The sequence below is a fragment of the Vidua macroura genome, chromosome 8 (assembly GCF_024509145.1).
Source record: "Vidua macroura isolate BioBank_ID:100142 chromosome 8, ASM2450914v1, whole genome shotgun sequence".
NCBI classification, from domain to species: Eukaryota; Metazoa; Chordata; class Aves; order Passeriformes; family Viduidae; genus Vidua; species Vidua macroura.
The window spans coordinates 10,405,985-10,477,176 of NC_071578.1; the positions used below are offsets into that span (position 1 = coordinate 10,405,985).

At 44.8% G+C, this 71,192-nt stretch overlaps 1 protein-coding gene across 3 annotated transcripts; it reads left to right on the forward strand.

Moving 5' to 3' along the window:
- The first annotated feature begins 11,026 nt into the window (after positions 1-11,026).
- XPNPEP1 (X-prolyl aminopeptidase 1) lies at positions 11,027-42,404 on the forward strand. Of its 3 annotated transcripts, none has more exons than XM_053983488.1 (21): positions 11,111-11,180; positions 12,769-12,864; positions 15,534-15,664; positions 21,209-21,272; positions 22,983-23,087; positions 23,366-23,458; positions 24,368-24,511; positions 24,870-24,965; positions 27,172-27,253; positions 28,213-28,423; positions 31,124-31,213; positions 32,503-32,553; positions 33,662-33,720; positions 34,413-34,490; positions 35,012-35,083; positions 36,690-36,750; positions 37,601-37,670; positions 38,911-39,084; positions 39,929-40,005; positions 40,691-40,789; positions 41,841-42,404. In XM_053983488.1, the coding sequence occupies exons 3-21, from the start codon at positions 15,548-15,550 to the stop codon at positions 41,967-41,969; spliced, it is 1,872 nt and encodes a 623-aa protein (XP_053839463.1). In that variant the 5' UTR covers positions 11,111-11,180; positions 12,769-12,864; positions 15,534-15,547; the 3' UTR covers positions 41,970-42,404. The 3 variants fall into 3 exon arrangements, with proteins under 3 accessions (XP_053839460.1, XP_053839463.1, XP_053839461.1); XM_053983486.1 differs by lacking the exon at positions 11,111-11,180 and adding an exon at positions 11,465-11,539; XM_053983485.1 differs by lacking the exon at positions 12,769-12,864 and having other exon boundaries at positions 11,027-11,180.
- The last annotated feature ends 28,788 nt before the right edge of the window (positions 42,405-71,192 follow it).

Genomic DNA, 71,192 nt, shown 5'->3' on the forward strand with positions numbered 1-71,192 from the left:
GCAGCGAAGGGGGACAGGAGGCAGAAGGAAGCAGAGGGGGATGCCTTTGGGCTGTGCATCCATATTTTAGAGGCTGTGCCAAGGTGTGTTTAGCTGCAGTGCTTTTCAGCCCTGGTTCTTCCCGGGGGGTCTGAGCTTCCCCTGTGCATCCCATCTGTCCTGGAGGAGGCATCACACAACAGGCTCGGGCTGGTAAACATGGTCTAGAAAGCTTCCAAGAAGGATCCTCTTGTCACAGGCTTTAGGGGCAGATGGGACTTGCAGATAGGAGAGCCAGGTCTTAGAAGTGCTCTGGGGTCCCTGCAGTACAACTAAATGTTGATGTTACTGTGTGACCTGCCCATATGGTTTTGCCTTTTTACCAGCCTGACTTCTGTGTATGCTTCCCTTCAGAAAAAACAAAGGATATTCTAGAAGGCTTCAAAACCTTCTCCTGAATATATTAAGAAATAACACCACGTGTGGAATCACCAGCAGAGAAATTAAACTAAGACTAAAAATAGAGTTTTATTTTGCTTTTTTATTAAAAAAAACCCAAACCAAACCAAACCAAAAAAAAAAAAAAACCCAAAAAACTAATGCCCAGATCTTGGACTCTCATGTTTCTTTATCTAATGGACTGTCTCCAAATAAAAACATCCTCTGGGGCAATGCCATGTTCTCTTCACAATTGCCTGAATAATTTTTTCCCTTCTTTCTGATTGTATAATATCTCACAGCTAGCTATGGCAATTGTGGAAAAATGCCAGTAACAGTAGTAAGGGTGCAAGTAACACATTGCCAGCTTTTTTGAATATAATTTAGCTGCTGAAAACCAAATGATGGCTACAAGCATATGACCAGTCACCTGCCTGCTTCCTGGCCCACGGCTTAAGAACTTCAAAATAGTACAAAAATATTTCACAGTTAATTAAAAAACCTGACTTTTATGAAGGTCAATAGAGATAGCTCTGCCAAGGAATGCACACACAAAAAAATTCCAGCACAACTGGCAAATCACTTCCCATGTCTTAGTTTCCCATTTTTATATAATGCAAAGTACTTGCAGACCTGACTTTTCCATGATCCACAGCAGGTGCCAGAAGAACAAATTCCTACACAGGGCATTTGGTCAGGTAAAGTACTACTGTACTGAAAGTTGCACATGATGGAGTAGTCATGAAATAGGAAAACATGAGGTCATTTTTAGATATTGATAATTCATGGAAATGTAAAATATATGGGTCATAAGTGGGAGTGGAACAGAATACTGCTATGGTTATTGTCCAAGGAATGTTATGCTTTTATTCACAAATCAATTGACAAGTCAACAAGTTCATCTGAGATCATTGTGTATCTGAGGTTCTTCTGCAGTACTTGAATTTTAGAACCCTAGTATCCCATAGCAATGTAAAAATATTGTATGTGTAGTTGAAATTAACGTAATTACCTGTCGTCTTCAGCACTGATCATTTATTTTGACTCTGTGGTCCTTGGGGTAATATTCTTCCTTCAATTTCGAGTATACTGTCAGCATTAACAGTGAATCATAGACAGAAGAGAATAATCAGCTTGCAGCTTCATCTCTTTTCCAGCTAACCGTTCACCATGAAACATTTTTAAAAGGCTGGAAATGAACATAAAATTGAAAGTTGAGCTACTTCATGGTTTTTACTACAGCAGCAACAATATCTGTGCCACTAAACAAATTTACTGAGAAAATTATTTTTGCTGTCAACACTGTTGGGAAAAAGCCAAAGTTTCCACTCAAATTACAGAGTACTGCCCAGGCTAAACAATTTTAAAAGTGAAGATTTTGTGATTTTGGTTTTACTCCCTCCAAAAATGAGGTGCGTTTCTTGCATCACAAGCTAAGACATCCTGTTCAGCCACATTGTTTTTTAATCAAACACTTTCCTTTACCTATTGCTTGACATTAACCCATTGCTCCTCCTCTGGATCCTCTCCTCCATATCTGTGCTTCCATTTCCTTTCTGCTGCTGTGCTTTTTAAGTTAAAATCACTTTTAAAAGTTCCCTTTTAATCAGCCCAGGCCTGCTGGCATGAGCTCTCAGCAGTATTCATTTCTCTAGGCTCTTGCCTTGTGTTGCATTGCCTTGGCAACAAGATTTAGCAGCAAGGCAACAGTCTTGAACTTGTCAGAGTCTGCCGAGCATGTATTACTCTCCAGCACCTCAGGTTGCTATAACAACTACTAACAATAAAACTCATCTCCTGGCTTTTAAATACAGGAACTTCTACAGTCTGTTTCCTGGCAGGACTGCAGCAATATTATGTGATTCCTGGCTGCACTTGTTTTGCCTTCTCCTTCCTTTTTGCACATGATAGCAGCCTGCAGGAGCACGGGAAGGAGCTCGGGCTGGGCAGCACAGCCCGTGTTGCTGAGCACGGGCACTGCCAGGGCTGAGAGTGGGGCTGGGGGAACAAAATGCCAAGTGATCCCAGGGACAGTGCAAGGCACAGAGCTCCAGCAGCAAACTCCAAATGCTCCAGACTGGTGATGCTCAGCACCTGCCTGCATCAGGCCTTTGGCTGTGGCATTTTGGTTTTTTCCCCTGTTCCAGCAATATACACCTGTGTGGCTGGTAATGGCATCCTGGGGAGGAGACTGCAGCCATCAGAGGTCTCTATCAGCACAAAGTGCTTTCTCCCATCCTTGCAAATATTCAGCTGGTGGTACAGATGACAATATAGGAGCAGTGTAGTGTGGAAAGTTGGGCAAGGGACCAATGACTGTCATAAGATCATATAATATCTCAAGCTGGAAGGGACCCATGAGGATCATTGAGTCCAATTCCCTGCTCCTCACAGTATTACCTACAAATAAACCCTGAGAGCATCCACTATATACTCCTTCAACCCTGGCAGAGTTGGTGCAGTGACCATTTCCCCAGGGAGTCTGTTCCAGAGATCAACACCCTCTCAGTGAAGAACCTTTTCCTAATGTTCAGTCTGAACTTCCCCTGACACAGCTTCCTTCCTGTCCTATTGCTGGTCACCCGAGAGAGTTCAGCACCTGCGCATCTCCTGCCTGCTGTAAAGAAGCTGTAGCCTGCAATGAAGACACCCTTCAATCTCCTCTTCTCCAAGCTGAACAAACCAAGATATCTCAGCTGTTCCTCTCAGTCTTGCTCTTGAGGCCTTTCACCATCTTAGCTGAACTCTTCTGAACACACTCTAATAGTTTGATGTCCTTCTTATATTGAGGAGCTTCAAACGGCACAGAGTACCCTGCAGCAGTGCAGAGCAAAGTGGGACAATCTCCTCCCTTGACAAGCTGGTGATGCTGTCCCTGGTGCACCTCAGGACATGGTTGGCCCTTTTGACTGACAGGCGCTGTTGACTCATATTTAATTTGCCATTGACCCAAAGCCCCAGATCTCTTCCTGTGGGGCTGCTCCCCAGCCTCTCCTTCCCAAGCATGTACATATAACCAGGTCTGCTCAATCCCAGGTGATCTTTGAGCTGAGGTACCTGTGTCCTGATCTCATGATACAAATGTTGCAAATCAAGTCTGAGTCACTGGTGCTAGGTATTTAAAAAACCTTTTAGCAGAGACAAGAATTTTAGTGCTGGGGAGCCCTTTATGAGGAACATTTTCAGTCAATGAAAATGCAGGGTGAGGATGCAAATTGAGCCAGTGCAGAATCAGGAACCATGGAAATTTCTCAGCAGCTCACCCAGTGCCCTGTCACATCTCCTTCCTGTGGCTTCATTCATGAGGACAGAGCAAAGCACTCATCCTTTTCCTGTATGTCACATCCACGAGTATCTCGTGCAGACTCAACATCATTCTCACTTTTCCATAACATGGCTCATATTTCTTCAAAGGGACAGAATTCATAACCTGTGACGCGAACAATGGGAAGGCTTGTACAAGAATAACTCAGGATACAGCTCATTTCAAGCATGGTGAGGGATGCAAACAGGAACAGAAAAGAAGCAGATCTTTCTTCCTTTATGAGTGAAGCTCAGGTTCTGCAGCCAGGAAGCACTGCCTGTGATACAGCAATTGGTGGGATGTAGGAGGAGGCAAAGCTCTGTCTGAGCAAAGGTCTGTTTGTTTAAACAGATTTTAGAATGTAAAAATGGTGCTTTTCACTTTCACAGTTGCTGCCAGCTGAAGGACAGTGGTTGCAGGTGACAGGAGCTGCTGGAGATCTTCACATTGCTTAGCACTGCCTGCCTTCCTGTGGGGCCAAAGGCTGAGATCCCTCAGGTTCCCCAAGCACAGAGCACAGCCTGAACCTGCAGGTCTTTTTGAAATGACCCCAAACAGGACTCAGGTGGGTAATGCTGATGATAAAAGAATCACTGCAGGGCACAAAAGTTTCAGTCAAGGAGCATCCCTGTATATGCATGATCTTTACACAGAGAGAAAAGTTACCTCATTTGCTTTCTTGGGCTCCTGCTTTCTCCTGTAAAGAGTTTTGAGTAAACATTTCCTGTATGAAGTTGCTAAGAGTCAAGCAGCCAGCCTGACAGAGACACCCTGGCCCCCAGACTTCTCTGGAGTGCCTCATACTTCATGTTTCATTTGGGGAAAAAAAAATCAGCTCAGGTTTTCTCACTCCTAATCTAGAGTTTTGGTTTAACAGACAAAACCAACTGATCAAATATAATGAGTCTTTATTTTAAGGAAAGCAGCTAATTTGAAAAGCCCAGTTGTGCAGTTAGATCTCAGGACAGCAGTGTCTAAAAAATTGAAATGTCATAGGTGGGGTCTTAGATGTCCCAAATCTCTCACTAATATCAGCTATGGATCACTGTCCCTTGGGCATGAGAGTAAAGGAACATGGCCAGACACCAAAGTAAAGCACCTAAGCCTCACGGTTTGGTGTAATGTGCAGGGCATGTGCCAGCATCCAGGTTTGTGCCCAGGTGCTGATCACAGCCTGGGAATGCCCCATGGCAACTGCAGGTTTGTTCCCATAGGCCAGGCACACAACCCAGGCTGCATTTTTAAGGTTTAAAGTTTCTACACTGAACACATGTAGAATGTTTAATCCCAACTTTTCTCTGCTTTGTACTGTTATCTGAGACAGACAGTAACCAAATACTTTGTGTCTGGAATCCTGCACTCACTGGAATAAACATCTGTTTCTTGTACTGTGATTCATTTAATATATTATACAGCTTGGGACACCAAATTATTTCAACACATTCAGGCTCAAGGGATTTTTCAGCAGGTGAGTGGGCCTTGCTCACAAAGGCAGTGACTTTGGGTGGGAACTGGGGCTTGTAAAACGTGGCCCTTTTATATATTTATACAAATAAATGTCTATTACCCTGCAAATATTAATTAGAAACAAAATCCACTGGCAATCTCAGATGCTAAACTGGTTAACACTGGGAGGAGTGCCACTATCCCAAGCCATGGCAGGAGCTCACAGGAGGGCTCTCATTTGCCTCCCAAGCAGACAGGACCTCGCAGACACCTGGCTCCATTAGTTTTATTGCTGGAGAAGATAAGGAAACCTTGTGTAATAAAAATATTTCCCAGGTGTCAGGCCAAAACACAGGCAGGTCACTGCAACCTGTTAATGTTTGTGCTAGTGAAGACTTTGAGGAAGAATGGCATCACAGGAACTGGATAAAGTCTCTGTTGTGCAATAAGCATGATTTTAAAATTTACACATGGAATATATCCATAAATATATGCAATTCATCAGGATATACTTCCTTGGCAGAATGGAGTTTTATGCAGGCTGAACAAATGATCTCCTAAAGCACTTAACACCAGTCCTGCACCAGTGACCACTGTGGTCTCTTTTGCATACATTAGATCTAACTTTTCCCATCTCTGTTCCTGCTAGAATGGACAAGGGAAAACTAAGGAGTCCTGGAAATAGCCAGAAAGCTCAAATCTGGGCTATTTGCAAAGAGGCAAGTGCAGGTGACAGGGGATGTGTGTGCACTGTGTGGTGTTGAAATGGAGCCAGGCAGAGAATGCAGCAAACATTTTGTTTTCATCTGAGTCGTTAAAGGTTTACAGGCAAAGCCTGAACATCTGGTATTTGACTTAAAGAAGCAGACGTGGAAGTACTCAGATATCTACCTGGCCTACTGCTGCCTCCCTTTCCTTTCCAAATGTGGCTGCTGGGAACCACCCAACCACGATCAACTTCCAGTGCTGGCCAGATAAATTGTCCTCCCAAGAAAAACGAAGATAAGATCTCCAGATAGGCTTGTTTCTTCTCTCCCTGCTATCTTTTCCCCCAAACACAACATTTGTTGTTGCAGTTTCTAGTTTCACTGTTTCCAAACATACAAAATTTATTTTAAACATGATCCAAGAGGACTCATGCCACATGTTTGAAACCTTCATTTAACTCAGAGCTGAGAGCTGAAAATACAAACAATTTTTTGCTGTTCTCAGGCCCTTTCTTGTCTTGGCACATTACAGCACTGCTGTTATATACTACCTAAACACCAGCATTAATTGTTGTTAGGTAATTTTCTAGGGTAGAAATAGGAAGAAAACTGAACTTGCTGTCCCCCACACGGACACAGGTGTATCCCTAGGCTGGGAGAATGTGAACCTGCCCAGCTAGCACTGAGATGTGAGCATGGCCAAACTCACTTTGGTTGTTGTGAGTTAAACAACTTTCACGTGACAGTTTGCAAGACGGCCCCTGGAAACACAAACAGAAGAGGGTGGGTTATTGTCCAGGCAATCCCAGTGCTCACGATGGGAGGGACTGTTCAGTCATGTGTGCATATGTGAAAATGTGTTTTGGACCCGTGTTGGCAGGGAGGAAGTGATCCCACACTTCACCTCCAACCCCCTGCGCGTCTCCTGCTGTTTCCCAGCTTGGAAACAGCGCTGAGGCTGTGGCACTGTGAGGCCATGGCAAAGAGCCCAGTGGTGCTGGTGGCACCAGCTTCTGTGTCAGGGAAGCAGGGCTGAGAGCCCCCTTTCATCTGTCCAGTGGCCAGGAGATGTTCCAAGCCACTGGCAGGACACCACTGGCATCCCCTGCCCTTGGTGAGAGCTGTGCAGATGCTCAGCCCCCTGCTACAAATCCCCAGTTTCTACTGCTCTCTCCCACAACAATCTGCATTACTTTGAGGAAAAAAAAAAAAAAAGTCCTGGTCACAGACTGGTTGCTGGGTCACTTCTGACACCACAATCTCACCAAGGGGCCAAACAGCATCTGCCATCAAAAGGCTGTGAGGTGCTCGAGATGGGAAGGGGTCATTTTTGGTGATTAGATTGCAAAGCAGGAGTCTAAATTTCACAGATGCCCAAAAGAGGAAGGTGAAGGACATGAAAGTTACAACCACAATAAGGGTATAATGGGTATAGGAGGGTTGATAAGATAAAGCAAGTTCTTTTATGGCTTATTTCCTGGCCTTGATCACTTGATACAGATCAAGATGACAACAGTTAATGGCTGTTATTTGGTGACTTTGGTCTCTGGGAATTTTGATTGCTACTCCTCAGGTCTTTCTCCTTCACTCCTCTCTTTTGTTATCTGATGCAAAAGCAGTATTATAAAGACATAAAAGATAGCCCAATTAGGAAAATTTGATCCAAAGCAAGGTAGACTGAAGTGCTTCCCTAAAAGATCTTTGCATCAGAATTTTTACCATTTTATTTGATGTCAAGCAACCACTTAGAAAGGACAGTTTCACCTCTTTAAACATTTCATAACATATATCATAGACAGGTCTGCCTGATAAATGAATTATTAAAGATTTTACATTATCTACATTGGCAAGTTCATTAGGACCACTTCAAAGCTTCCCAGAGACTCAAAAATGCCCAGGAAACAAGCATCAAACATTTTGGCTTAACCGGAAAGCTCACTCTGCCTTCTTCTATTTAACTTATTAGTCATATATTATTCAAATGAAATAAATAGTTCTGCCTCCTCTGCTCACCCAGGCAAAGCCTTCAGCAGCAATCCACTGGCTCATTCAGCCTGGCTATGCACCAAGCCCCCATGCAATCCAGACCCCCTCAGGGCTCATCCACGGGCTAAACACTGCTCCTGTTGGCTCAGGTGGTACTGAGATGCTTGCAGTGCTTAGACCCAGGTCCCTGCAGACAGACAGGACAGCAGCTCACATGGCACAGTCACACCTCCACCTGTGACATGGCTGTTCACTGCAGAGGACTTGTCACCAGCATAAGCAGGAGATATCTGCAAAATGCTTTGTGACCTGAAAATATATTTTCTTACAAGATCATTACTCTTCTGGAATGAGGTTCCTATGCAGAATACCCATCAGTTTGCCATTATTAATTCTATCAGGAAGGAAAGCAAATTAGTCTAAATTTCAGTACTCAATGAGTCAGAACCAGTTAGAAGTCACCTCTGGGTACAGAAACCTTAACAATGTGGCTCTGCAATGCCAGGCACTCAGTAACAACCTAGAAGCTCTTCCAGACATCAATATTTTCCCTTCTGTTTTCTGCTTCCTTTAGCACATTTTTAGGAGACAGGAATGAAACCTTTTTTTACCTTTATTAAATAAAGAACTTGATGAGGAAGACAGAATGGGGACACATTTTGGCCACAAGACAATGCAGTAAGGTGTTTTTGAGTGGTGGCTTAATTAATTTTAAATTACATAGAGACATCAATATCACATTGATAGTCTGTCCACAGTGATGCTTGTTATTTCTGCCCTGAGCTGGGTCCAAAGTAGAGAAAGTTAATAAAATTCAATCCTCCTGGTTTGTTCTCCTCTCATGCTGGGGTTGTAGGAGGAGGGAGGACAGACCTGCTTTCACACTGTAGTTGTTTTCCTTGGACTGGCTGTGGACAGGCAGAATGGCATTTTTAGACCTGGAGCAACTGAGGCAAGTTCTGTGAAAATGCTGAGCTTTCCCCTTCCCTGTCCTCCCTCTGGTACACTGGGATCTGCCAGCAGCTTGATTATTTCATACTGTGCACGCTCCCCAAGTCACACTCCCACATATGAGAAGTATTTTCTTTCCTCCCTGTATTTGATTGCCATTGCTCCCACGGTCCATGAGCTAGCCCAAAGTGATATAATAATGATTTGCTGGCAAAAAATAATCAAACAATTTCACTGGCACAGGCTGATTACCTTGTGTTTAGCCACTGTTCTAAATTCCAACAAACTGAAAATGCTGCAGAACAGGAGAGGAAAAGGCGTCCCCACTTGAAGAGCTGGAAAGGCACATGACAAACATTTGAAATGTTTTGGACTGATCCTTCTCCCTTCCCTGGGCTGGTGCACAGCTCTGACAGGTGCAGCTTTGCACAACCCTCTATTAAGAGCCACAACCAAATTCAAAATCTAACCCCAAATTATTATTATTACTGTTATTGTGAGTCAGAGGAGGCTGAAAGGACTATTTCACAACCCTGATTGGATTCAGCTGCAGAGTTCACCATCAGTAAATGATCTCCGTGATCATCGCGCCAATGTTGCAGTGCTTTTAAAATGCCCTGACATGTGCTTTAGTGTGAACATCACTGGATTCTGGCTGGTTTCCAAGAAATTAATCTTCTCAGCAAATATTCTGCAGGGTGAGCGTAATGTGGTCTGTAACATGAATGCAAAACAGGGCTGTAGTTTAGCCCGAGGGGGACACTGATGTGTGATAAACTAAATGGGCCTTTTTGGCCCAGACTGCTGGGATTGTAGAGTCCCTTGTGGGCAAGACTGAAAGATAAGGTGAGAATAATCGAGAAACAGCAATTAGCTTCACCCAAGGAGGTTAATGAGGAAAGAAATTTTCCTGTTATAACAGTCCTGGTCACCAGCCTCTCCCTCCCCTCTCTCCTGTCCGTCCTCAGGGACAGTCTGCAATCCCAGCCCCATCCAATGATCCTTCCCAATGCTGGGATGCTGGTTGCAGAATAGACCGTTTATTCTGTTCTGTTGGATTACAAGTTTTGCTGTGCTTTGTTGTACCCTACATTGTATTCCAGGGATCTGCAGTGTGGAGAACACCACAATTGCTGGCCAGGACTGACTGCAGGGGAGCTGGAAATGCTGAGTGTGGAGAACAGTCTGAGAGAAAAAGAAGCCAGACCCTTTCCAGATGTGCACAGCAAAAGGTCAAGGGGCAAGCTGCAATGCAGGAAATCTGCTTGGGTATCTGAAATACACCTTTTTGCTTGGAGTTCAGCACCAGCTGCCCAGGGTGGCTGTGCTTCTCCTGTCTTGGAGATACTCAACACCCAGGAGGACAGTCCCTACACAACCTGCTCTAGCTTTGAAGCTGGCCTTGTTTTAGCAGAGGGTTGAACTGGAGACCTCCAAAAGCCCACTGCTGCCAGCAAACCCCTCTTGCCTGGACACAGTCACAAAGCAGGGCTCTTTCTTTTGCTGTAGCTTTTGGTGGTGATCTTCTCACACCTGCATTTCTGTAACAGCCTTCTGTTTCTGTCAGTAGGGTTCACTTAGAGCCCATGAAAAACTGGCAGGGCAGAGCAGGGTTATGGAAGGTATTTTCCTTAGGAAGCATGCATGGCAAATGACCAGATTTTCATAGAATCATAGAATAGTTTGGGTTGGAAGGGACTTTAATGATCATCTAGTGTCAACCATAGGCACTGGGCCAGGTTGCTCAAAGTCCCATCCAGCCTGGCCTTGAGTATTTCCAGGGTTGGAGCATCCGCAACTTCTCTGGGCAACCTGTTTCAGCACAGAATTCCTTCATAGTACGTAATTTCAACCTGTCCACCAGTGTGGTGCTGGGGAGCAGGCGTGAGCCCCCAGCCTCTCCTGTCCTGCCCCGGCTCCTTGTCCGCCGGCGGGGCACGCAGAGCGCGGAGCCGGGCGCGCTCGCTGAGCGGCCTCAATCGCTCCTCCACGCTGGGTTTGGGAAGCTCGAGAGCGAAGCGGATGGCGGAGGCGAGCGCAGACCGAAGTGTGGGACAGGCACTTCGCTCCGGTCCCTCCCCGCCGGCTGCAGCGCACTCCGGTGCCCCGGGCTCCACGCCGCTTTCCCCTCACCGGGACGCGGAACCCCGCGCCCTGTCCGGACACCGCCGCCGGGGACGGGAGGGACGGGCGGTCCCTGCAGGGCTCAACCGGGCGGCCTCGCCGGGCAGCGCGGCCGATGCGCCACCGGGTCCGGGTCCCGGTGCCAGTCCCGCCCCGCGCCCCGTGACATCGCAGTGACGCCATGGGGGCGGCCCTGGCGGCCGACGTGGGCGCTGACGTGGCGGCGGCGGGCGGGCCGGCGGCAGGTGAGGCGCGGCGAGCGGGCCAGCCCCGGGTGGGTGCCCCGAGCTGATGGCAGAGAGCGGGATCTATGCCCGGGGCCCGGCCTGGGCCTGGCTTTCCCCTCCTGCCGGTCCCCGGCGGGTCTCCGGGCCCAGCCCGGGCGCCCAGGCCCTGCAGGGGATCCAGCACTGACAGCCGGGCCCGGCCGGCGTGGCCAGGCCCAGACGGCTCCGTCAGTCCTGTGGAGGGCTGGGGAAGGCTTTTAGCCCAGGTGGGCAGGAACATCTCTCTTACGAGGAGATATGGTGGGAGCTGGGCCTGTTCAGTCTGGAGAAGAAAAGACTGAGAGGGGATCTCATCAATGCATATAAATGGTTTTAAGGTGGGTGCAGGACGATGGTGCCAGGCCCTTAGAGGTGGTGCCCAGCGGCAGGACGAGGAACAATGGCCATAAACTAAAACACAAGGAGTTCCAGCTCAACATGAGGAAGAACTTCTTTCCATTGAGGATAGCAGAGCACTGAACAGGCTGCCCAGGGATGCTTTGGTGCCTTGATGTCTCCTTCCCTGGAGACATTCAAAACCCACCTGGATGTGTTCCTATGTCACCTGCTTCAGGTGACCCTGCCTTGGCAGGCGGGTTGGACTGGACCAGAGGTCCTTTTCAACCCTAACAATTCTGCCATTCTGTTTGGTTAGAGGTGCTGCAGGTACCGTGGAGAGGGGGCAAGCAATGGGTTTGTGTCAGTGTATGGCTGCTTAGGCTGCTCTGTGTGTAGAGAAGCCTGGCTTTGAGGCGGTGCTGCTGGCTCCTGACTGTGCAAGCCAATGTGCTTATTTTGAACAAGACTATTCATAAAGGAGAAAGTGGAGAGGAAATTATCACAAGGACAAGCATATCTGAAGAAAACATGACGTAAACACTCAGGGTGCTCTACACAGCAGCCACAGGCAGACCCAGCTGCAGCCAGGCGTGCTGGCCTCGCCTCCTTTCCCCACTGTGGCACTGGCACACACCCTGACACTGTGGGCCTGGTGGCCCCGGCCGTTGCTGGCGCCTGGGCTCGTGGCAGCCCATCGCTGTGCATGTGGGAGGCAGGAGAACGTGTCTGCTTCCTCTGGCAGCATTTTCGTGGTTGCTCTTTGCCCCATGTGTCTGATGGAGATGCTGTCCAGACAGGATCTGGTCTGGGCTCTTGGAGAACTGCCTCCTGCAGTCTGAGTGAGGTGTAGATAATACATGTCTAGACAGTGGCAGATTTTGGGATCCAGATCTGACTCTTGTCATGCTACAATGGTACTTTGCATGTTATTCCTGCTCTGCCTTAATTTCCCCATCTGTAATACGGGGAGTGGCCTCTGACAGAGTGACTGAGAAAACAAATTGGCATAAACCAGCACACACTTGCAAGATTTAATCATAAATCTTGGCAAGCAAATGCCTGACCCTTGACGTTCCCTGTTCCCTCATGGTTCACCCTCAGTGCATCTCCAATCTTACCACCAAGAACATAGTGTTAATGCATTTTCAGCTCATTGCTAGGGGATGATAATATTTTATGGGCGGGCAAGGTTTGTTAGCCACTTCAGTTTTGCCCTTTGCTTTCTCAGGCACAGTGGAGCTTATGAAGGCCGAGCAAAGAGCTGGATGGTATTTTGTGTGAGCAGAGACAAGTGGCATCCAGACGTGGGGAACTGCGGAGACAGGTAACAAAGGAGCCTGATACCTTTGAAAAAGTTAGGGCAGGAAATGGGGATGGTTCTTGCACTGCTACAGCCACTACCTTAATTTCAACTGTGTTTCATTTTAATCACTGGAATGATTAAATAATGATAGAAATAATGATAGAGAAGGTGTTTTAACTTTGTAGAGGCTTGTAATTATGTCCAAGGGAGGAAAAGTCACCTATTAAGACTTACAGGGTTGACCAGAGTAAATGGCTACCAACTATCTCTGGGAAAGCAGCTTCTATTTATTTGGAAACTGAAGACAATTTTTATTGTAAAGTTTGTGAAGAATATTTTGAAAGCCACTTCTTATAATGTGAGGGTTATCCAAAGTAGAAGTACTCTTTAATTTGGGTTTTGTTGCTAATCTACCTTAGTTGTGTTTTTAATATCACAAGCAAATCTTTCAACAGTGAGAATACTTTTTAATTTTTTTTTTTTTTTTTTGGCCTTGAGAGAATCTCATCTTGCTAAGAAAACCATGGCTTGTCAGCAAGGAGCTTTATTAAAAGGCAAAGCCTTGTTATGCCTATGCCTATTTATATGAGACTTCTAGACTCCTGGCCTTGGCACAGGCCAAGAAAGGAAGCTGTGTCCTTATGAGTTTGTAGAAAGAGATTCTTTTCTGCTGGCTAGTCACTATGTTGTTGTTCTCTCTCCTGTGTGTTTCACTCTATCTGACCATAAATCAGCAGCAATGTTATAGAGTGTTACAGCAGCTGCTGTGGAGGACAAACAGAAACAATCACAGTCTTATAAAGTTCAGTGTAGCTTGCAAACACTGCATAAACCAATGAAATTTGTTCTGGAAATAAATCTGAGGTGTAATCCCCAGCAAAGGGACGAGATGCCAGTTTGAGGATACACTATCCTCAAACAGTATGTATGGTGTATTTTGAACTTGATTTGCTTATTGTATTCTGGGTTTTAAAAGACAGCGTACCTGTGTACCTGACTCTGTGGGCAGAGTCAGTCTCACACAGGTCTGGTGTGCTCTAAACTTCCTGTGATGAGACATGTGAATAGTGGTCTTGGGTTTTCTTTACACCTGAATGCACCAGATCTTGGTTCAGTTTGTTATTTGGTTGCAGTGCTACTGTGTGACTTTGGTCAAATCAAACATTGTGAAAGGCAGGCAGCTTTTCTGCCTTCCTGTTCAGATGGCAAATATCACAGGGCAGGGACTGTGCCTTATTGTGCTTTGCCATAAGACTGTAATGTCATCTGGGACTCCTGGTAGCTACTGAGGTGCAAAAAGAATAAGTGCCCGGATAAGCAAAAAATGTTTGAGACTTACATGCTGTTTGCTTCTCCTCTCTATGACCTGTTTGTAGACATGGCTGTGAAATGAGCTGTGAAATTAACTGGTCAGAATAAAATACTTCATAGCATGGCCTTCAAGCAGCACATAATCCACCTTGCCCTGGAAAGTGACAGCATTAAAGTTATAAGAGTTCTTAAAAATGTGAGAGGCTTGGGGAGAAAACCGGGAAGGGGATTATCCCACTTTGGGCACACTTTGGAGATATGAGTGAAGAAAAAGGTGGAGAACCTCTGAGGTTCAGGCTACTTGATTTTTACAGTTTTTTGGCCAGTCATCACTGCAGCCATCTCTTGTGCCAGCACAGCAGCAGGGCCTGATGCTTCACTGTGCCGGATGCTCACAGTGGGCACTGGCTGGTGAGGGTTTTGGGGGAGCACATTGAGAGGCTGGTGTTCACTGCAGTGCCAAAGACACATCCATTGCAAAAACACAGCCAGGGAGGGTGACTGGCCTGTGCCCTTGTTTTTCCCTCTGATCTGCTGTGTGCCATCCAGGCTGTGCCCCACCCCTGCCTGATACCAGCTGAGATCTGCAAAGCATTTGCCAAAGGTCTTTAGAGAACATTCCCGTAAGCATCCTTAGTTGTCCTCTGGCAGTCACTTGTGAGAGCTCAATGGGCTGGTCCTCCTGTTATAGTTGTGTTCTTGCTAGGTGAACTAGTATGCAGCCCTGAGGTCAATGTGGCCAGTGAATGCATCCCTCTGAATGTCCTTGGGAGGAGATTTCTTTTATCTGAGTTAATTCAGTCAGCAGTTCACCATGAAACTCTGGGCTGCAATAAAACTTCTAAAAGTTACATTTCTAATTGGTCCATTTCTGAGTTCCCCATGTGCATGTCTTCCTCTCCCAGCAGCCTGTGCTCCTGTGGTGTATAAGCCTCAGCATCCCTGGCCCTAAAGTGAAAAGGCTGAGAGTTTCTCTCAGTGTGCTTGATAGGTGGGGTGGTTCTGATCTGTGGGTACTTGGCTCCCATGCCAAGACCTTTCCTGGCTGTCACAGGGTATGTCTGAGGTGCTTTGTTCCTGGTGCTGTCCACGTGCAAGAAGGGGTTGACCAGTGCATTAAGCTTACATGTATCAGCACAGGGCATGCCATCCTTCACCAGGTGGGAAAGATCCTTTCCAGGACAGGCCAGTTTCGACTCTGGCCTTAACCAGATTTCTTGTTCTCAAGAAATGAAGGGAAAAGACAGGGATCTGAGAGGGATGATGTTGGCACAGTTGTCCTCAAGGGGAGTTTCCAGTGGAGACAGCTTCCTCCAGCCTGTGCATGTGGGTGACCTGGGATGGCTGGAGAAACACTGAAGTTTCATGCTTTGTTTTAGTTGCAGGTAGGAAGATGAGTCCAAAAATTACAACAGAGCTGCTGAAGCAACTGCGGCAGGTGATGAAGAACCCCAGATATGTACAGGAGCCTGTCCAAGCCTACATAGTGCCCTCTGGAGATGCCCACCAGGTATGGATGGATGCATTATGGGAATGGTCATACATTCCTTCCCTGCAAAAAATAAAAACCAGGTATAACTAAAATCATCCTTCATTCACTCACTGTAATGGTTCGAGCATAAAAGTCTGGGAAACCTGAGAAATATCATGTTGGGAAACATTTCTGGGGTCTGTTCAAGAGACTGAGGTTCTTATGTTCTTGTAACAAATCAGGGTGGATGTTCCACCAACAGCTTTTCGTCAGATTGTCTTCAGGGAGCTCACAGTGCAGAAAAGGGAGCTTGCCAGAGCACTTGCTGTACCCATGCTGGCTGTTGGGAAGAAAGGGTTTACTGGGGAAGGAACAGGCCTTATCTGGGCTTTACTTTCCCCAGTAGCATCTCCTGATCAATACATACTCTCAAGCAAGGTAGCAAAGGTTTAGTTGCAGAGTTTTCTCTTTTTTAGATCCAGTTCTTGGTGGAATTTGTTGCCTTACGCTAGAGCCCTTCAGTTCCCAGATGGAGGGGCCTTAGGAGAGGCAGGAAAGGAACAGGCTACAGTGACACTTCCCTTTCCATGCCGCTCTGCATCATGTTCTGTGCACTAAAGACAGGAGGCAAGTCTGGGCCCAGGGTGGTAACCCATGGCAGTAACTGTTGTGTATGCTTCCACTGTTAGGAATTTTGTAGTCTGTGACATAAATTTTAAATTGCTGAACTGCCTTTTACCTCCCCTGCTTGCTCATGTGTAAGGTTCACTCTTCTGTTCACTCTGTTAGGAGACCCAAGAACTGCTGAGGGTTTTTCCCTCCTCAGCCATTTTCAGGAAACAAAAGACCTGAAGCTTTACTGGCACACACCCAAAGCTCCCTTTTACCCCAGGGTGCACAAGAGCAAAATGCAACTGAATCAGAACCTTTGCCCTTGACTTGGCACTGGGGTGAGCTGGGTCCAGACTTGCCTGTGCCCTGGGACCATATGTGCAGCATCGTGTTTCCTCATAGGGAGATCCAAACTTGGGCAGGTAGGGGGAAGGCGTTTTCTGCAGCTGCTATTGTCTGCTGCATTCCTGCCTCAAGCTGCCTCTGTCCATATATAACTCCGGTTTCATTTCACTAGACATTAAATGCTGTCATGTGAGTTGAAGAATGTGACCCTCAGGACTTCTGGGTTTTTCTGTTGCTTTCTTTTCCTTGACAGAGTGCAGTTAAGCAGAGAACCCCATGTTGCTATTTCCTGCCAGGCGAGTTGGTCAGGTTTCTCTGCAGAGGGAATCTATCTGAATAGAAATGATTACTAAAAGCTGCTGATTCTGGTGCCTCCTGAATAGCTGGTGCAGGATTTTTTTCTGTAAGGGTTGGGAATTGAGGCAGTTTTTGCCAATGACAGAAACCTGTTGATCCCAGAACAGCCCTACTGATTCCAGGTAAATTGTGATGACCTGTGATTTGAAACTTCTTGATGTTCCAAGCAAGGGTTTGTTTCCTGTGTACAAACAAGAACTTTACAACCTTGCAGTCAGATTTTGGTCTTAGGCAGGTCCTTCCATGAGTCAGAATACTGTAGTTTAATGATACCCAAGTGTTTGGTGGCCCAAGCCATTTACTCCCAACAGTCCAAACAAGATATGTATTACTGTCCTTGCCTCTCTCACCTGTTCCTGAGGCTGTCCTGGCATCTGCATCACAGAACTTGTCAACAAGTAGGGCTTTCCCTCCTGTGGTGTTGCCACAAGGTTTAGATTGCTGGAAACTTTATTCCCTTCTGGGTTGCAAAGGAACCCCTGGATTGGACTGATGCTGATACACCCTGATGCTGCAACTTGCTGACTAATTTCACTTTGTAACACTGGGAATGTTGATGATCTCTTGAGTTCTGTGATGCTTTTAATATTGGTTTTCCTGCAAGGCTAGGTGGCTTAGATTATCATACTGCCAGGAGTCTTGCTACCAGTTGTATCCTTTGCTTCCCATGTTTAGTTGTGTAAGGAGCTGAAAGACTTGCAGAGCTTCTCAAACACAGCTGCCTCTGACTCAGACTTAACCAAGGCTGCCGTGGATTTGTGGCTCTTGCACTCAGCCCTGGATGTTGGCTGGCTGCTTTAATTTTTGAAAACTTTGATGCTGGTGATAAGAGGTCAGAGAAACAGACTCTTTCCTTGGGGGCCTGGGTGGTCCAGAGGCTGATGAGAAAGGAGGACAGTCCTAGCCAAAAGTGGAATGAAACCCAAAGAGTTCCACTTCTTTTCATGTGTACTGAGTGGCTAAAGGTGCCCAAGGATCACGAAGGGATGAAAAACCATGCTTTTAGGAATGAGGCACCTAAACCCTTTGTGGTTTGGTTAAAAATGTCAGAGCTTTTGGGATGTTGCAGTGGTGAAAACAGGATCCATTTTTATGTTGAATCAATGTGTGTTTACATTGAATCTGGAGTTTGCCCATATGGGACTATTCAGAGACTGGAAGAGCTGCTTCTTAATAGGAGGGAATGATGTTTGGATTAGAGCTTGGGTTTGGAGCAGTCACAGCTTAACTGCAGCTGGCTTCACCCTCCAGGCCTTGACTCAAAACAAATTTGGTCAGATTGGCTGGTTGTCCACATGAAGGAAGCACCTGCCCAGCTTAGGGCCCTGTGTTTGGGTTGGCAGAGGTGCTGTGTTCTGCTCAGGTCTGGCTCTTCTGACACACACTTGTGCTAAGCTGAGGAATCAGCCAAGTTATAAAGCAGGAGATGGCTTGTGCACAGGCTGCTCTGGCGTGTTCCAGATCTTTCCAGTGCAGTTAGGTTTTTGGCAGTGATACCTCCCTTCCTTCCAGGTACACTGTAGTGTTCGTTCTTTAATGACACCAGTGTCATGCCTCTGAGGGTAGCCAGATGCACTTTGCATTGCCGATCTTGGTTGACATTAGACTAGAATGAGCTTCAACATGTTTACAGCACAACCTTGCAGGCTCTGGGGACAAGCAGCACTGATTTTTTTTTGGGGTTCTTCCTGGCTTAGATGAGGGTTTTTTGTGATGTAGCCCCCAGTTTTGTCTGTGTGACTGACAGATATGGTGAGAAGCAGATGTGAAAAGACTGAGGCCATCAGAGCTGCAAGACAAACCCTAGGGAAATACCTTGTTCTCAGTGTGCTGTGGTCTATGCTTTGTGTGGCATACACAGGTGTTCCCCATGTAATTTTAGCTTGTGCAAAACATGGGCTCATCTTTGCACAGTGGGGGTTGATGCATGGAACAGAACAGGTGGGTGTGTAAGAATTCAGACTGACAGATGAATCAACTGTCTTTCCCTCCAGATCCCTGATACTCCCTTTTAAAGCCCTTCTGCCTCATTGTAAACTTTCAAAACACTCCCTGGATTTGTCTGTGAATGGGATAGCATGAGGTATGTCCATGTAGTCAAGGTCTTTACTTATTTGGGTCAGCTTTTACCAAACCCATGCACTTCTTTTCCTCTTATATTTTTCTAAAAATTGTTTTCATCCATTTCATCATTCTGTGATGTTAACCCATGCTATGAATGTGAAGTTGCTTTTTCAGAAGCAAACTAGCCTGTAGTCTCTGCTATGTTGGTCAACAGAAATGGAAAATAAATCACTGCTCTCATTTGTACATAAGTACATCATTTGGGATGTATTTAAGTGATGTGATCCATGATGGGAAATTTCCAGTATCTCTTATTGGCATTGGACCCTGGGAGATGATGTCCTGCTTTGAACTGGGAAGTGTGGGAGAGGGGAATCAGAGCAGTCAGCAGGCTGAATAGTCTCTAGGGAGTGTTGAAATGAGGAATCCTCAGGTCTGGCATCACTGCCTTCATGTTCTGTCCTGCTGCTCTGAGGCAGGCAGTGGGGAAAGAGACACTTGATTCTGTTCCCTCAACAGCTTTGTCCACTTTGTCTGCTGATGCCTTTGCCATTATTTTCAAGATGCTCAGTGGTGATAATGTGCAGTGTGTGGCTGAGGAATCCACCCCATCAGCTGGAGCTGTGCTGAGGGCAGTCATCCTTTCCCAAGGTGTCTATCCTGACCTCCCTTCTCCCTACAGGAGACATGTGACATGCTGAACATGTCACAGCCCTATGGGGCTGGACAAGGAAAAGCACAGGAAACTAATTGGGTCAGAGAGGAGGGTCTGGATGGTTTCCATACTCCCCTCCTTTCTGCCAACTCTCACTAGTGTTTAGGTAAAATGGAAGATTTCTTTGGAGTATGTACCAGGAATCTTCCCTGGCAATTGGGAGCAAAAGCCACTCAACAAGATCCTCTTTTAAGCCATGAGATTTGCTGTCCCAAGGTTCAGTTTCAAAATGTTAGTGGTGGATGGTTAGTTGGCTTCTCCCAGGAGGGGAGAGACATGGCTGTTGTGAAAGGGGTTTGATGATGGTGTAATTTGGAGCAGAAATAAAGAGTTGGTCCCAGGTGCTGTGATTTGTGCTGTTCACTCACTCCTGTGCTTTGAACTCTGTCTTGCTTAGAAAGTAGTAACAGATTTGAAGGGAGTATATTTTAACAATCAGGTGATTCTATCACAGTAGGGACTAAAAGCACCTGAGAATTGGGCTGTGATTTCCTAGCTCAGTTCCTAAGATGTTTCTTTGGCCCCAGCACAGCTGGGGGCAGAGAAACAGGCTTGGATTTCAGACCATTTGTAAGGTACAAATCCAGGGGTTTTGCAGCTCAAACGTCAGTGCTGTCAGCCTGGATTAAGCTGATTTGCTGATTTGCACTAGTTCATTAACAGGCCTACTCAGCAGTTCTGACCTACAAACTTGCCAGAATGGAATCCCATAAAAAAAGTCATGTGGGCCATGTGAAGGTTCAGTTGTTCTTTTAATTTTGGCAGTTCCTGTTGTTGGCAGTTCAGGTGTCTGTGCATTCTCAGGCTCTTCTACAACATTCTGAAAAGATGTGTCCAGAAACATAGGTTGTGACAGCTTTAGGATGAAGATGGACTAATTGCCTTTGATTCCCTCTCATCCATCAAACTCTTGATTTTGGCTGTGGTCTGATTTTGAGTAGGCAAGGAAAAAGTGAAAGGATTGGTATCCATTTATGAAAACTCCCAAGCATTAAATCTTTTACAGTCTTACCACCTTGATGATTTTCTTTCAATGTCACTATTGCAGGAAAAAAAGTGTCTTAAAGGAATTCTTATAAATGACAGTGAGAGGACTTCAGTGGAGATAGTGAATTTTTCAGATTTTATGTGCTGATTACCCCAAGATTGAGGGGTGCTTCTGGTTTCCTTTCCCTTCATATTGCAGCTTCAAGGGCATGATTTGTTTGTTGCCCAAAGGGGAGGCTGAGTGTGAAATAAAAGTCTGCAAACTCTGAAGCACTTCAGTGTTTACAGATGTTTGTGGGAGAAAAGTGCTGCAGCTTAAAAAAACCCACCAGTTCAACATAAATACAGTATAATCACAGTGGAGTAGAGCCCAGGAATTTTTAACTCATTTTGTTCTCTCTGTGGTGTCCTTTAGGAGAAAAAGCTTATCAAAGTATTTGTCATCAGATGATTGTTTTTTTCCCCTGCTGCTATAAATAATTGCTGCCTCTTTTGTTTTCTAGAGCGAGTACATTGCACCCTGTGATTGCAGAAGGGCATTCATCTCTGGATTTGATGGCTCTGCAGGTACCTTTCCAGAACTTGGGTTCTTGCATAATTTTCCTCTAAAGAAATAGTTCCTTTCATGGCATAGAGGCAGGATGGAAAAGAAAATCTATCCAGCTTGTTTGGACTGTTTTATTCCCATTTCAGCATCTGCAGAATTATATCTTGGCTACCCGCTGGAATTATGTAATATCAGCGGAATAACAAGTTTTCAGAAAATGTTTGACCCCTAAATGAACCTCTCATAAAGTAAAATGCTGTTAACTGTTTAATGTGGTGCCTGTAACCTGTGGTCATTTCTATTGATGTGCAGCCAGTATGAACAGATTTTTACGTTGCCCGTTTGGGCTGGGTGAATAGTGGATGGCCTTTCTGTTTAGCTGGCCTTTCTGTTTGAACAGAGCCAGGGCCAGAAACTCTGCATTTGGAAACTGAGCACTGTGGAAAAGTTTGCTTATCTTGCCGAGACAGGATGTTTTCTTGGCTGTAGGATAGGTCTGTGTTTCAAGAGACCTAGTTTTTACCCTAGCTGTACCCTAAGCTGTGCAAATTACTCTGTTTTGTGGTTGTTGGAAAGTCACTTTAGTCTGCTGAAGTTATTTTCCCCTCTAATTGTATATCAGTTTAATAAGTACTGGTACCTATATTTGGAGGGTCTATTCATAAGTTCCTGTGAGCTCTGGGACCTCATTTGGAAGGTGATAAATCCAAGGCTGTGGGCTGCTGTTAATGACTAACATGAATCCTGTATTAATTTTGCCCCTTCTGCGCAACCTCTTCATAACCTTCCTCTCTAATTTGTGCCCTTGTTATGCACTTGGAAGGTTTGTTCCCAGCCTAATGCACAGCCAGTCATTGAGGTTTCACACAGGGACTCATCTTACGTTTCTTGCTTCATTTTTTCAGGCTGAAGCAACTTAAAAAATGGGGTTTGTCTTGGGGGAATTTGGTAGAAGACAATGAGTTAATAATTGGAAACTATGCTCTGCTAATCTGAGCATCATTTTTTTGCGACAAAGAGTATTGTCAAGATGCAGACTCCAAAGACTTGGATTCAGTTTCAGTTTGTGCCATGGTTTGTTTTGTTTTGTATTGTTAAGGGCAAGGCAGCTTGAGTGCCTTGCTGGGATGTCACTGCCCCTCAGCTGTCTGCTTGCATCCCTCCATATGGAGTCAGTAGAATGGGACAGACAGTGAAAATAACAGAAGTTTATGTTCATGTTTCCTGTTCAGCCATCTCTGCTAGAGCTGTAACATTTGGGAAAGGGGTGCAGCTCACAGCTGGGAGTGATACCCTTGTCTGCAGGCCTGGTATCAGCTGTGTTTTGTGGGTGGCCAGAGCCCAGGCTTCCTCCCCAAAAGAGGATGGGATGGAATTCAGGGATGTAGGGTATATGTTACTGTGACAGCAGCCAAGTTAGATCACAGTCTCTGTTACAGAAGGTTTGGAAAGCCCCACTTGCCCAGTTCCACTGGTTGGCTGAGATTTGCTTGAGTTCATCTGAGGCAATTCATTAAGGTGCATCCTTGTGCATACTGTCTCCAATAGGATTTGGAAGGTCACAGGGCAGGGGAAACAGTGAATATCTCCACTGAAACAGGAATTATGTTTAAACAGTGATCAGAGGCGCCTTTTAGGGAATTAGGGTGAATTTCAAACACTGTCCCTGCTGTCTGTGTCTCTGCATGGTGGCTGCCTACCCTGAATCACCCTTCTGCCTCCCTGCCTAGGTACTGCCATAGTCACTGAGCAGCACGCAGCCATGTGGACTGATGGACGCTACTTCCTGCAAGCTGCACATCAAATGGATAGCAACTGGACACTCATGAAAATGGGTATGCAGGAGCCTGGGATACTGCTCCACTGATCAACGGAGAACAGTCACTTCACACAAGTACATCTTGAGCTGTGGGGATATCCCATCATGCAGGGACTTTGGGACATATTGGATACACAGCTTCTGCTTTAGTGTCCTGTGACTGCCCTTGCCTGTGGGTCTAGACATTCATTAGTAGACATTTCTGATGCATTAGCTTGGACTTTTTGCATAGTGTGGGAATGTTACAATGTAACTGCTTCTTTGAACTCTTTTTTTTTTTTTTTATCCTTGAAGGCCTGAAAGATACACCAACTCAGGAGGATTGGCTAGTGAGTGTCCTCCCAGAAGGCTCAAAGGTGGGAGTGGATCCTTTCATTATTCCAGCAGGTTGGTTTTACTAACTCTGGGTTGGGCAACTGGATTTTGCTTCCTTGCTTCTCTGGCTGAGCTGTTGTGTGATGGTGTGCAGCTACCCATGTTTCAGATGTAGTGGTGGTTAAACTGTTATGCCAAACAGGTTGGATTTTGGTTTAGCCATGTATCACAAGAGTTACATAGCAGTGCATTGGCTCCAAAGCACAAAGGATGAGAACTGCTTTCTAGGCTTGCAGTGACTTTACCTGAAAAGCAGAATTCTGATCACCTCTTTTTGTCTGTGCTTTGGCTTGTCATGGGCACTTTAGTACAAAGGTGCCTTGCTCAGCATGTGAGCAAGAGCACCCAGGCACAATTCAAGCTGTTACTCCTGCTTGGTGGTCTTGGGATCTCTGCAGCTTTTCCTGTAGGAAGCACAGGGAGAGGTATAATTTATATCAGAGTATCCATCTATTCATGCTTCAAAACATGAGGCACAATGCAAAGGTCACTGGAGGCAAGGGGAGATATTTGCTTGTTCAGATGGATTAAGGACCTATCTTGTGGCTGTGTGGAAGTGACTCTCATCTTGTCTAGCTTAGATCTAACACAGTTCTGCACTGTGGGAGGGGACACCCTCAGGGCACCTTCTGCTGTGGCTTCTTCCAGAGACTTCTGTCTCCCAGCTGGAGCATTTCTTTAGCTCAAGCATGAGGCTTCAGGACTGTGAGGTTCTGTACCTGCCACTGGCTACCGTGGCATGTTCGTGGAGCTGTAACTGCAGTAGATTTTGCTGTCTTTCTTAAGGGAATGGGAAGAAGGAGAGGCTGGAAGGAAAGATGAAGACTCTGATTTTTGAGTTTGACCTTTGTGAAGAGATTTGTTGTTGAACATGTGTGTGCTCCTTAAAGCCCCCACTCTTGACTTTCTTCCCTTTGGCAGACCAGTGGAAGCGAATGTCCAAAGCCTTGAGAAGTGCTGGCCATGACCTTGTGCCTGTCAAAGAAAACCTGATCGATACAATCTGGACAGATTGTCCTCAACGCCCCTGCAAGCCTCTCATCACGCTTGACCTGAGTTACACAGGTGAGTAGCTTAACTCCCAATAGGCATGTGTTGTTCCAATTGCCCTATATCCCCCTTTTGCTTTTCTCTTACAAAGGAGAGAGAAAACCAGTACCACAGCACAATGTGGTCACTGTGAATAAATCAAGAAGGTGATCAAACCTTAGCTAATGACCCCTCTGTTCTCAAAACTTCAAATAACCATTTTCTAGAAGTTGGGTGACTTCAAAACAAATCCATGGGCATCTAGAAGGCAGCACACTGTTCATATCAGTTATTAGAAAGGAGTGAGGAGCACAAGCACGATATGTTGGTCTGTGTTTGCATCATCATCCCCAGCCAAGTTAGGGACTATAGCTTTTCCTATTGTGTTTTGCAGGGCTCAGCTGGAGAGACAAAATTGTAGCCCTCCGTTCAAAAATGGCTGAGAGGAAAGTCATGTGGTTTGTGGTAACAGCCTTGGATGAAGTAGCATGTAAGTCTTTGCATCTCCTTGCTCAGTTCTTTCTACAAAATAAATGTTCTTCGTGCCTTGCAGAGGAAGAACTATGCCAGGGTGAGAGACCCTTATGAAAGCATGTTCATTAGACATCAATTAACTTCTTATCAAGTGCAGTGGTGGTAACAAGTCACAAACAGCAAGCCTGTATTTTTGCACAATGCCTCATTACACCAGTGCAGCTCCTGAGTACTGTTTTGGCCCAGGAAATGCAGCAAATCACCACCTTTGAAAAACAGCCCAGGCAAAGGGAGAAGGTCACATACAAAGCCTGAGGCAGCGTGATGGAAAGAAAAAGACCTGTGAGATTTTCTGGCTGTAAAATACCCTGATGCTGCCTCACCCATTGGAAAAATGGAGACTGTTTTCTGCTGTGGAGTCTGGGCTATAAACAAAGCAGTGCAACATGTGGCTTTGTATACATAAAGCAAGGGTGGGGTACAGAGCATTCACAGCAATCTTCCTAATTGTCACAACTTCTTAAGTCAGTCTCTACCTCTCCAGTGTTCAGCCAATGCTTTGTTTAAAACAAGTATGTCAGGGTTCAACTTGTTTTTCCAGATCATCTCAACCCAGGGTCTCACTAGAGTCTCCTCTGTGTTTGGGGCCCCAGGATGGCTGACTCCCAGCCCAGTGTGTAGGAAAGGAGAATGGCCAAAAACTGCAGTGGTTTCCCCAGGACTGCTGTTCCTAGTACTGTGTGTCGTTTTTGCAGAAATCACCAGCACACACACTGCTGTAGGGGGAATGTAAAACTGGCAGGGTGTGAGTGCTGCTCATCCTGTGCCCCATGTCTGATCTGGAAAGGTAGAAATGGAGGTGGTGTTTTCCTCACTCCAGCACTGCCGGCACAATGTCCCTGGCACTGGGTGAAGCCAACTTGATGGGGTCCGTGGGCTGTTCTGGATCTGGGACACTGAGCAAAGAGCTTTTTTTGTGAAAGAAGTACTTCTGAGAGTGGTGAATATGACTCCTCCCTGGGGAGGCCTGCATGAGCAGAGATTGTATGTCTCACCTTTTCAGGCACATCTCCAGTTAAATTACTGATAAATTGGTGCCCTGAAGTGGTTTCAGATTAAATGTCTCCAGCAAAGTGAAGCTTGGTTATGAATCAAGGGTGTTAAGATGAACCAGAGAAGGTCACAAGAGCAGCTCATTTTTGGGTGTCTGGTTGATTTCTTATCCGAAATGGGGAAGGGGAGAAGTTGTTTTTATTTTATCTAATTCAGTTCACTGTATTAAACTCCAGACAAGTTTCTGGGGACAGAAAAAGACCCACAAAGGAGATTGTTGCCTTCTTACTTCATTGGAAGTTGGCTGAGTGAGGAAGTTTGTACCCATGCAGTAAAAAGTTCTTTGTGGCTCTTTCCTGCATTCAAGTGACTTACTGCTTCCCTGGAGAGAATTAAGCTCTATTTTTACTTTCATGGCAGAATTTGCACAGTTCGATGAATACAGTGCTGGGTTGTAATTTAGGACATGTTGGTTCTTTTCCCAGCTGTCCTGCTGGCTGGCCTTATTGGCTTGAGTAACTTATTTCAGCTAATTGGATACCCTGGAGTTTTTATTTGACCCTAAAATCAGGATTTTAGAGATGCTGAACATCTACTTCCTCTCTTGACTTTGTCTGGAGTCGTGTGGGATAAAATCGTAGTAAAAATAGCTAAGACTGTACAGTCTGAATCTGAGATATTGGAGGGGGCCAAATGAGAGGCCTTTTTGGGGTATTGTAATCTTGCCTATTGTGTCTTCCTCTTACCTCAAATGTCAAAAGGATTGGAATGAAATGATAGTTTGTAACTTTGAAGTTTACTGGCTGTTACAAAGTGAGCTTTTATTGCATTGCGCAGATCAGAAAGGGCAGACCCTACCTTTTGTACACGTGTCCTTGTCTTTCCTTGCCTGTACCTGCTTTTTTCCAAGCCAGCCCTCCTTTAGAAGTTAAACACCAGTTTAAACACCCGGGAGTGTTCATACTGTGGTTCTGGTGCCATCTCCTGGCATAAATTTAGGATTGCCAGGAATGAAGCAGGCTGTGGGACAGCTGGGTGGTTGCTGGACTCACAGCCTGCACCCATAATGTCTCATTGTTTGCCTGTGTTTTTGTGAGATTATTTTTGGCTTTCTCTAATGTTGCAGAAGATGAACCAGGACTGTGATTCTTGGTGTTCTTATTTTTCAGGGCTTTTCAACCTTCGAGGCTCTGATGTCGAGTACAATCCTGTGTTTTTTGCATACGCCGTCATAGGAGTGAACACAATCAGGTGCTTGTATTCCCTTCCCCAAGATGCATTTTTCTGGGGAGAGCTGTTCTAGCAAAGTATTTGTCTTTTCAAAAACACCTATGCTTGGGTACTTTAGTGTCCTTTCTGAGTTGTTTTGTCTCCAACATTAGTTACCCTCCTCCTCTGATCAGAGCTAGAGAGGCAGCCAAGAGCTCTGCTGCACTCCTCACCACCTTGGCTGGCTTGCTGGGTGACCTAGGGCATGATGGCAGAGTTCTCTGTCTGTCACCCTGAGATAATAGGGCTTTTGGAGCTCTGGGTGAAATGTGGCTGGCCTGGACATTACAAACTTTAGGGAAAAGTCTAATTGCTGAGTCACTTCAAAACTGCAGGGACAATGCAGGAAAGTATCAGGGCTGGCTTATAACAGAAGCCTTCTTTCCTGTGACTGCCCCATATATTGAGCCTCACAGTTCCTATAGCACTATACTGAGCAAGCACACTTCCTTTGGAGGCACCTGTAAGCTGCTACCTAGATCCATCTAAGGTAAAACCTGGCTGGGTGAGTGAGTACAGGCTGTGTGAAGGTTGAGCTGAACTTTTCAACTCAGTCAAAGTGAGAGCAATGTGATACGTAGAACTACAGTGGCTTTTCTCTTTCCAGATGGTGCCCTTAAAAGTTAGAGAGTGGCTGTCACTTGCTTCTGTTACTTTCCTGTTTCAAGCACAGTGGTGGGATGTAGCCATTTTGACTGTGTCATACAAATAGAAATGCTGTCAGCTCTTTCCTCTCATTGGGGTGGCAACTCTTAATTTCAATTTGGGATTTAAACTGTGTGAACGCTGGTGGTTAAAATGACATAGGACAAAGTAGAGTGCATAATTCATGATCTCCTTTCTCCCTGAAATATTGCCAGATTTGTTTTTCCTTCGCTCCTTTACTCCAGCCACTGTCAGATGTGGTCTCACCTATTTGATCTCTGTAATTTGTTTCTCAGGCTCTTCATTGACGGTGACAGGATGATGGATCCAGCTGTGAGAGAGCACTTACAGCTTGACTCCACCCTGGAACCTGAGTTCAAAATCCAGGTGATGCCCTACAGATCTATCCTGTCGGAACTGCAGGCTGTTGGTGCAGGCCTCTCACCCAAGGAGAAAGTGTGGCTCAGTGACAAAGCCAGCTATGCTCTGACTGAGGCCATTCCCAAGGTCAGTGGCCCTAGCAGGGGAAAATGCTTTTCTCTTCTCTGCTCATTGTGGTTAGGAAGGGTGTTAATGAGGGCAGCTGGCCTCAGTTTCTCCTCTGCAAAGCCCGATGCAGGCTGGAGCAGAAGGGATCCAGCCATGCTGAGGTATCGAGGGGTTGTTAATCCTGGGGTTGCTCCTGCTGGAACTGCCCTTCCAACTTGCTAAGCCGATTTATCCAAAGAATTGTCAGCTTAAGATAAAAGTACAGTGAGAGAGGGGAGGGAAGAGGCAGCAGGGTGAACTCAGGTCACTCTGCCCACGGGTGGAGCATCAGCCTCATGTGGACAAGCAGCAAAAACTGGAAACTTGCAGAAAATTGAAGCAGGAAAGTTGAGCAGGACTTCTGGGAGAGTGCATTTGGCTTGATTTGAGTGTCTGAGGGTGAACCACCATTATTTAGTTCAATGGCTTGAGGATATCAGGGAATATGTGATGTCCTTTACTGAAGGCAGGAGGGAGAAGATGATAGTTTTTGTAGCCTGGAATCTTGTGAGGACACAGATAACCTGCAGGCACTGGTTGTCCATGCACTTAGTGCATCTGCTGAGGGACAGTTGTAGCATCAGAATAATTTCTGCACAGCTATACATGCTATATCTTGCTATCCTTTTGAACTTGCTGTCTGGGACTTCCACTGGCCACCTAATATTCTAACAGCCATGAAAGATACATGGGGAAGGACACAGCAAGTGTGGACAAATAAGCTGGTTTCCATGCATCTTGTTTACATCTCTTGTTTGATCTTGCATACATCTAGAGATTGCATTCTCTGGAATACCATCCTGTTTACAGTGATGTCTAGTAACTAACAGATACTGTGAGTAAATATACAGGTTTTTGTCCCTGTCCAGGTTTAAATCTTCAGACACCATCAATCCATTTCTAGGCCTCCTAATACAGAATACTGACAGCATAGTGTCTACGGAGCATTCAGGATAAATTGTTGTTCTTTTGACTTCAGAGTACAAAGCCCCTTGCTGTAGTTGCAGTCAATGGTCTATCCCCAGTTTGGGTGAGCTGCTGTAGTTGATTTATGTGGAGTATCCATATGGAGAAGTACAGAAGGTCTGACCTAGAGAAAGGAATATGAGTTAGAGTGACATTATTTACCCCCTGAGCGCTGGAAGTTTTGGCTGATACTGAGTCATTACAGTGCTGCATGCAATGTAATGTGTGCAATGGGGAGAGTCCCTGCCTCGAGGAGCTCTGTGCAATAGAAAGCAGGCAAGGAGGACTGAAATGTCTTGATTAAAAGCTACTTAGAGAGTCACTGAAAGAGCCAGAGTTTTTCTAGTTCCTTCTTGGCTCTCCACCACTTCAAAGCACTCCAGGCCAGTTGCTCAGCTGGTGTGAAGAGCACCAGAGCTGGAAGTCCATCTACTGTCTGTCTCCATCAGAGCCAAATATTGACACTGGCAAAAATCCATTCCATTATTAAACACAGATATGCAAACCCTTTACAGATTTGTTTACAGCTGCATGTAAATATACTTTTCACAGAAGATTAATAGTACTTACCAGTATCTATAAAGGGCAAGCCAAACTAAGAATCTAACTATTTATCCTGACTGATAAAAGGACTTTCTTGACTTTCTTGTGACTTCTTTTGTAATTTAGTTACTGCATTATGTAATGTAATTGTTTTGCTGTTTTTAAGAATTTGGAAATTGTAAGCCTGTAGGATTTATGTGAATTTAGTATTTGCAGAGGATCTACTGGGCCTTTCCTTGAATTTGAGTGATATATATTTGTATGCTGATGCATTTAAAGCAGGAAACAACATGTTGCTTGGGCTATGCTTCTGTAGGTGCTCATCCCATCTCCTCATATATAATGGGTAGAGCAGAGAACTGGGCCAAAGACTTGGTTCTTCTGATGCCAAGTGTGATGAGATTTGGGTAAGTCATCTCAGCTGGTGAATTTCTGAAGATGTGCTGAAACCAGCCAAGCATTCCTGCTAATCTAAGGACAGCTGGTGTTTGAGGAAGTGTGCAGTAGTAAGGGATCAGTTACTAGTTGTTAATGCAGGGTCACCCCATCCAAACACAGGAAAACTTTGTCTCAAACCACTGATGTAAGCTCCTTTCAGAACTGGCAGCATGTAAAGCTGAGCTTTGCCAAGGCCTTTCATGTTTCCTCGGGCCTTGATGTGTTTGTCAGAGCTGCTGATCATTGACAGTGGTGGCGCTCAGTGCTTGGTACCTGGGCTGGGTACCCTTTGCTCCCTGCTACTTGAGGGTGACTGTCAGGTAACAAGTCAAGGTGGCTTTTAGGTCGTTTCCACAGCCTAAGTTCTACCATAGCATCAGGGGTTAGTGTTTCTCATTGGTCTCTGGACCTTCAGTGTCTGTCAGCAACAGGAATATATAGCTCAGACATTGATGTAGATATATGGTATTTAGGATATGCAGGTCTTCACCCTGCTTCATGACAAGCTGTTGTTTAGTTCTTTGGATTTCCCTATGGCTGTTCTTTCAGTCGGGGACTGTTTCTCCTCTCTATTCCCCAGTGCACTTAGCTGACTGTTGGCAACCAGCATCTCACAGTGCTGAAGGTTGAGAGAGGCTGCCAAAGTACAAATTGTGGCCAGGCTGAGTTATTAAATCTGTAGGATTATGTAGTCTGACTAATCCACAAGTAATCCCTGTCCTTCTGCTGCAGGCTTACCGATACCTCACCCCATATACCCCCATCTGCATTGCAAAAGCTGTGAAGAACGCAGCAGAAACAGAAGGCATGAGAAGAGCACACGTAAGTGAAGCCTTGAGTGTCTCCTTGCACATGGCAACAGGTTTGCTTTACTTTTAGGGAAAGAAATAACATTTTCTTTTTGGTTTTAATGTTTTGGATAAAAAGCAAATAAGAATTTGGATGGCAGGATAAAAAAAGGTCTTCTGTCAGACACCTACTGCTGTTGAAGCAGGTTTTTTGCTTGTTTTGCATTCCCTTGAAGAACAACATTTGCAATAGTGTGAGGAAACAGCCTTACTTTGTGGGAAGACTGTGCAGACTTGAGAAATTTTGTTTGCAGTGTGGGCCCTTAAAGGGATATTCTTTCCCCTTTGCTAGTTCTGTTGTCTTTGTCAGTGGAGTCTTCAAATTGTTATAATTTGAATAAACACAGCCTAAATAACACACAGAAATTCTTCGACACATGGTGCAAAGCGCAGGCCAAGATGTTCAGAAGCAGCCAGTGTCCTCAAAGCACTCTTTTAGTCTTGTCATCATGACACTGGAAGTGAGGGTGATTTCCCAGGAAGCTTCAAATTTTCAAGCAAGGAATCTGCCTGTGAAACAGGTTCATCGTGGGGCTATACTTTTATCTCCTGTTAGTTTTCAAGCAGCAGTTTTCACAATAAGAGAAATTTGCCAATTGAAGCAGGGCTGGCAGTTTTGGGCTTTTCCCATATTTTCTGCAGCTTCTTGGGAACCAGTACTTCCTATTTAAACGCTTTTCTCTCTCTATTAGTTAAGGGGAAGTAAAAATAGTTGTACTGAGAAGAGGTGCTTTGTCACCTGCCACCTGAGGACAAAATTGTGCCTTGTTCTTGTACACATCTCCTGCTTCTTGCCCCTTGCATGCTGCAAGGAGAAATAAAAAAGAACAAAAATGGGGGTCATAAGGCAAGAGAGCCAGAAGCTGTGTGACAGAGACTGTGTGGTGGTTGTGTGCCCAAAGGACATGTTCTCCTGTCACATCACCAGATGTGTCGTGTGGTTGTCTTCTGCGATCTGAGATGCAAGATCTTGGCTGCTAAAGCAAAATAGTCTTGAAAGTGATGGGGGGGGTAAAGCCAGACTTCACACAGTAAGATATGTCCCAGCAGTAATTATTAACATTCGTTTAACTCTCCAGATACATTTCCAGTGTTTATATTAATTACAGGGTGCAAAACCTGAAAATACCTCTTGGATCACCTCTTAGTTTGTGTTTCTGAAACTTACAGGTTGAATTCTTTTGCATCAAAACCTGTTTATACTGAGGACTGATAAATCTTTCTCCTTCTCAATTCCCTTTTCTTGTGCCTATTTTAACGTAGATTAAAGATGCTGTTGCCCTGTGTGAGCTCTTTAACTGGCTGGAAAAAGAGGTATTGTATAATTTTTTTTTAACTTAAATGTTCTATTGCTGTGTAAAATTCTTCTTTGGCATATGCTTTTTGTTAGTCTTTATAGTGCCTTTATTAAAAGTGGGGAAACAGTTGGGGGTTTATCTGGTGGTTAAGGTTTTTTTGCGAGGATTTCAGACATGCTTTTATCCAAGGCTGAATTAAATTTTTTGAAAACATTCTCCCATTAATTTTATACAGACCAAAACTTGAACAAGTGAGAAATTACCTGAGCAGGCGTAGTGTAGTGTTGATGCCGTCTTGTGCTGGTTTGGTAGTGTAAATAATGAAATAATATTCAGCTTCATACAATACTTCGGAATTATTCTCATGATAATCAGCGTTGTCTGCCAGTATGAACAATTTGGAATTTATGAATGGGAGGTGCTGTGAAAATAGGATAAAACCAAATTATTTGTGTATTCACTGGGTTAGAAGTACACAGCGGATGTACAGAATGCCAAGTGTTACACAGCAACTTAATAAGCTGTGCCATGTCTGAGTCTATTGACTTTATTTATGGAGAAGGCTTGATGACTTCCAGAAGGTGCCTTTTTACATGTCTGAGTACCTCAAGAAATCAGCCTCAGGGGTTATAAAACCTAGCTCTTGCCCTGCTTTGCCTGTTTTCCAGTCCAGGGGAAGTTGTGTCACAGGTTTGAATCTATCAAATGCCTAAAGTAAAATTTAACACACTTTGTTTTTTTTCTGCAACTGCTTCCATTCCTGATTTAAAAGCATAAAATTTCTAACAGCATGAGTTGTTATAAGCTTAGTGTTACCTGACTTCGAAGAGATGTTGCCTTGTGAGATGTTGCCTGTGCACATCTCCATGAAGTTAGTACTGCACTAGCTGCTCCCCAGTCAGGGTTCAGAAATCCTGCTATGACTGTCTCCACTTCCTTCTTCTCAAATGCCCTGCACAATGTTGCTGGGTTTGTGTTTGTCATTACTGAGGAATGAGGACAAAAAACCTGGAAAGAAGCCACTTCCAGGGTTTCATAAGGCACAGACAGGACCCAGTGTTTAAGCATACAGGGTTTTCTTTGCTTGTTGCTGCACTAATGCAACCCATGTCCTTGTCCACCAGGTTCCAAAGGGAACAGTAACAGAAATAGTTGCTTCAGACAAAGCAGAGGAGTTCCGCAGGTAAAAAGCAAATCTACTCTGAGGAGGTTTTCTGAGTGGCTTTTTTTATCTGTTGTTTTTATTTTATTCTTTAGAAATGCATCTCACTTACAGATATATTTTACCTGAGGACAGACCTTTACTAATGGATTTATTTGAAAACTTGAAAGAGTTAGGAAGAATTGGGTCTCTTGGGAAATACAAGTCCCAGCCCACTGGATCCTCTCCACTTTCCTTTTGAGATAGCAACAAGGAGTACTGCAGGTTAGGACACTTAAATACAAGACAGTTGTTTCCTTACCACAGAGAAATGTATATTTCAACGTCAGATTTCTTCCTCTTCTGATAGAGAAGGAGCACCATTTATTTTGAGAGTTACTCACATGTGTACATCAGCAGGAGCTCTAAAATGCTTTTGAGTAAATAAGTAACAAAGTAGAAATTGTTCAGCACGTTTCTTCCTGGGTGATTTGGGCAGTGAATTTTCTTCTTCTAAGGAAAGAGTAGATCTGGAAAACAGGTTTCCACATGGCTGGGAGAACACGGCTTCAAATTGTATATTTCTTCTACCCAAATTTATTTGTCCAGGTGGCTTTTAAGGCCAAGGGGAAGGCTGAGGTGATGTGAAATTGAGGATGGGGCACTCCAGGTGCCCTAGGTGCTTGGTGTGCTCCTCTCACTTGTGCTGTAGTGATGACAATCTTTTCTTTCAGTCAGCAGAAAGACTTTGTTGAATTGAGTTTTGCTACCATATCAAGCACAGGTCCAAATGGAGCCATCATTCACTACAAGTAAGAAAAACACAGCTTCTCCTTTCAACCTTTAGCAAACATAGTTGGAATGAACTGTCTCACTTCCTCATGGAGACACAACAGAGTACTCCAAGGAGATGTTGCTTGCTTTACTCCTTACTCCTCTTTCTTTACTCCTTACTAAGTAAAGATCTTTCCCTGCTGGCAGGATGCATGTATTATGATGCTGATCTGCTCAGGGCCATAGAAAAGGGCTATTTCGGGGCTGGAAGTCTGGGAAGCATGAGTATGAAGTGCCACAACTGCTCTGAAATACATCCAGAAACAGATGTTGAGGGTTTTGTTGGAAGCAGCAAAGCTCTGTACTGTAGTGCCATTTGCTGTATACAAATCCTCTCCTCAGTATGATCCCTGGCTCAGCATGTGTGGGATTTCCATCACTGCCACAAGAAATCAGAGCCAACACATCCAAGCTTGTTGTTAATATGGTTTCTGGACTGCAGACGTGGGCTGGAGACCTTAAAACTGTGGAACAAAAACCTTTGTGTTTAACTGAACAGGCCAGTTCCTGAGACCAACAGAACGCTGTCAGTGAACGAGATCTTCCTCCTGGACTCAGGAGCACAGTACAAGTGAGTGGACAAATGGTGCTGAACTGCCATGTGTTCTTTTCCCCATGACCTCTGCAGGGTCAGCTCACATTTGCCTTGGCAAGCAAGGCAATGTGGAGGTTTGAGTAGACTGATCAGGGCTGCTGACAGGCCTTGCTGGGGTCAGGGACAAGATGTCAAAGTACAGTTCCCATCTGAGTCCCATCCATCCCCAGTGTGATGGGAGCTGTGCTTTAGCTGGTGGTTTTGGTATTAAGTTGCAGGAACAGGGAGCAGGCCTGACTGCCTTGGCTTAGCCTTGGGCTGCCTACTCTGCAGCCTGCACAGCTGGGTGAGGTGCCTACCCTGCCAGGATCTGTCCTGTGGGCAGATTTAACTGATGTTGAGGTCAGGACAAGGTGGGATGAAGAAGCAGGACAGCACTGCCCCGTGGTGCTCTCTGCCTTTTCAGAGAGACTCAGAGTCAGGGTTCCTCATCCCAGTGGCCACTTGGGTGTTGGGTATGTTTTTGGGAAGGCATCATGTCTGAAAACTCACTCAATGCTGTTTTGATGGTGCCATTCAGTGGCCTCAGTTCCTTTACTGTGGAACTCTTGACTCCATGGAAAATGAAAGAAATGATGTTTTTAACCAGTGTAAATAGATGAGAAGTGGCTTGTTCAGGAAGACGCAGAACAGGCCTGGCTGCTCCTTTGAGATGGGCTTTGTCTTTAGAGCTATGCCTTTTTGTTATGTCAGTCAGGAAGAGCTTTGAAAAAGAACCATACAGACATCCTTTGATAAGATTTTTACAAGGAGATCTTTCTTCTTCCCCTCTGATGGCCTAATTAACAATTTCCTTAGTGCCACTATGAAAAGCAGCCCTTTGGATACAGTGTAAGCTGGACATCAATGGCACTTACCACAGCATTGTGATAGGGATGCTTTGCTTGTCCCTGCTGAGAAGTTAAACCGTGAGCTCTTTGTGCCCACGGCCTGTGTGCACTGGAGAAGAGCACAGGGACAGGAGTGAGCGTTTCAAAGGGAACTCATTATTTCAAGAGCCACTGTGTTTTTGACAGCAGGCTCAAAATGCTATTTACAGAAGGAACTTAGAGCCAGTTTCTGACTTATTAGATTAACCCCTATCCAAATGCAGGATGATTTGCAGAAATATTAGCACAAGACATCCTGAAGATGAAAGGGATACTATCCTCCTTTACACTTCCCTTTTCTGAGCTGATAGCTGTCATTTTTGCAAAAGTGTGTGTTTTAAAGCTGTTGGTGAATCGCCTTCCATACAAATAGGCTAAATTTGGCCTGTTCTCAATGGACAGGTACCTGTTGCTAAACCTCAAATTAGCATCGTTTTTATGAGAAATTTAGATTCTAATTTGGGAAGAGCTTTGGGAAAGATAACAGTGTGAATTGTAAATCATTATTGCTACATCTGTGGTATTGTGTTCAGGAGTTTTTGAGATTAGGAGCAGTTACATCATCAGTCTTGTGTAGCACAGAGCAGATGACTTTATCCATTTATGAGCTTGGTTGGTTTGCTGCAGTGTGACTGGGTTTCCTGTGCAGTCTCACTTTGATCTTTCTTTTTCCCCCATCCCTTTGGTTCCTGCATCTTTGTTTGCCTCTGAAGGGATGGTACAACAGATGTGACCAGGACAATGCATTTTGGCACACCATCTGCCTATGAAAAGGTAAGTTGGGATCACAGTGTGGATTGTGATCTGATTCTTATTATTAAGAGATACTTAAATTAGTAATGTATTCTATTGCTATGTAGTCAAAGTTCTCTATGGAATTACCATTTATTTACCAGTGTGTGGCAGCATTTGGACAAGCACTGAAAAGGAGACTATCATACTTCAGACTTCCAAAATATAAACTGCTTTAGAGAATTGACACCTTTCTATCTTAAAATGCACAGCTCTCATCTGCAAAATGACTTGTTTCCTCTAGGAAATAAGAAAGTCAGCAGACTGAGGATAAACATTACTTTTGTCCAAGAAGGGAGCCAGGGGGTCTAATTTAGTGCAAAGCTCAGTGTCTGGTGCAAGGCTCCAGTCAGATTATGCCTAGCTTATGATATAAAAAATCAGTCTCAGACTTACCTGAAAAGGTCTGTATTGGAAATTTAGCAGTGTAATTTTGTTTATTTTAAGTTGCTTCTTTAACTTTTTATTAGTGTTAAGTAAAACTAATTTCATTATTACAGTTCACTTAGTGACAAAAATATGCTGTAGGGTATGCCCAGGAAGTAAAAGTACAGCCACAAAGAAAATCAGTCACGTAGATCAGGTGAATGCTGCTGCTAAACCTGCAGTCTGAGTTTGTGATAGTCTCTGTAATTACTGGAGAGGGGTCTTCAGGGTGATGTAAACTCCTTCTGCTCATGGTTTGGTTTGGCATTACCAGCCACACAAGAGCATGAGCAAGCTTTTCCATATCCTTTGCAGTTGGCTACAAGATGCATCCTCTCTTTCTGTTCTTGGGGAATACAAAGCTTTTCCTTTCTCTCTTTACTTACGGCACACATTTCTTTGACAGGAATGCTTCACATATGTCCTGAAGGGACATATAGCTGTGAGTGCTGCCATCTTCCCAAATGGAACCAAAGGTGGGTTGGTGAGCTGGAGTGTTTTGACCCTCTGAAGAACCATTAAGTGGTCTGAGAACAGCGTTATGATTGACAGGTCTAGGCAGATCAGACAGATGTTGATATAACTGTGTGTTTCCATCACAAGAGCTTGGATTCTGGATTACTGATCCCTTCTCTCTCAGCTTCAACCAGTGCTGAAAATTCTGAGGCAGGCAGTCTGAAGGATTTTGGAAGTGCTCTGGCTCTAGGGTGATAGTGACATTCATCAGTCAGTGGCACTCTAACAAATGTGCTTGGAGATTGTCTTTATTCTTTACTAATGGCCCTATCAAAGTGAGAGGTCACTTTCCAGCTTCTTAAGGACTAGCTAATTCTCTTCCAATTACTGTGGAATCTCTTGTATCAGTGGGAAAATACATGGGAATATGACACACAAAGGAGCTGGTTTTATTTTGTGCAGGAGAAATTGGGACGTATCATCTACCTCTGGTGAATTTGTTCCAGAGTAATTTTCTCCCTGGTCACACCTTATACAAAACCAGCTCTTTTTAGAGATTTCTTCAGTTTGCATTTTTGGGTAAGAAAGTTAAAAGCAAGTGCACAGTGCTGTAAGAAACCCAAACTGAAATTGAAGGGTATCTGAACTTGGATACATGGGCTTGGTGTTCTCATGCAGGCAACAGAAATTCTGTGCCACCTAGATGAAAGTGTGTGAAATGAATGACCTTCCAGGCAAAAAAGTCTGGCTGATTAGTCCACCAAATACAATTGGCAGGTCTCTTATTTTCAGTTCAATAAATGCAGCTCCTTTTAAGACAGGTACTGAATTCCCTATGGGACTTTTAACCATTAGATTATTTCCTGAAAATGTCAGTAGAACAAGCAGCAGTGCAATGTTACTGTTACAACCATCTCTTGAAGACCTGTGTAAGGAAGAGAGAAGGGTTCTTTAGCTGAGAAAAGGACTGAATGTCAGAGTTGCCAAATCTACCCCGTAACTTCTAGCCATCCAATGACTTGCTTTCTTTGTGGGTGATGAGGCTTTTTGAGGGGGTGGTGGTAAGTTTTTTTTGGTTTTTTTTTTTTTTGTTTTTTTTTTTTTTTTTTTTGTTTTTTTTTTTTTTTTTTTTTTGTTTTTGTTTTTGTTTTTGTTTTTGTTTTTTTTTGCATGTTTTCCAGGTTTGAACCTTCAGTGTGATTTTCAGTGTCTCTGAGGGAGCCTGACTTAATTAAATTCTTTCTTCTTGTCTGTCTACAGGTCACCTTCTAGACTCCTTTGCCCGCTCTGCCTTGTGGGACTGTGGCTTGGATTACCTGCATGGGACAGGACATGGAGTTGGCTCTTTCCTAAATGTACACGAGGGTCCTTGCGGCATTAGCTACAAAACCTTTGCAGATGAGCCCTTGGAGGCTGGCATGATTGTCTCTGATGGTATTTATCACTGGTGATTCTCTCTGGTCACTGGGGAAGGACCAAGCTCTTTAAGATAAATGTGACACTGATGTAAAGAAAAGGCTGCATCAAAAGCTCTGGGCCTGCCTCCTCAGCTTGCTGTTTTAGTTGTCATTTAAGCTCTCTAGGTAAAGACCCTGACATTAGCTTTTCACCTTCCATGAAGCACCTTTGCAGTGGGATGCTGCAGGACTGATTCCTGCTCTCTACAGCACAGGCCTCAGAAGAGCTGTGCTGACCAGCTGGCTCTGGCATACTGTGGAAGAACTGGCTGCAGTACAAAGTGGACACCAAGCTTTCAGGAGCTAATCCTGTCTTTGCTATGGGCTATTTGAGGCAGCTGTTAAATCTTTGCATGCCTTATTCTTCCAGTAGTAAATTAACAGCCTGCTGGGGTTTGCTGAGAGACTTACATTCCTTCAGGGCTGCAAGGTCATCTCAGGAAGTCAGGGAAACAGTCTCTAAAAGAGTGTTTTGAGGAAGGGGTTACCCACCTGCTTTTCATGAAGACATTGGTATTTTCAGAGTTTCTGGTATTTGAACACAAGTGTTCTGTGCTCTCCTGAATTCCAAGGAGATTCTGAAGCTTGCGGGCTGTCTGTCTTGTTTCTTCTCTCTTTGAGAACTTTTGCTGTCACCTTGCTCGGGGCTTTTGTGCAGATTTAGTAGCATCAGAAATTTGTTTGCCTCTGTGGTTGCCTGATGTCAAGATTGCTTAGTGACTTCAGTGGACTGAAGACATAGAGGGGAAGTTTGGCCATAGGGAATAAGTACTTGCAGAGTGCAGCAATGTGGCTTAGTTAATTACTGTCTGTTTCTGCAGAGCCTGGCTATTATGAAGATGGGTCCTTTGGGATCCGAATAGAAAACGTTGTCCTTGTCATCCCTGCTGAAACCAAGGTGAATGACCTGCTCAAGATGCACCTTTCTCCATGACTTGCTGGTTATTAAAATTAAAGTACTGGAACTTGATGTGGGACCATGCTGCAGACAGTTAAATCCTGCTGAAGATTCCTGGTCTCCAAAACCCCTTATTGATGAACACTGGTTTTAAGTCTCCCTTGATAATGCGAGCACAGAAGACAGTTTTGCTTCTGCAGAGTTTCCATGGTTGAAATGTGTGTGTGAGAGTTGTTTTAAATTGTTTTCTGTCTGTATGTTGAAGCAACTTTATTCAGCCCCTTGGAGTCATTGCTATAGAATGGGTTGATCTCAAGTTGGGATTTTCCTCTCTGGTAGGGAGCCATCAGTGGCAGTAGAAACAAAACTACAGGCAGATTTTGACACTGTAGTTACCAGTCTGGCTGGGTTATGCTTTTAGAAATGCCAGACTGAAAATGATCATATAGTCATCAAGCTGAAGTCCTGTACAATTTTGACCTTTAGAGAGGGACCATTGAAAGAAGTAACTAAGGTTTATATCGAGATTCTTTGCTTGAGCTGTAAGAAAAATATTGCTGTAAGTTGCTACTCTCTCATCTGAATGTTACCTTGGTTATTCTGTAATGATGACATAACCAAGGAGTAAGTGTAATCGGGGTGGAGCTATTTCTAAAATTGTACAATCTTTGTCTTTCTGCTGCAGTACAATTTCAAAAACAGAGGCAGCCTGACCTTTGAACCCTTAACCCTGGTTCCAATCCAGACGAAAATGATTGATGTTAATTTGCTGACAGAAAAGGAGGTAAGTAAAACAGGTTTGCATTGCCTTCTTTGCACTAGAACCAGCTTATTTTGTTCTGTTTGCTAGAACCACTGGCCATTGTTCATTTTCATAAATCCAGAGAGCAATCCTGAGCACTCTGACTTATTTTTAAGCTTGAAGTGAGGGGGTGAACTAAACAAGCTTTTCAGACGTCCTTCCAATCTATGTTATATGATGAAGACAGTGAGGATCCCACCAATTATGTTGTTTTGGTAGTTCCCTTAATATGATACTTGCTGCTATCATCTCTTTTCCTACTCCTGCCTTGATTTGCTTCTGGCAAATGTCTGTCTTACCAAGCTGTCTCCCCAAGGACAAAAATGATGACTGTCCCATCTTGTTGTCTGCATCTGCTTGTGACCAGTCCCATTCAGGCACGCCCCATTGCTCAGTACACATGAGCTCTGAGCAGACTTCTGTGATACCTGCTCAGCAGCATTTATTTCCTGAAGAGCTTCATACTCTAAGCTTTCTGTCTCCCACTACCTTCTCCATGGCATATTTCATCCTGTTTTTCTACTATACTCCTTATTTTACCTCAGCACATCCTCCTTTTTGGAATGATAACCCTGTTTTGCATTTCCATTTCCTGAATAGGGTTGTGAAGGGTACCAAGATCTGCCCTAGGGTTACCTGTTCAGATCAATAGGGCAGCTTGTGCCACAGGAGTGCATTGTCCAGTTATAATTTTGCAAAGCTATTTAGTAAATTGTGCCAAGGTACTCACTGGAGTGAGTGATTCAGACTCACTGGAGGCAGTGATTTGCAGAGACTTGACTTGTTAGCTGAAATGACTCTTGGCTCCTCTGAAAATGCAGGACGAATTCCTTCAGTTCCTACCCTCATCAAATTTACAAGTCACTTCCATGTAATAGAGATCTGTCTCTTCAGGACAGGATTCCAGCCCAGCCTAACAGCTCAGACCCAAAGAGCACAAGGGCCTACAAATGTTTTTGGCTGTACATAACTTGTAAGGTCACAAACTCTCTTCTTTGTTCCTGATGAATGCCCTACCCCTCCCTTTCTCCAGTGTAACTGGGTGAACGAGTACCATCAGAAGTGCAGGGAAGTGGTTGGAGCAGAGCTGGAGAGGCAAGGCCGGCACGAAGCTCTTCGGTGGCTCCTCCGGGAGACGGAGCCTCTGGCCCGAGTTCAGTAGCACCAGCAGTACCTGTGGTGTGTAGAACATTGGGAGAGCTCCGTGTTCCGGTCATCTGCGTCTTCCTGGAGCTCGGCACCACTGGGAGGACGTTCTTCAATCAGCATTTGGAAATCAGGAAGGGATTTCATGTAGTGTTTCTTGCCCCACAGCACGTGCGGGTAATGTGGGGCTGAGGAGGGTTACTGTCTGAATAAGTGTTTTGGGGGGAGGGATTGAGCATAGAAAACAAACAATAAATAAGCACGTTGCCTTTGAAACAGAGGTCTTATTTCAATAATGGTTCTAAGAGGCAATACTGGAATATTTTATACTGTCTGGTTTTTCACTGTGAAAACTCAGTATTTTTGCATACTTAGGTTCCAGTTGCTAAGATGTTACCCACACAGCAGGACTGATTACTGAATAAAAGATTCCAATCTGCTGTTTGCTCCATCTGTCTTCTCTTGTCGTCAGTAGTATGTTGGGTTTGGCAGCTTGAAGAAGGACAGGAACCTCATCTTTCCACCCTTATGTGTGCATCTAACTCAGACAGGGAACAAATATATTTAGGACTGCCTGGTGCCAGGCACTGGGCAGAGGTTATGGAGAGAGCTGGCAGGAGCAGTCAGTTCTGATTTGTGACAGGTCTTGGAAGGATATGGAGACACTCTGCAGAGGTTTTGTGTGTGCAGAGCACTCGGGCCAGTACTTCTGTCTATTGTTATGTCTTACTTGTATAGCCCATGGCAGTGCAGGATGCGTGGGCAGTATCATGAAACTGCAGCTCTTCCTGGACACAAAGCAATTAGTAAGTTAAAATAAATAAATATGCCCACAATGGACAGAGGACGAACTCCGCGGCGGGGTCAGCGCGGCCGGGCCGGGCGCAGCGACACCTGGTGGCCGAGCGAGGTAGTGCGGGCTGAGCGGTTTCCTCAGGCATTGCCGCGCTCACCTCAAGTGTTTGATCAAAACTCAGCTTCAGTATCCGATAATAAAGGAGCAAGCGGGTAACAGCAAATCAAATTCCTGATATTTCAAAGAAATTTTCTGAGCAAATGGAAATGTTTGTGTACATAGTTTTCTTTCCCTCTTCCCCCCGCCCCCAGCTTTTTTTCCCCCCTTTTTTCCAAGGGGGTGATGAAACAGAAGTGCAATAAGTGCTTTAAAAGGTCAATATCACCCCCTCCCAGCTACTGCAGTCAGGTACACGTATTTGAATAGTCAAATGGTTTCTCACCACCCTCTGGAAGCAGCAGCTTTCAGCTCAGCTGTGTCTGCAGCAACCCAGTTCACACCTCAACCACTCCCCGGTGTCTCACGAGTATGTGCTGCCGCTTAGAACGGGCAAAACCTTTCTGCCGAAGGAACCCGTTGCCCCTGTGGGTACAGAGTCAAAGGACGAGTGAGAGATCTCCAGACAGGCTGTGCTGTGACAAGGCGGGTGTTTCCCAGGAAAATCCGCGTGTGTCCAGCGAGGCTGAGCTCGGACGCTGGCAGCCCGGCGCTGCAGCCTCCGCGGCGCTCTGGAGCTGCTCTGCAGGGCCGTGCTGGAGCTCGAGCAGACTCTGCTCGCTGCAGGCCCGTGGGGCGGCTGCGCTGCTCACCCGGCTGTTCCCGAGGTGATCCAGCATCCCGGATCTCCTGGCAATGGCCCAGCCTGGAAAGGTCTCTCTTCAAATGTAAGGGCAGGTGTTTCCCACAGGAAGGTGGAAGAGGAGGATTTCTACCAAACACGGAAACACAGAAGCCACACTTTTCAACACGCTTTTGTCCCTGTAGCCTAGAGTGTGGCTGGCTTGGACACTTTGGTGTGAAGGTGGAACACAACACAGAAAGGAATTTTCTAGGTTTGAATAGCCGCCTTAGACCTTTTCCCCAACTCCTTACAGCCAGATGCCACCCTGGGACCATTCCCACACAGAAATTCATGGCTCGTTCCCATCCCAAAGCCTCCTCCACAGGGGGAGGCCAACCCATATTTGACTTCTCCTCTAGGCACTAGTCCTGGAGTGTCAGCAGATCCCTCCCACCGTTCACTCCCCAGCCCATCCTCCCTCACCACACAACCCCGTGGGCTTTCGTTTCAGGGAATCTGATGCCAGTTCTTGGTCACAGCCTGGAGATCTTTGCCCCTTTCTCGGGTTTGGCTCCTCAGCAGGGGCACACGGTGTTTTGTAGGGCAGGGCTGCTGACACATTGCTAACAACGGTGTTTATCTCTCTCCCTATTCACTCCTTGAAAACACAGCTACGTTTTTTATCCTGTCCTGTCTGAGCTTTAGGTTTCCAATGGAAATTAAACTTCGATTCTCTGCTTTTCCTTTTATCACGTTTTGATTTATTCCATTAGTGCCTGCTTTCCCTGAGTGGTCTCTACCTTCCCCTCTCCTGATGGAAGGAAAAAGTTAAGGAAGAGAGAACCAAGGAAAAAATTGAATGGAAACCAATGCCAGGATTAGGTTTTATTTTTGTATGAACCATCCGCAGAAATAGCCACAAAATTATGTTCTTCAAATGAAAAAAATATTAATTCTGGAAAAAAAAGTCCATAGAGGCTTTTGTTGTTGTGGGAAAGCAGGAAGGGAGGAAGGGTCATTTTCAATAACAATGTACTTAATAGTCTATTTTCAAACCATTTTGTTTTACAGTACTTTTAACCTAGTGGGCATGTTGTAGCTTTAGATCATGCTGCAAAGCACATTTCTGTGCTGTGAGATAGCATCTCCTACAGGGGTGCATGTGGGTTTAGCCCATCCAGTCCTATCCCTGCACCAACCCAGGAGCTGGGTGTTTGTACCTCACCACCACCATGTGATCCTGTTTCTATCCTTGGGACACGACCTCAGCAAATGCAAACCGTACTCAAGGTCCATGTGGCCACTCCTGCTTTATATCACCAGAGCACTTCCCTCTCTGTCCCCTTCCCAGCTGTTTGTTAATGTTTGTGCTAGAAATGTCCAGCTACACTATTGCTGTGTCCAGGAGCTCTGGAATTTTTCGTTCCCTTGGACTAAAAATGTTATAGCAGGAGACGGACCTTATTTGCCAATGAAGGAAAACCCACCTCAGCTCCACAGCTCCATCCCGAATCATGATACAACACATTAGCAATGTGCCTGTTGGCGTACAAGGCTTTTGAGGCAAATAAACCATTTCTCCTTGAGCAGAGGGATTAATATTCATTCATTACCAGGAACATGTGCTCCTTGCCTCCACAGGCCAGGTGACTGCTTGGCTTCTCCAGTCACACTTTCTTCCTCAATCTGTGTGTATTACCTTAAGTGTACTTGCAAGCAGTAAAATTCAGTTGTTTTTTAACTTAAGTGGCTCATAACTCACCTATAATCAAAACTCCACTATTGTTTGCATGACTATTAAACTGGTCACTTCCCACAACAGCTGTTGGAGCAAGTTTTGATTTACAGTGTTAGAAAGAAGAAAAATTTTGAGAACATGGTCACTGACAGCCTCCTCAGCAAATCCATCAAACCAGCCTGACGTGCAGGCTGCACACAGGAAAATGGTTGTGCAAAAACACTGCAGGGCTGGGGTGTGTTGTGGGGCGTTGGTGCTTGTTCCTGTGCTTCCTTCAGCAGATGACAGTGAGAGCCAGGGGGTGGGAGCAGCCGAATATCAGAGCTCTCCTGGGGATGCAGAGATCCTTTGCCACTTCTGCTCCTCAGGAGTCTCCTTTGGGTGGTATGAGGCAGAGGACAGCATGGAGTATTTTGGAAGATATTCATGGTATGCTGAATAAGGCCCCATGGTCATTCAGGCAATGGACAAAACCCCACCTGCTTGTTGTCACTCGATGCCTGCAGAGGCTCTGTCTTTGCCCAACACCATTTCCTTTTGGCACTCAGTGGGGCGACTTGGCTGCTCACGATTGTTGACATTTATTTTTGTTGACTTGTAGCAATTCACACCTTGTTCCTGGAGTCATCTGGCTTGTTTTTGGAGAAGAAACTGCAGGCCTGGACATCTGGCAATGGTGTCTGGAGATCAGGAGTTAAATAACTTGCATGGTGTCACTGCCCTCAGCTTGTTTTACATGATTAGGACGAAACTCCCCATGGCTTGGGATGTAATAAGAAAAAAAAATGAAACAAGAACCTCTGGAGGGTAGAAATATGAACTGTGTTAGTGCTTAATTAAGTTGCCTATTAACAGTTGTGTAGTGGCCTGGAAGAATTTTAATGTACCAATTAAAGCAAGGAGCTATCTCCTCGGCTTTCCACCACCTCTGGGGACACTGTCAAGAGCTGGGAGCTTGCAGATCAAGTGTTGTTTATTTTGTTGCTTCCAGCTTGTTAAAAATCATTCTAAATTTGGGAAGCGGCGGATGCCCACAGATGTGTTTGCTTCCACAAGGCAGCAGAGTGATGTCTGTCTGACAGGGATTCACATGGTGAAGAAGAGGGACTGTAATGCTGTCTGACCCCATAAACCCCCTCCTGTTTCTTAGGGTTCCTCTGAGTTGCTGCAGGAGGAGGAGGGGGCTGGCAGCCCTGGGGCAGCTCCATGCTGACAGTGGGGTATGCTGGTTTGGCACATCCAACCTGGATATCTGGGTGTGCCAAGTTATCCTGCCTGTTCCCTGGCTGTCCCAAGTTGTCCTGCCAGTTCCCTGGCTGTCCCAAGTTATCCTGCCTGTTCCCTGGCTGTCCCATCACTGTATCAAGCCTTTCAGGAGTTTCCCCCTGATATAAGCCACAGGGATGGCAGTTCCCCCTCCAGTCTTGTGTGAGGTGGTCAGAGTGTGTGGCTGCTCTGATGCCTAAAATGGCTCTGATTTACAGCCAGAAGGTACTTAAGGCTATTTTAGTGCCAGCAGACATCAACCTAAGACATATCAACAGACGGAGAGAAATGCGTTTTTAAAAATTGAATTTAAATTGCTTGTGTTTTACTGGCCTGAGGGCTTGTGAAGGTTGCAGGGGAATTGGTTCATCAGGGCTGCCCACTGCCACTGGCTGCTGAAGAAGTGTTGCCCTGCTCCTACGAGACACCATGTGCACAGCAACCTCCATTCTCAGATGGCATTTGAATTTAAAAAAATCCATTTCTGTCTATTTTGCGTGTCCCTGGGGATGGATGGCTCACTCTGGCTCCTGGTGTCAGGGCAGGGTTTTGCCCACAGAGCCTGAAGGTGGATGGCCTCCTATGTGCGTGCTTGGCTGTGAGCCCTTTCTGGCAGCACTCAGAGCCTGTGACTGCCATGCACCAATCTGCGTTGGGCTGATCCTGTTTTTAGAAACCAGGCTAGGGCCAGCATGTTGCAAACATCTCCCAAATCAGAACATTACCCAGCTGAAGAGTGCCTGCTGTGTCCCTTTGGTATCCCCTTGTCACCCCAGCATCCTGTGAGGCTTCCCTGGCTGGGCATCTCTGGAGCTGGAGGAAGTCCCCACTCACTGCAAGTTGTCCCTCTGTGCATCCTCTCCTGCACAAATGCTGCTCTCCCCTCTGTGGGAGCAGACAGTGTCCTTTGCTTCCATCTGCTTCTGGAACACATCTTCCAATAAACACATCTTCCAACAAACACTATCACATTCCTCTTGAGGTCTGAATACAAAATGAGCTGGGGAGTTTCAGACAAATGTAGCATTAGCTTGGAGCACCGTGGTCTTCCAGGAGGGGATTTAAGGAGCTTAGAGTGGTTGTGAGAATATCTGTGCTTCAAATCCAAACAGGCAGCTCGGTAAGTGCAAAGTTGAGGAATGTGTCCTGTTTTCCTTGTATTCTATTAATATTTAGGGCTGGGCTTCAATTATTCATTCCTTCAGGGTGTGCTTTTATCATCTCAGTGCTGTAGCTTTAGCTTGTGCACTGTCTCCGGGCATTCAGAACAAAACTTTTCATAGTATTTGTGAAATTTCATATCTGAGAGGCCTTTTGCAAGCAAAATGTATGCCATGCCATTAGTCAGAAAAAGCAAATCTTTCTCATCCCCACCCAAGGCTTCTCTAAGCCCACACAGAGTTCAGCCTCAGTAAATATACAGGAGATGGCCTTGGCTGGGGATGGGCTAACCCAGCACTTGTTGATTAGAGATTATTTCTTTTTTTGTACAAAACCAAGGATATATATAATGATATTAGAGAGGCCCAGACCAGTTCCACACACACCCTTGGCACAGGCAGCTCATTTGTCTGAGCTGAGGACAAATTGAAATGTGCTGTGATTAAATACTGCAAACTGTTGACATCTGTGCTGTAAATACCTGACTTGTTAACAGCCCATCTTCCTGCTGGGGCACAAAGCCTGACAGTCAGTTTACTCAAATGAGGATAATCAGATCACCTGTTTCTGAGTGCAGCTTGATCAAGGCAGGATCTGGGAACAATTCTGCCTTATTTACACAATATTTGGGCAAGAATATTTTTATTTCATTAAGTAAAGCCAACCATGAAATTAGCATTCACTTTCTCTCTTCAGGAGGCTGAGTGCCTATGGGAACTCAACAGTGCAGCAATTTTAGACTTGGTCAAAACAAGGGACAAACAGAAAATCTTTTTTTTTTTCTGCCTTTTGAAAATATTTTGTAGGTCTGTCCTATTCTGGGATGAGATGATAAGATAATGAAAAATTTTTTTTACAATAAACCATGGAAAAATTGTTGAGCTGAAAGAGTCACATCCATCAAATATTTTAATTTTTATTATTATAAAGATGTTTTGTAAATACTGGCTATTCTAACTAAACTGAAAAGATTGGATTAGTTTTCAAAGCAGTAGAAAAATATTAGTTAGAGGTTTTCCATTTAGAATTTGTTGGAGCAAGATAGTCTGACATTTTTTGAAACAGTGTGAAAATATTTTTTGACATAAACCTGATGAAACCTGGCCCTAAACTCCTGTGCAGGCTGAATTTTGAAGAACTTGAACTTTTCAGATAAGAAACACAAAAGCATAAGAAATCCCCTGAAGTAAAACATTTTGTTGAAAATCTGCTGGAATGATTGCAGTGCTTCTGAGAAAGAGAAGTATGAGCTGAGATATCCAAGTGTGGGTTCATCCTGTCAGGGCTATGACCCTGTGTTTGCACAAGGTGCAGCTCACCAGGTGAGCAGCTGGCTGCAGCGTGCCTGCTGTTAGGGCATCCCTGCTGATTCTGAGAGCTGCTGTGGGGTCTGTGGGCAGCCAGCAGAGACCCCTGTGCATCCCACTCTGCTGCCCACAGCTAAGCTGTGTTCTGTCCAATCTCTTGCCTAGGTTATGGCAAGGCAGTTGGAAAGGGCTCCCCACCTGGGGCAGAGGCAGCAGGTGCTGTTACTGTCAGGTTAAGGCCAAATGTTTCTGCTTGGGAACACAAATAACCCTGGGCATTGGTACTTCTGCATTTCCCTTGCTGAAGGCCGTGGGTACCTGTGCACCTGACAGTGCAAGGGATGGAGATGTCTCCTGCAGAAGCCTTGCTTCTGCTGCAGAGTGGAGGTGATGGGAGGCAGGTGTTTGGGCCATTGCTTACAAAATAACCCCTCTACAAGTGCACTTTTTAAGAAAAGAGATTGGATTAGTTTTCAAAAAGTTTTTTTTAGTTTTTAAGAAAAGTGCACTGGTTTTGTTATTACCACAGGAGCAAAGTTTTGTGTTTCCATACCACCATGAACTTGTGTTTGCCCCACAATAAGCACAGAGTCAGCAATGCAAACCTCTCCCTGGGTAGGAAGCAACAGGTGAGACTGTGGCTATTTTGGGGCAACTAGCCCCTTATGTAGCCAGGCCGAAACACAACATCTCCTGCAAAAACTCCTCTGAAAGCATTGTGGTAACGTGAACAGCCCGAGGGAGAGATACCCAACTCCCTCACCTTTGCTCACAGGGTCTTTCCACCAAAAACTGCAAACCCATTTTATATTAAAGGTTCTGCATAGCTACAAGGAGGCTTAGTGGGGCTCAATTTTTCTTTTTGAAATATCAGTAAAGACAGCTTTTTTGCATGCTCTCTCCTGCAGCAATGGCTATAATTTCTTACCAGCTCTGGATTCTGCAAGCAGCCTCAGCTGAGCACCAGGGAGGTGCCAGTATTAAAGAGGAAGCAGTGTGAGCCCTGACACCAGGGTGGAGAGCAGGAATGGTAACTGGCAGTAAAAGCTGGCAACCATAAATTATTGCTGCTTTTAAGTATCAGTTCTCAGTAGCAATAAACCTTGAATCCTACCAAGCATAGCTGTAAAATTGCATGGATCTCACTTTAATCACCAGCTGAGCACCCTGAGCTCTCTGCTGCTGTCTCGGGAAGGGTGGCACAGTGCCTATCTGTCCCATTTAACAAAAAGTGGAGATAGTGTGCATTCAACACTCTGGGGAAGGGCATTGGCACTGTCCAAAAGTGGGCTGTCCCCAGGGAACAGCCTTGTCCAGGAGCATTCCCAGTTGTATCAATGTGGCCTGCCATGTCCTGCCACTCCTGTTCTGGAGCTCCAGGGCAGGGCTCACCCATCCTCTCCTGCCTGTGTTCCCTCCTGAGCAGTGCAAGCCATCTTAACAACAGTTGGGGCACCCATCTTCTCCTTGAGCCTGAAGATATGAAATTAATCATGCAATGTATGTGATCACAGGCTGCTGTACAAGATCTGGATAAATGCAAAAGCTCCTGAAAAAGTAGGAGTCTTTTCTGCAAGAGAAAAGTACAAATACTGGGGCAGGGGAGGCTGCCTAGAAGGTGTTCCAGCTCCATTTATCCAGTTCTCTGTGTGCAGAGGGACATCACTTGATCACAGCTCAGATATTCTTTGTAGGGTGAAACACTGGGGACACAGTTAGACCTGCACCAGGAGAAAAGAGTTCCCAAGGTGGGGTGGAAAAACTGTAAAAATTCAGAAAAATTCCAGCTGCTGAATCAAGGGGAGACATGCAATGGCACCAGATAAGCAGCAGACCCTGGTAATGACCCTGAGTAGGGCAGGTTCCCTTTACCTTTACAGAACAAAGCAAGGGAGTGTTCTGCTGCTACAGCCAAGCACTTAAAAGTGCATTTCATAAACATAGAATTTTTAATACAAGCCATCCCACCATTAATAACAGTCTGCCAGCATTACAAATTGCACAGCAGATACATGGTTTTGCCAGTTTTGAAACATCAGCTAATTTAGTTTTAATCTGCTGTAGAGCTAGAAATAGTCCCTGTAAGGACGACACTGTTTTGCATTCAGTGCATTTCTTGAGATGAGAAAACCAGCAAGCATTAATTTAAAGTGATTAATTCAGTAACATGCAAATGTGAAGGCTGTGTGGAAGCAACAGATCACATGCTGCAGAACCAGAGTTTGGTTCCTTGATTCCCCTGGGTTCACCACCCCAGAGCAAATCTCCAGCACACAGGGAGAGAGAACTCAGTCTGAAGGAAAAGTGCTGATACCAAGGTGGGGTCCAGGATAGGGTTTGGGTTGGCACCTGGGTTGCAGAAACCCATCCAGGAGGGTGATGGCAGTGATCTGGACATAAGCCTGGCCAGGTGGGACACTGTGGTCCAGAGACTTCATGCACAAGGGGCCTGGAAGGAATCCTACCCAAACAGAGTGCGGGGGATCTCCTTGTGGGAGGAAGGCAGAGTGACATAGCCCTGCTGTGTATATTGCATATTTAACATGACTCTCAGCTATCTGTGACATTTTCACAGGACTCAACAGTGCCAAAGCTCTTTAAAGAGAGGAAACAGCCCAAGAAGAGGAGCCTTTCCACAGCCCTCATAATTGGCTGGAGAATGGTCAAGGGACCTATTAGAGCTCTGCCCTGGTGAATGGGGCAGCAGTAGATTCAAGCTCAGCACAAACTGGTCTCAGTTACTGCTTGTTCCTCAGGCTCAGGATGACTTTTGGGAAGGTGGTAGCCATAAGTCTCCTCCATCCCTTTGGGGACCCCCTCCACCCTGGCTGCAGTAAAGAAACACTGTAGTGATTTGCCCTCCACTCCTGAGGACCAAACCTTGGCTTGGTCTGTAACACACACATTCCAGCTGGCAAAGACAAACTAGGTCATTAAGAAAATAAAAACAGCAAATGTAGAGAGAAACATGAAAAAATGACCCTGGGATGCATTCACTTTTTATGCATTTACTGGGATAAAACCTTGAGTCTATAATATTAAATCAGAATGTCAAAGAGATAGCTTATGCTAATTTAATTAAAGGCAGCATCCTGGCGCACATGGGTGAGGAGCTGAATTAATGTTGTGCACCACCCACTAATTTTGCCTGCCATGGGTATGCTAAGACTGGGTTGTCCTGATGTGCTCTTGGCTTTGTTTTCTCTGGACAGGATGAGTATATATCCCTGCACACACATGGTCTACCAAAATTAGGCAGAATCAAATTTAACACTTCTAAATCCCAAAGCTCACTAAATCTGTGATAACTGCACTTTTAGGCACCTGGGCACTAATTTATCCACCTGTGCTAGAGGAGTGGGAGATGTTTCCTGCCCTTGCTTCCTGTCAGGGGAACAACAGAGGGGTTTCTCAAGAAAGCCTGAGGTTAAGTACTGTGAATTCTCACCCCCTATCCCTTTCCCTAAGCATGAAATGGGATTGAACCCTTCTGGAAAAGAAATCAACTTGTTAATGGAGTTTGAGACATCATAAAGGTACCATAAACCTTCAGCTTCACACTTCATGTGTCTATATCCTAATTTTGCTTCGGGCATATTCTCTTCCTTCGTATGTGTGGGAAAATCATCCTTTAAGAGCCACAGTAGGGAGTGATTTTGGAAAGTTTGATCTTTACCTAGGTGCCAAAATAGAGCTTCATTAGCTGGTTGGCATGGACAGGGGGTGGTGAGCTCTGTCTGTCTTTTGGCTGGAGACCTTCATCCAGCCACTGCTCTCCTGCCTTCCTGCCCTGTCCTCCCACTCCTGGCAGTTAGAAATTACAGGTGTGGGTGTCCCTGTTGTTTATACAATAGACACATCTTAAATCCACAAGGCAGGAACAAATACCTCACATCTTCATATGCTGGACCTTATCAAAAGCTAGGTGACTCTTTAGGAAATAGTCTCTGGGTCCAACTCAAACCTCATCCAAGCTAATGGGAAAGTTTTGGTGGGCCTAAAAGGGATATGGATCAAATGGATCCTTGTCCCAGGGTTGGATGCAGAAAAGAGCTTATGGCTTTTTTGTGCAATACACAGCAATGTGCTGACCTTGCAGAACGCGTTGAACTCCCTCAAAGTTTCTTGGTAGCACCAGAGCTGCCAGACAGTTTCTGAACTGCCAAGTCCTCACTGCTTCTTCTTTGGCATGGTACTGCTTGTGAAACAAACCTATTTTTCTTTCCCAGCCTGGGTTGTGAAAGGGGACAACAGGCAATTAAAACATTGTGTGAAACCTGGTTATCAATCCATAATACTGATTTCACATTTGGATCTTCAAATCTTCTTTCAAGGAGCTTATTGAATGCTTTTGCCCTCTGCAAATCTGGCAAAGAGCTTGAGTCCATTGCAGATGGAGCTAACTGGGGCTGAACCTGTAGACTAATTTGAGCCCATCAGAATCAGAGGCAGTGTGTTTGTCAGTTCCCTTTAGCGGGGCACAGGCACTCCTCCAAAGTGCTTGGTGGTTAAAGGTGCCAAGAAAGTGGAGTTTCATTAGTAACTGTGAGAACTGTGGAGGGAAGTACATCTCTGAGGGTATGAGGATTGCCTTGCTGGGGAATAAGACTGTCATTATAAGCTGGACTGGGAGCAGTTTTGATGAGCAGAAAGTAAAATAGGAATAAATTGCAGTATAAAGTTTCCTCTTAGTGCTCTTTTTCCAGGCAGAGGAAGCACTAACTGTGAGTGCACTGTAAGACTGCAGTAATACCTTCTGCTGATAAGTAATAAGAAGAGCAAAGCATTCTCAGGATGGCACCTGTAACTCCTCTCTGTTAGGCTAAAAATGGCTTAGAGATGTGTAAGTGCCTCTGCAAAGGAAACTGCTTGTGTGCAGAGATGTCTGTGTTCTGCAGCAGACTTGGTCACAAGGCCAGTCCTGCCCATTAGCTGTGAACATACTGAAAAGAGTTACCATGGAGCAAAGTATCCAGTCCCACGTGAGGGGCTAAGACTGGGCTCTTAGATAGTCCAGGTGTCAGTGAGAATGAGGAGTCATTGCCACCATCAGGGACTTAGGATGGGACCTTTTTGGAGTGTGTCACTGCTGGAACACAGCAGCTCCATTTGTGTAGTCTGTAGAAGTGATGCTTCAGAGTTTTCTGAGTTGCCATCCTCCCTGATTTATAGAACACCTTACTGCTGCCTTATAGCACTGGCAGAAAACTGGTACTCTGCCCCTAGAAAAGGTGCAGATGCAAACATCTGTATTCAGCAAACACGAGGACTTTTATTCTTCCATTAAAGCTGAGCTACTCAGGTGATAAACACCTGTTATGGTTAATATGGCAAACCAGGAATGAAATCTGAAATATTTGGGACTTGGATTTGCACTTAGTTCTGCTTCCCACTAAAGGGTGTGAATGAAGCAACTTAATAACTTACTTGTCTGAGGAATATGTAATGTCAGACCCCCAGAGGAGTTGGAAGGACTCCTCTCACCCCTCAAAATTTCCTGCTGGCTATCAGGTATTCTTTTATCATCACACTTTAAAGTGAAAACACTCTACATTATTCTCTATGAACTGTATTGCAGAACAGGACTTGGGAATGACCTGAATAGGAAGGTCTGACAGATTGCTTTTTCTAAAGGCTCTTCAGGGAAAAGAGCAGACACGACCCTCGGCTAAATTAAACCTGTGTTAAAGAAGTATATTGCCACTGCTACTGACAGCTTTGCACCTGGCTAAATGAGTGTGAAAGAAGGATTTGGACCACCATAAAATTATTTTCCACTTAGTAGAATTTCTATGGTCTCCACTAAGACCAGAGGAGTTTAGAAAAACCTCCTTGTTTCTGACCTCCTTGCCCCAGGTTTGACAGGTCATTGGAGGTGGTGAATCATCCATATCTTCAATACAGTGATTTGGAGCACTTAGAATGAAAATAACGTTCTAAATTAGATTTCATTATTTTGGACTACATCAGTGGAAATGTGCTGTAGATGATTTGTGAGAAAAGTATTTGAAGACAATTTGTTGGGTATGAGCTGCTGAACTCATGAAAATTGATGTTGGTCCATCCTCTGCCCACTGCACTAAGATCATTCATCCTTTCCCCATTCTGCCTTTTCTGCCTTTGTGGGAATTTGGAATTTGTATTTGTGTCCCTGTTGAGGAGAGGACTTATAGATTCATTTCCCTAAGGCTGGGGAGGAATAGTATTTTCTGTTCATGAAAGTTCAGATTATCTGGCAGCCTGAAAACCTGAGCGCAGGCAGTGCCTTGTTTTGTATTTGGGTTGTGATGCTGATCCCCTCCCTGCCCTGAGGTGGAGGAGAGGATGCTGTGGGGCCACACTGCCACCTGCACTACTGTAGGAGCAAGTAATCCTATGGCCCTGGACACGGGGGGTATCTGCACTGTTCTGTACTTTGCTGCCTGCCCCAGTGGGCTGTGCACCAGCATGGGATCAGATCCCACACAGCCAGGGATGAAAATCCCATCTTAAAATCACAGAATCATAAAACTGTTTAGGTTGGAGAAAACCTCTAAGATCATTGAGTCCAACCATTTACCCATCACTGCCAAGAGCACTGCTAAACCATGTCCCTGATCACCACATCTACACTTTCAAACACCTCCAGGGATGGTGATTCCATCACTTCCCTGGGCTCCTATTCCAACGCCCGACCACTCTTTCAGCAGAGAAATTTTTCCTAATATCCAATCTAAATCTCACCTGGTGCAACCTGAGGCTGTTTGCTCTCATCCTGTCACTTGTTACCTGGGAGAAGAAGCTGACCTTCCTCTGGCTACGCCCTCCTTTCAGGGAGTTGTAGAGATGGAAAAGGTCTCCCCTGAGCCTCCTTTTCTCCAGGCTAAGAACCCCCAGCTCCCACAGCTGCTCCTCATATGATGAGTGCTCTAGACCCTTCTCTGCACACACTCTAGCACCTCAACGCTCTTCTAATACTGAAAACAAGCACAAAACCGAAAGTAGAAAACTGAGTCCGGTGTTGCTGGACTGGACCGGGGGTGCAAGCGCATCCCGGGAGGGTGCGGGGTGCCGGGGGCCAGGGCATCCCGGGAGGGTGCGGGGTGCCGGGGGCCAGGGCATCCCGGGAGGGTGCGGGGTGCCCGGGGCGGTCCGGGAGCCAGCGCATCCCGGGCTGGCCGGGCAGCTCCGGGCAGGGAAAGCTGCGCAGGGGCATCCCCCGCTCCGCTCCGGCCGCTGCCGCCGCTTCCCATCGGCAGAGGGACCCCTCGGACCGGCCACGGGGAGCTGCCGGCCGGGGACACATCCCCCGAGCCCTGCGGGAGCGAGCCAACGTGGGAAAGACCTGTGGACGAAGGAAAAACAGATAAGGTGGAAAGGGAACAGCGCATAATCAAGTTTCCCCGGTCACCTGCTGTTTTTTCAGCAATTTTTGTTGACACAGTGTTTGAAGTTATGAAGGTAAAGTCATGATAAAACTAAGGCCTGTTGCTACCAAGTTAGTTCTGTCAGTCTTATTCATGATTTTGTGGGCCCTGAGTCAAGTAGGGAGTGATTATGGGTTTAGGTGGATGCAGGGTGCAGGTGTCTTTGCTTGGAGAACATTTGCCTCTGCTATGCTGGTGCCTCAGCCAGTGTCAGTCAGCCAGTATCTCCATCCTCTCTCTCCAAAAAAAAAGGGAAGAAATGTCCCATTGATGTCCTGGAGGTAATAAATAGAATCATAGAATCATTAAGGCTGGAAAAGATCTCTAAGATCATCGAGTCCAACCATTATCCTAAATTAGCAATAGGAAAAAAAGCAGAGCAATCAAAGGGCATCTGCTGCATCCTAAGAAACTGCTGGTCTTCACTATGCTACAAGCTGCAATTATTAGTGTAACAGATAATGGGGTTGATATGAAACCTTTAGTGAAGTCAGCTGTAGCATTTCTTTTCACTCCATCAAGGCTAAAATATGAATTATGCACTTGCAGAGAACAGTTTTTCTTAGAGGGAGTGCAGCTCCTGGTTTTGAAGGAGAACACAAACTCCCCAGCTTCAGCTCTCTCTGAGAATGGCCCTTTGGAGAGGAGTTTGCTTGTGCAGCCTGAGGCCCATGTGCTCAGGCTGCTCCAAGAGCTCCCTGGGTACTCCTATGAATTCTGCTTCTGAAAATGCTTCAGAAAGTTCTTGTCTTTCCACTGTCCTTCAGAAACTGCCAGTTGGAGGGGGAAGAATTTTAAGTGCATTGATCAAGATCTTTTCAGGAAGGCAAACACTTTTTTCAGTTTGTCACTCTTTCTTTTTGAGAAGGATTTCCTTTCTTTCATAATTACCAGCTGCAATGTTGTAGGTGTGCCTAGGACATGCCAAATACAGGTAAACAGACCTGAAGCCTGAAGCTTTATACCCAGCTGAAGTGGAAGGATGGGGCCCTGGCCTGGCTGCTTCAGTCATCTGTATTCATCTGTGCTCCAATAATCCTTCCTGCAAAGCCAGCCATATGCCTTCGTACAGCTGCGTGACTAATCCTTAAGTAATCATTTATTTGGGGAATGTCACCTCTGGGTGTGCAATTTATTGGTCCATAACAGTACATTTCGAAGGGAGCAGGTTGAAATAATCTAATTAGCATTTCCTGAAGGGGGATAGGACCCCTTCCCCTTTTCTCCTTGTCCCCAGCAGAATACAAGGAGTACATGGTGTGCATGTGAAGAGATGGGTATCTGAGTTTCAAGGAGATGAGGGGTGTCTGAAGGCTGATTGCAGTGTGAAGGACAGGCTGGGGAGGAAACACAGGGAAACACAATGTGGGAAAAGCTGCTTTGCCTGGCTGCTGGAGCTGCCAGCTGAACAGCAGTGGAGTCCCAGAGTGCTTTTTGAAGATGCAGTGGGAGACATAACACCATGCCTTGCTGTGGGATGCTCTGTGGCTGGAGAACACCTGGACTTCTCTGTCTGAGGCCACACCACGGCCACGATGAGTTGTATGCATGAGTTGTATGCAGCCCAAACATTTCTAGTACTCCTGAAATGTCCAGGTCATGACCCTCCAGGTGGAGAGTTCTCTGGTGCTGGTCCCTCAAGAGCTTTGGTGGGCTGGAGGGGTGTAGCTGGGTCTAGGTGTGTCTCTCCTGTTACAAGCTGGTATTTTGGGAAGGTCACAGCACAGCCAGCCAGTCTTTAAGGGTGCTAGGAAGTCTGACTGACAGCCAGGAAGGATGTTGTTCCTGGAGCTAAATCCCATCCCAACAACCCCTTGGAGGGGAGAACTTGCCCTCTCAAAGGCTAGATCCTGAACATAATGCTCCAACTTTAATGTACTGCTTAACACCAATGGAAAGAAAATTGTTATCCAAATTCCTCCTTTTTTTTTTTTTTTTTTTTTTTTTACTTAATTTTTTCCCCCTTCTTATAAGGCAACTTAAGAACTTACCAGCTTAAAGAGGAGGATGCTGGAAGTCCCTGGGGCTGGTTCCTTGCTCTGGCCTGAATACGAAGATATGATTTGAGATGTTGATAGGACTCAGGAAAAATCCAGCTCATTGAAGGACTGGTTGCTATGACATTTTTTAGATCACCATATCAGGAGCTATTGGTGTAAGGGTAACCTACATTCTGCTTTGTGTCTGATTAAAGCTTTTTTTGACAGGAACTCTATGTATTTGACATGAATATGGACGGTTTGGGCTTCCCAAACCAAAAAAAATCTCTATTTACCTGGTGGTGGCAAAGTATAACTCCTGTGGGACAGCTTTGGGGTCCTTATGCCTTTTAAAGGATAAGTTAAACATAAAGCTATTATTATTCATCTGTTGCTTCCTTTGGCAATAATATTCATTGCTTATATTTTGGCGTGATCAGGAAGAATTTCTAGGTGAGGATTTGATCTGAAAAATCAGAGGAAATGTTTCTACAAAAACAGATTCCCACAAAATGAAGAGTGGGCTGTTTTTTTCTTCTAGTGTAAGATAAAGAGATCAAAACTGGGCACTTCCAGACAAGGCTGAAAGTATGTTTCTGTCCTGCTGACTAAAACCTGGAGATGGTCAATGGGTCATTGGTCAGTTGTCCCAGGGGCATTATATATAAGACAACTTTGTTGACTTTCAGTCAACCTCCTTAACACTGCTGCAGTGAAGGAAAAAATAGCTAGTTCAAATGAGGACCAAATCTGGATGTCTGGTTCCAAGAGGATTTTTAAGGCAATGCAAATGTTTCTTAAGGCTATTTTTTTGCATTCTAGTTCAAACTGCTCTCTAATCCTGTGTAGCATCTGGTACTTCAGAGGAGGAAGGGAAGAATGAAATGAAACCTCCCTGTAGACCCAGAGTATTCAAGTAAACTGCAATTATTCTCATCTTAAAACAAGATTAGCAATCATTAAAAGAACAAATGACAGAAGAAGAGTGTGGGGCTGTGGTCATTTCCATGAAGTTAATACATCCCTAGGCATGAAATCTTCATTTTCAGTGCTTCCCATTGAAAAAAACCAGCTCAGTGGGGTCATCATGAGGTCACTGACATGACCTGCACAGGTTACTTTTCCCAGCTGATGCTATTACCTGTTTTGACTTTGCCCTTTGGCTTGCCTTTGGCACTTGAACTGCATTAACCACTGGTGATATGAATCAGAGCACAGGACTGACAGACTCAGCCACTCAGGCAAGCTGGAGAAGTGCCAAATAAATAATCAAAGCTCCTAATGAGGCTGCATAATGCTGGGGGCTTGCAGGGAACTTTCTTGCATTGTGGTTGTGTCACAGTTATTTGAGAAGAAGAGGAAAAGCATAATGTTTGTTACAGCAGAGAGAAAATCCAACTAGAATATTTTAAGTCAAGTGATGAGCAGCTATGGTGCGGTTTAGATTTTCTTGCCACATTGCTTATGATGTTTATTATTTATGATAGTACTGTTGGAGCTTCAGTGGTATGAAGAGAAGAGCAGAAAGATTTTTAGAAGAGGCAAAAGATCTTAGTTGTAAAGAAGCCATTGTCTGTAAACCCACTTTTTAAAAATTGTTTTCAGTTATGTGTCCACATCTGCAGAGTGATTGTGCAAATTTTTTTTTTTTTTTTTTTTTTTTTTGGCTAGAATGATTCCTCAATAGAGCATTTGAGAGCTATAGGCTTATCTCCTCCAGGAATTTCCATGCTTTAAAACATCAGTTATCAGCTGGGACTTGTGACAGCCTATTGACTACAGGTCCACTGAGGAAAATGCTGCTTCTGCTCTTCAAATTTACCAGGAGAGTGGAAAGAAAAGAGATGCAGAGTTCACATGCAGCACTGGGAACAAATTGTAGCAATCCTCAGTAACCTTCACCACTGGAACCTGCTGTTCATTTTGTGGAGGGCCAACATGGTCAGGTCTTGCTGTAACAAACTACCCCTGAGCACATCTTTCCTCATCTGGCCAGCCAGATAATCCCTGCCTGTCTTCAGTTTTGTGCAATCTTGCTGTAAGTCACGGCCAGGGAAGGAGGAGAGAGTAGGAAGCTTGTCCTTTTCTGTCCTGCGCTGTAACATGTATTTTCAGCCTCTTGGTCTCTCTCCCCACGCAGAAATTAAGTGGAGGGGGAAAACTTGATTTGATAAAGGTAACTAGAAGAGTTTGCCAGGTAAAAGCCTGTGGTATTGCAGGCACACTTCACCAGTTCTCTGCAGGAACTTCTCATCACATTTTGAGTATTTCTGAGAATCCTTTCCTCTTTCCCCATCTTTCTAAATGCTGAGTTTGGAATTTTTCAGCCCTCCTTAAAAAACCCCAAACAATCAGATGTGCTATATGGTCCCTTCTCTCAGTCTCATTAATTTTGCACAATTTTGATTCAGTCACAAGGACCATGGTCCCTCCTCACCCGCCCTGCTGGGAGCCTGCCAGTGCTGTGACTTCTAAATCCACCTTGGTGCCTCCATGTATTGGGAGGGATGGAGGACATAGCACATGGGGCATCCTTGTCCCCCCCCAGCCCTGGTCTCAAAGGACCTGGATACCATTTTGCCTGGCTGATCCAGGGCATGTTGCCTTTGGGAGCAGCTTGCAGAGGCTGGACAAGTGAGGCAGAACTACCAAGCATGTTCAAATCCTCAGGCACCTTATCCATAAGTCAATTAATTATGCCCCAGTCTCAAAATCATTAGTCAGCAGTGGCCTTTTTTTTCTTTTTTTTTTTCAATTATGGGGTTTAAGGGATTACTGTGAGTCATTACCCTGAGGTATTAATAGCTGCATTGCTTCTGAGATGATTCAGGTAAGGAGGTGGTGCAGCAGCTGCACCCAGGGCAGCAGGGAGCTGGGAGCATGACCCTTTCTTTTAGTGTCTAGGGCAGATCTGGAAGGAAATCATGCCCTTGAGTTAAAAATTCAACTCATTCCACAAGCTTTTCACTTTGTTTCTCGAGGGGTCAATTAAAGCTTCACGGTCTTTCCTGCCACACTGGCAAAAAAAGATCTTCATCTCCCCTTCCTTTGATTAACTATGTTGTTATAAACAGACGATGCAGCACAAGCAAGGAAAACTAATATGCCTTCCCCCAGCCAAGGTCCTTGTAAATGAATCCATTAATTTGAACCAGGGCACCCCTGTGCTCGAAAAGGTGCAAAGCTGGCACACAGCTAAAATCCTGCTGAAGTCTAGGTGTCATGGGGGCAAGTGGCCTCAGATATGGGAAGCCCCCCCTGCACACACAGACTTCACACATGCGCCTGGGCATGAGCTTGCTGAAGTGGTTTGCTGCAGATCCTTCCCCCAGTTTGGCCTCTTAGTTCCACAAAAAAAAAGATGCTCAGAGCAGGCATTTAAATTTTTATGAAGTGCTTGCTTTATTATCTTAATAAATCCTTGTTTGGTTTGCAGAATGCATCCCCACTGAAGTTAAGAGTTTATATGAAAATTAAAACGGCACTGTATCTTCTTAATTAGACAAATGTATAGATAAAAAGAAACAAATGTCAGCTGGCACTGGAATTTAGCTTTGCTGGGAGGGTTATTTTATATTTCTCTCTCAAGATAATTGCTGAGGTTAATGCTGGTCCTGCAGGCATTCAAAGGGACAGCAAAACTACCCCTTATCAGTGGGCAAAACACAGGTACAGTCCATTCTGTGTTGTGACTCTCATCTGTGCTGAATTATTTACTTCCAAAATAAGTTACATAATTGTTATCACATAAAAATTAAGCATATTTAATTTTCACAGGTGAACAGCCAAGACTGAGCCCATGAAACCTTTGCTCTGGCACATTATTTAAGGTGAACTAACTTACAGGCTTAATTGGCGAAAAATGGTGGGAGAATATTGATCAATTAATTTTTTATTCAGATTGTTTTTGCCTTTCAGAAGCAAGACATTTAAGAAGGAGGTCATAATTACTTTTTACATCTCCTAAAGGCTCCAAATGTAAATCAAGGGGAGTCATCTGACGTTTTCTACAAGAGAACTTTTTATTTGTTGAGAGATAGGAAGCACAATTAAGCTGAATTGTGGGAATAGTTTTCTTCTAGCTCATAGCTGGCTGCAGAGTAGATCTCAGGCTGCATTTGCTCTCTTAACTACATATGCCAGAAGAATATCTGGTTCTCAGAATGGAATATAGTGGGAGAAACTACTGGGTTATAATGTAAATTCTTGTATTTACTGGCTCTGATGTCCAGGGTTTTAGTAATGAGTTTTGTTCCATGTAATAGGTTGGGATAAGTGATATTTTGCATCAGGTCTAGTGCAGCAGAATGGGCCTGGCTACAGGGCTCCTCATCTTCTTTCTTGGGATGAGGTGGATGGAGACTTGGCAGGAGGCATCAGTCTGGACATGTCCTACCAAATGGTCCTGAGACACTTGGTTGCACAAGGAGAGCACTGGCTTCATAACCCTGCCCTGAAGCATGAAGAGCCATGGCAAAGCTGCCACTGCAGTGCCTGAATTAGCGATAGAAAGCAGAGAACAAAAATGTAATACAGATTTTAAAGATACCTTCTTAAAGCAGATCAGATATTTCTGTTTACTGTACAGCTTAAAACACTATTGTCAATCAACTCTGCTTAAAAGGTTTTTTGTCTTGACTTCTCATCCTTTTAAAATTTTCTAAATTAGGGAATTTGTCCTGCTTCTAAAGGGAACATAACACGAAGAGACTTTCACACTTACAGAATGAAACCAAGACCATCAAAACAAAATCCTTGATTGGGGCAGTATTTTTTGTCTAGCAGAAGTCACAGGCAGGAAATTTAATGCAGTCCTGTCACTGTCAGGGTGAGAGGAGACCTCCAAATGTCACTGTGCCATGAAGTGCATTGGTAAATCATCAGCCTCATGGGAACTGGGGCCAATTCCACAAGCACTGTGAGTCTGTGGGCAGGAGTCACTAATCTGCCAGGCCTGGGTGCCCCTTGCTTTGGTGATGAGTTCTGTCACTGCTGAGGGGTGAGCAGGGGCTGTCCAGGACGTGCTTGGATGTGCACTGGGGAGCTTTGTGCTCCAGGAGCTTTTTGCAGAACAGCCCACCTCAAATTTTGAAGCGTTGAGCTGGGACCCCTTGAGCTGAGGCTCGGCAGGAACTGAATGTATTTGCTGCCTGGGTTATCTGACCTTCATCTCCCCTGGAAAAGGCAGGATAGAAGCAGCAGGATTCCTAGGGAGAGATGCCTTTTGATGGAGATATCCTCTCCTAGGCACAAAGCAGCAGCCGTCATTAGTTTTGTTGCAAGTGTATCTTCCAAATGGGGAGATCAATTCTGAATATTTTATGGCTTTCATTACACCACCCTGCATGTGATGCAGCGAATGGGTTATTAGGCTGCAGGATGCTAATTTCCTTCTAGGATGAGGGTTTTTTTTCCCTCATGCTTTTCCTGCTTTAGATTGCAAAATATTGTATGCAAGGAGGCAAAAATTCATGGCTGCATTGAACTGGCAGTTAGGCTTAAAACAAGAGCTGGCAGAGCAAAAGGTCTCCACTCTTTTCCAATATGACTCAATAGCTGAGTTATCAGCAGCATATGGATTTCAAAGGGCAAGGAAGGAATAATTTATCACAAAGTCATTCATATCTGTTGCCAGAGAGATTCTTCTGCAGTTCAATCAAAACGTCCCTGAGTTTTGATCTAACACCCAGGACACATGGATGGTGCTCAGGTGGGGGTAATCCAGGTCACTGGTGTTGCCTGGCCCTTCCACATCTGGTTCAAAGAAAGGGACCAAGCTTGCTGCTGCAAGGTGCCACCAGAGTCACTCTTAGCAAGCACAGTCAAAGCCTGGGTGTTGGAGCTGCACGTAGGGCTGAGTGAAACAACAGCAGTGATGTAGCAGCTTTCTCAGACAGGGTCTGGACTCTCTCTTCATGCTACCTCAGCTCACCTGCAGGCAGGTCAGTCTGTCAATGGAGGATCTGCAAGCCCTTGAAAAGCCAGGTCCAAGGAAACAATCAAGACACTGTGAGCTTAAATCAGAGCTCTGCTGAAGTTTGTCTTTTCCCATCTGAGCCATCTGTCTGCCTCTCCCCTGGTATCTTTTACCAGATCTTTCAAAGCCATTTATTTTGACAGTCTGCATGATGACATTATAAAGCACAGGCTATCTGCTCTAGCAAGTAATGACTTCAGATATTTTGCTTTGCATGTGGGTGCAAAAGGCCATTGCCCTCAGGTTGGATAGGCTGGCCTATCATCACATCAAATCTCATAAATGAAACATGATTGAATCATAGAATCAGCAATTGTTTCGACTGAAGAAGAACTCTAAGATCATCATGTCCAACCATTAACCCAGCACTGACAGGTCCACAACTAACTTGTTCCTAAGTGCCACATTTACACATCTTTTAAATACCTCCAGGGCTGCTGACTCCATCATTTCCCTTGGCAGCCTGTTCCAGTGCCTGGCAACCCTTTTAGTGAAGAATTTCTTCCTAATATCCAATTTAAACCTACCCTGATAATCTTAAGACCTTGCCCTGTTGCTTGTCACTTGGGAGAGGGGACTGAACTAGACCTCACTACACCCTCCTCCTTCTTCTGAGAGTTATAAGGTCTGCTCTGAGTCTTCTTTTCTGCAGGCTAAACAACCCCAGCTCCCCCAGCTGCTCCTCAGAGGACTTGTGCTCCAGACCCTTCACAGCTCTGTTGCCCTTCTCTGGACACGCTCCAGCACCTCAATGTCTTTCTGGTTCTGAGGGGCCCAAAACTGAACCCAGCATTCCAGGTGTGGCCTCACCCGTGCTGAGCATTGGGGGCCAACCACTGCCCTGCTTCTGCTGGACACAACATTTCTGATACAGACCAGGTGCCATTGGTCTTCTTGGCCATCTGGGCACACCTGGCTCATTTTCAGCTGCTGTTGACCAGCACCTCCAGGTCCTTTTCCCCTGGGCAGATTTCCAGCCACTCTGCCCCAGCCTGTAGTGTTGTGGGGGGTTGTGTGACCCAGGCACAAGGCCCTTCACTTCCCTTTGTTGAACCTCATACAGTTGGCCTTGTCCCATCAATCCAGCCTGTCCAGATCCCTCTAGGCTGACTTCATCTTAGCATCTTCCAAGGGAGTGGATCTGGTGATTGCAGGAACGATAGACTATCTCCTGAGACTGAATTCCTGATCCTGAGCAGGGCTACACAAGCTCTTTTATTCTGACATTTCCAGCTGTTTAAACATAGCCATACACCTCTGGGCAGCCATGGGCTAGCTAGGGGATCCACCGGGGCTCTTAGAGCATGGTACCTGCTCCTGACCCATGTATGAGAGCTTGAGCTCCACAGCAGGTTATGCTGCAGCTCTGCTCTGTTTAAAATGCCCACTGCTGCCCTGGCAGAGGCTGTGCTTCAGAGGACAGTGTTCTCAGGATTGGAGGAACCGGTTATGGCTGGAAAATAGCTCTCCTCAGTTCCATCATTTATCAATGACACATTGCACTTATCTTCTTTGGGACTGGATTTATAGTCTGATAAAGTAAATGGCAGTCTCTTTGTTGACTTAAGAGGATTTTTGGGTTCACAGTTAAGACTTGATACAGTAAAAGTATACTAGCTTTACAAGTCAAGGAGAAATAACCCATATTAGACTAAATTTTACTTTCCTAAATAGTCTGCATTCTTGTTCTTTGGCACTGTTTCACATAACTGCTATATTAGGATGTCTATTTTGTAATTGTGCAGAACAGATAGTTCTTTTCTTCTCCAAATAACTTTCAAATACATCTTTCAGTTGTGTTTTTTGCTCTTCATCCAGCACAGCTGAAGGCTTAATGCACGTTGACCTTTTGAAGATCTGCCTTTTTAAGACCTGCTTGACTTCCTTTGTGACTATTCTTTGTGGGACAAGGAAATGACACTTTTCTTATATCACCTCCCATAGTAGGGATTTCTGTGAAGTATGGAGTTTCTTTCCCTTTCCATGAAACCTGTGCAGCCTCAGACCCCTGTGAACGCTGAGGGGTCTGTGTGCAAATCAGGTGTTTCTTATTCACATCTTTAAAATCCTCAGTCTTTTCCTTTTTCCAAATGGTATTTTTTCAGGAGTTCTTTACAATTTTGTGTGAATTAGATGTGCATTTGGAAAATGAGTTAAAAAGCTTATCAAGAGTAATTTGCAGTCTGAGTTCTAATCTTGGTTACAGTGTTGGGAGGGAGAGGAAATTCCAGAGTGTTAGCAGAAACCTGGGAAGTTTTCTGAGAAGGAACCTGGACCAGTCTCTTCCTCTCATCCTTCATCTTACCTCCAAAGGGCTTGCTACTTTGGTGCCTATGAGAAAGCCATGTTATTTCTTACAAACAGGGAATCAAGATAACAGGGTGGTTTGGCAGCATTCCTCATTCCCAGAATCATGTAGTTTCTCTTTTTTGTCAAAAAGAAGATTCTCTCTGTAAGTCCTCCCCTCTCTTCATCGATCTCCTGTTGTGGTACGGCCAGGGGAGAGGAACAGCTGCATTTGCATCAGTACAGATCATCTTCTCATATCTTGAAGATTTTCCCTTCCCAGCAGAAGAGATGATCTCCACCTATGCTTATCTTTAATCTCATTCCATTGCCTATGATTCCTTTTGTGATTTCATTAAGTGTCCCTTATACTTATCTTGGAGAAATTTAGAAGAGCACGGATAGATCCATGTGATGAGACGGTGATGAGAAAGTGTGCTCTCAGGGGTACATATCAGGTAGGGAAGAAATAATGATTGCAAGATATGTGAATACTATTGCTATGGGGGTCAGAGTTAAGGTTAATTAAATGTCTTCATTGTGCATTGTCTTCCCCTTAAGGTGTTTGAGAGCCTTCTAAGAGAACCATTAACTCTGAGCAGCCAAGGCTTTTAATGAATATTTTTATTGATTTTGCTTGCAACAGGTTTGCTCTTAACTTACTTCTATGTATTCCTCATGTATTTTGCCTTGAAACTATATTTAAATTTTCCCAATTCAATATTATTAACTAGTACATTTTAAATCAGATATGGCATGTAAATATTCCTACTTTTTTAAGAGAAAGACATCAAAGTGTATATAGTCCTCTTTTTTTCAGTCTTTCTACAAACACGATATGAATAAAATATTCTGGAAATTACATACAGATAACTAATGTGGCTCCTACTGAAATAGGCAATTAAACCATCTCCATATGAATTGCCTGGTGATATGCAGAAGTATATGTTTTAGCATTTCCTGCATTATACAGGATTTAAGATTAAAAAGAACATTGCATCTAGATAAAGATCTGAAAATTGTTTATAACCTCCATGTTGCTGTGAGAGATTTAGGTGGATATTAAGTATGAGCATTTGTGATTCATTTCTTCTGTATGTATGAGCATTTCCTTTCAAAATGCCTGCTTCTCATTTTGCATGAAAACTACAGTTTCACTGCCATGGAAATGAGAAATTGTGAGAATTAATGGAATGATGAATCTCCATTGCTTGAAGACTTTCAATCAAGGCTGGCTGTCTTGAAGAGTTATTGTTCTCAGTGTAGGAGGTACTAGAGGAGGTAGTGACCTATGTCTTTCTTTAAGGCCCTTTTCTGGCCCTAAAATGATGTCTATGATGCAAATATCTTTTTTTTATAGTCAGTCTAGCCAGATCCCCTGGAGGTCTCAGCTCCTGCTGACAGTGCTGTGTGTGTCCTTAGGAATGCACTTGACCTGACACTGGTTTGGTTATAGCCCATTTAGGACAATGCTGTGGGTCTCCTCCATGATATTTTGGTTTCTCACTTTCAGCAAATCCTCAAGTGGCTGCATTTTGTGCTTAGGCTGTGGGGCACATGACCTACACAGAGGTGTCCAGAGTCCTTATCACTGCTTCTCCAATCTGAGGGTCCAACTGGAGCATCCATGCTGCTCTGTGTGCCTATTCAAAAGACAAGTGGGTTGGGGACAGCGAGAGGGAAGTGGAATTTTAAACTTGCTAGAGGTCTTGTGTGTCTTACCACAAATAACCACTGTGTGTTACTCATCTAAAAAAACTCTCAGGTCTCTTCTGTATTTACAAAAGGAAATGTTCAGTTCTGCTTCTGTTCAAACAATCTATCAGCTCTGTGTTGTAAAATACAACAGTACAGATCTGAGACCATTAGTTAAAGACATAAAGAATCACGCCCAAAGTTGTAAACATAAATTTCTGTGAATTATTTTTTTATTGAAAGTATGTTCAAGAGATTTGCATATAGATTAAACCCTAAATATACCAAATGTCAGTCTGTTTGCATCCTGATGCCTTTATGTTGCTGCTATGAATGGATTGCATTCTCCTCATTGCCTCACTAAGTAAAATACTGCAGCAGTGAGCGTTACAAGGGATCCTTACAGGTCACAGACACGCTTGGGAGAGTTTTCACCTGTTGGGACTTTGGCATGAACATGTCAGAATTTTAATGTATGTTGCCTGGAAAGCTAATGAGGCTCCATCTGGAGATTTATAACTGATTACAGGCTCAATTATTTCTCCTACCTGAACAGGTCAGTCCTTTGTTCATACTCCTATAAAAACAACAGCAGCAGCAACTCAGCGACTTCTCCTCATCAGAAGGACATATTTTTTGATGAAAGCAGTTATTCCATGGACTTCTACCCCATGCAGGCAAGTGTCCAAGTGTCTTTTTTTTTTTTTTTCTTTCTTTCTTTCTTTGTGTTTTTCCCCCTCTAAATTTCATTTCTTGGGTATTTTAAATGCCTCTTCCCTCAAGGTGATCTTGTAGTGGTTGGCAGTTCATCAGGATGGATGTACAGATGATATCGAGATCCTTGCCTTCACTGATGGGGCAGTCTAATCTAATAGCTGAGGCACCTGAGGGGTCAGAGCAGTGGGATAATTTAGAGTGATCACTTCTAACTAAAATGTGATAGCACTGAAGGAGAAAATAAAACCTTATGGAGCAAAAGAAGGTAAAAAGTGCATTTGAGTTGTTTGTACGATGATATAACAGGAGGAATATGCCCACAAAACCTGAGTGACAGAGCCTGGCTGCCAAGGAAAAGGATTTGAAATCTGCCTTGTAGACTCACTATTTTCTGCTGCAATCCCTTTCTTTCATCTTTCTGTCTTCATCTGGAAAGGAAGGAATGAGGCTATAACCTGACAAACAGAGGTTGTGCACAGCACCTGGTCTGTATGAAGTCAGCACCGTGTGTATCCCTGGGTCACAGGAGTGAGGTTGAGCAGAGCTGATCATGGCACCCTGACTATCTGGAGCAGCTCACTGCAGGATTTGTAAACCAGAGGGAATAGAGGAAGTTCCTAAAAATGTCTAATAACTCATTTGTGAATTTCTGTTGATGTGTTTAGTCCTCCATCAGTTTGAGAACTTGTTTATTATGGGCACTTTTATTTTGCAGCGTACCAATTGTGACATTTTTCTTCCTGTCCCTGTTGCTTTATTCCCATGAGCAGTAGCCAGCGTGTTCTGGTGACCAGGGTCCTCTCCAGTTCAATAGGGATGGAATGTCATCATTTCTGCAGTGAATTGGGCTGTGCCTATGTCAGCCTCTCTGCTGGATGATACCGAGATCACTGAACCACGTGATAGGCTGCAGTTAGCAGCTTCAGCCATGCAGAAAAATCTAGAATTTCTGTGTCAGTGAGGGAGCAGGATGTGCACCAGGATGAGACAACAGATACAGCCAGATGGTGATGGTGGTGATGATGAGGGTATTAGGATTTGTGTCCTGCTTCACGGGAATGTAAGACTGGTTTTTGACTTGCTGGGGACTGGAGCAAACTATTCTGTGCCAACAGTAAAGTGCTTTGAAAGAGATGAAAAAAGTTTTCCTTACTTGGCTAAAACATCCATCTGAGATGTAACTACCTATGCCTGGCTCTTGCAGACAGCCAGAGAAATGTCCTAGGGTCTTCAAGGCAGCCGTGAAATGAAAACTTTCTCCTAACAGATGATACATTCCTCTTATTAGTTACAGCCTGGTGGCCACTGTCAAACACATACTAATTATTTCCCTCTTATTTTTCCTTTTTAGCACCTGCAAGAAGCTTTTCCCTTCCATAAGCAGCTCTTTATTGACCAGCAGTTTGTTATTGATTTCTATATTCAATAAAACCCATGGTAAATGAGGACATTAAATTACTCTAGAGCTCTCACTTTTAAAAATGCAAGAGAAAACAGGACACCATGATGTGTTATGTTAACAAATGCAAGATAGAAGGAGAAACTTTGCTGGAGTGGTCTGCCTGAAATTTGTCTGATCTGGTTACAAATAGACAAAATTTGTTCATTGCATGTGTGAGTACATGTGAATACATGTGCACAGAGAATCTTGTGCACATGATTTTCCTCCTGAGAGAACTGTAAGCTGTCTCTCATTTGAAGACCAAGCCCATTCATTCTCATTTGGATGAAAAATAATTTGTGAGGCCAAATTATGACATTAGGCAGAACTTTGAGAACAGTATCTCAGTCTGCTATCAGACCAGTCATGAGGTGTGATGTGGGGCAGGACTGGGGAGTAAATCTAGTTTAGGTTATGACACTGGTACCTTTTGTTCCCTGGGTAAAAGGAGACCTCTCTTTTCCTCAGGTTTCCTTTCTGTGTGATTCACAGTTCAAAGTCCCTCTCAAGAGCATCTGGACTCTGCTTGATTTTCTGTATGATTTTGTTTTTTCTACAGACAGGGAGATGAAAAGTGGGCCAGGCAGTGTAAATGCAACTAAGCAATCTGCTCAATGGGCAAAGTCAACTGCAGGACAGGGGTGTCTCTGGGGGCCTCCCTGAATGCATGCCCCTTACTTCCAGTAAGT

Bases quoted from the DNA above. Each gene is read 5' to 3' on its own strand.
- XPNPEP1 (XM_053983485.1), top strand. From the start codon at position 11,117: ATGGGGGCGGCCCTGGCGGCCGACGTGGGCGCTGACGTGGCGGCGGCG. The intron at 35,084-36,689 runs GTGAGTGGACAA...TTGCCTCTGAAG, and splicing joins GACTCAGGAGCACAGTACAA to GGATGGTACAACAGATGTGA. The intron at 36,751-37,600 runs GTAAGTTGGGAT...TTTCTTTGACAG, and splicing joins CACCATCTGCCTATGAAAAG to GAATGCTTCACATATGTCCT.